This window comes from Pan troglodytes, chromosome 20 (assembly GCF_028858775.2).
Source record: "Pan troglodytes isolate AG18354 chromosome 20, NHGRI_mPanTro3-v2.0_pri, whole genome shotgun sequence".
NCBI lineage: Eukaryota > Metazoa > Chordata > Mammalia > Primates > Hominidae > Pan > Pan troglodytes.
The window spans coordinates 34,591,956-34,664,044 of record NC_072418.2 but is presented as its reverse complement, the minus strand read 5'-3'; the positions used below and the strand labels follow the sequence as shown (position 1 = coordinate 34,664,044).

The 72,089-nt window shown below is 45.7% G+C and overlaps 1 long non-coding RNA gene across 1 annotated transcript; it reads right to left on the bottom strand.

The window, feature by feature from the left end:
- Positions 1–14,819: 14,819 nt before the first annotated feature.
- On the bottom strand, positions 14,820–50,910 carry LOC134809010 (uncharacterized). The gene is made up of 3 exons (XR_010153491.1): positions 50,747–50,910; positions 22,362–22,424; positions 14,820–16,357 (listed from the first exon to the last, which is right to left on the bottom strand). It is a non-coding gene; the product is annotated as an uncharacterized LOC134809010 (long non-coding RNA).
- Positions 50,911–72,089: the final 21,179 nt, after the last annotated feature.

The following is a 72,089-nucleotide window of genomic DNA, read 5'->3' as shown; positions in this document are numbered from 1 at the left end:
AGGCCGTCTGGCACACAGTGGCTGGATGTGTGAAGGTTTCACTGTGTTAAGTGAGGGCATCAGCCCATAGCCCACGCCAAGGCGGGCTGGCCAAACAGGACACAGTGCACTGGGAGGCCCTGATTGCCACTCACATACTGTGAACAGCCTTTTACGTCAGAACAGGACAAATCCGTTGTGCTGAATTAATATTGCTGATTTAAATTCCATTGTTTTGTAATACTTTCTATTTAAATGTAATAGTTTTGTGGCTTTGTTTACATTTAACTTGCAAATCTGTTTTGGCTGCCCTTGTACAAAAGCTCTGAGTTTCAGTTGTGTAAAATGGTCAGATGGTAAGACACTACCAGGTTGCTTCTCCAGCTTATATTTTTCTCCCCCACCTCCCGCCAGGGACATGTGACCTCTAAGGCTGCTCATTCTCCATCCTTGTTTTGCCCACCTCCTTCACTCCTTGGGAAGCCTGCAAGAAACTCCCCATCTTGGTCAGTTTCTCCCCCAGGGTGGGACTGTCCCTGATTTACCTTTGGGTCCCCTCTCCAAGTCTGGCTTTTTTTTTTTTTTTGAAGGCAGGGTCTTGCTCTGTTGCCCTGGCTGGAGTGTAGTGGTGTGATCTTGGCTCACAGATCCGAGAAAGATAATCCAGGCTCACTGCTGCAACCTCTGCCTCTGGGACTCAAGCGATCTTCCCACTTTGGCCCCCCAAGTAGCTGGACTACAGGCATGGACGACTGTGCCCGGCTAATTTTTGTATTTTTAGTAGAGATGGGGTTTCGCCATGTTGCCTAGGCTGGTCTCTGACTCCTGAGCTCAAGCGATACACTCGCTTCTGCCTCCCAAAGTGATGGATTACAGGCATGAGCCACAATACCTGGCCCCATGTCTGACTTTTCTTAGACCTTGGTGTTTTAAAATGCACTTTACAGAGGAAATTCGAAAGCTCGTTTATGCTGAAGAGTTGATGGCTTGTGTTGGAGACAGTATACATTCTTTAAAGAGTATGGCATATTCCATGTCCCTACAAAGGACATGAACTCATCATTTTTATGGCTGCATAGTATTCCATGGTGTATATGTGCCACATTTTCTTAATCCAGTCTATCATTGTTGGACATTTGGGTTGGTTCCAAGTCTTTGCTATTGTGAGTAGTGCCTCAATAAACATACATGTGCATGTGTCTTTATAGCAACATGATTTATATTCCTTTGGGTATATACCCAGTAATGGGATGACTGGGTCAAATGGTATTTCTAGTTCTAGATCCCTGAGGAATCACCACACTGTCTTCCACAATAGTTAAACTAGTTTACAGTCCCACCAACAGTGTACAAGTGTTCCTATTTCTCCACATCCTCTCCAGCACCTGTTGTTTCCTGACTTTTTAATGATCGCCATTCTAACTGGTGTGAGATGATATCTCACTGTGGTTTTGATTTGCATTTCTCTGATGGCCAGTGATGATGAGCATTTAACAAATCTGCACGTCGTGCACATGTACCCTGAACTTAAAGTATAATAAAAAAATATAAAAAAAAGAGTATGACATATTCCACATAAAAAGTCTAAAGGCAGGATTTCATGCACCATAGAACTTGAGGAATATGGCGCCCATCTCTCCATGTATCACATTGATTTTTGGGGTGGTGATGATGGGGGAGGTCATTAGCTGTCTACATATTCCTGAGATCTCCAGCTTCTATGGAAAGGGAGTTGCCGGAAAGAGGTCACAGAGAGGGAACGTGGCTTATGGGACATTTGGACATTTGGCTAAAAAGGACCTTTCTGTAGCGAGGTGTCCAGGCTTCTGTGTCTAGGGCATGCCTCTGGCATAGCGGGAAGGTTCAGGGATGCAGCTGTGGTCCAGAGACACACCGTACATGCTCTCTGCAACTCTGATTTCCCAGTGACAAATTCAAAGGTTTGAAGATATGATCTCCAGAGGCCCTCCAGTGTGACATTTGTGAGACTAGAATTTAGGATGATGCCTGGGGAGGAGAACTGTCCAGTTTCAGTGGCTCAATCCCCTTCCGCCAGTCAGGGCACCCCATCAACAGTGTGTCTGCTAATGAGTTTTCTGCATTTACCAGAAGGAAGGCTGGCCCGACCCTGCCTCATTGCCAAGTCAACAGGGATACATCTGGCTGTGCAAAGGGGACGATTCACCTCTGCTCACATTCCAAATGCAAAGCCCAGGACTGGGGACATAATGGGAATTTGTGACACTCCGTGGAGAACTTTAGGCCCATAAACCATAGACAGTATGTAGTCGCTCATCTGTGACAGACATAATAGGGATAATTGTCACTTAATAAGTAATCCAAGGCTAATTAAATGTTACTAATATACATTGCAAAGATTCTTTTTTTGCTTCTCACACTCTTCAGAATGTCCTGCATGAAGTGGTGCAGGGGACACTCCTGCAGGTAGAACATGAGGGAAACAATGAAAAAATTCCATTGCAATGGGGCTGAGAAAAAAAAAATCAGTCCCTCGCTTCTTGGGATCCCTTCAGCACCTTGAAAAACGAAAATATCCTGGGCCCCCAAAATCACTAAGGAAAACTCAATCTGGAAACTGCTTGGGGCAAACCTGCCTCTCATTCTATTCAAAGTCACCTCTCTGCTCTGTGGGATAGATGCATATCTGATTTGCTTCCTTTGGAGAGTCTAATCAGAAACTCAAAAGAATGTAAGGGTTTGTGTCTCACCTGTGACCTGGAAGCTCGCTCCCCACTTCCAGTCTTCCTGCCTTTGCTTCAGGTTGTCCCACCTTTCCAGACCGAACCACATGTCTCCCTAAAATGTATAAAACCAAGCTGTGCCCTGACCACCTTGGGCAACATTTCATCAGGACTTCCTGAGGCTCTGTCATGGGCACGTCCTCAACCTTGGCCAAATAAGCTTTCTAAATTAACCGAGGCCTATCTCAGATTTTCTGGGTTCACAACCTATAAAGGCAGGTAGGTCCACGGAGCTTGGGGACGGAATGGGGAGGAATGGCCTGGGCGGACATGCAGTCACTGTGGCCAAGGTATAAGCCGTGCCTTGCCTGCCTCTCCTCCCACATAGCAGTCTCTTCACAGGCAGATGCCACGTACCTGAGGGATTCACTTGTACAGCACTAGGTACCCAGCAATGCTTTGGAAATTCCATTGGAAAAACCCAATCCTTTATGCTTGAGATAAGTTAACTCTGAGGGAAAGCTCTGCCTGCCCCATGATGGAAGGACATAGTAGCTACACCATGCAGATGACCCCTTTAGGAACAAGAGATGCATTATCTGGCTCCTGAGAAGGCTGGTCCCTGACAGCTTTCAGCCGAATTCCTTCTAAGAATTGACCTCTGCTAGAGAAAGCTGGCTCCCCAAGGTCATACCATGCCCTGGGGGCAGCCTACACCCAATTACTGGTTGAGACAGGATGCAAAGATGGGGCCCTTCCAAAGGTCTTAGTCCATTTTAGCTGCTGTTAAAAAAAATAGTTTAAACTGAGTGGATGATAAACAACAGAAATTTATTTCTCACAGTTCTGAAGGCTGGGAAGTCCAACACCAAGGTTGTTACAGATTCCGTGTCTAGTGAGAACAGTTTTCCTAGTTTGTAGACCACCATCTTCTCCGAATCGTCTCATGGCAGAAGGGATGAGGGAGCTCTCCCTCGCCTCTTTTATTTATGTATCTTATTGTATTTTATTTATTCTTTTGAGACAGGATCTTGCTCTGTCACCCAGGTTGGAGTACAGTGGCACCATCATAGCTCACTGCAGCCTCCATCTCCCCTGCTCAGGAGATTCTCCCAACTCAGCCTCCTGAGTAATTGGGACTACAGGCATTCACCACCATGTCCAGCTGATATTTTTATTTTTAGTGGAGACAAGGCCTTGCTATGTTGCCTGGGCTGGTCTCAGACTCTTCAGCTCAAGTAATCTTCCTTCCTCAGCCTCCCAAAGTACTGGGAGTACAGGCATGAGCCATTGTGCCTGGCCATGGGGCCTCTTATAAGGGCACTAATCCCACTCACGAGGACTCCACCCTCATGACCTACTCCCTCCCAAAGGCCCCAGCTCCTGATACCGTCACACTGGGGGTTAGGATTTCAACATATAGTTTGCAGAGGACATAGACATTCAGTTCAGAGCTGCCTGTGGGACTGGCCAAGGCCTCACGTGTGCCTGCATCCCAGTTCACCTTCTCCCTCTGCTCAGTACTTTCCTCCTTCCCTCTTTTTTAAATTTTACTTTAAGTTTTGGGATACATGTGCTGAAAGTGCAGGTTTGTTACACAGGTATACATGTGCCACGGTTTGCTGCACCTGTCAACCTGTCATCTAGGTTTTAAGCTCCGCATGCATTAGGTATTTGTCCTAATGCTCTCCCTCCCCTTTCCCCCCAGCAGGCCCCCCATGCCTGTGTCCATGTGTTCTCATTGTTCAGCTCCCACTTATGAGTGAGAACATGCGGTGTTTAGTTTTCTGTTCCTGTATCAGTTTGCTGAGGATGATGGTTTCCAGCTTCATCCATGTCCCTGCAAAGGACATGAACTCATTCTTTTTTAAGCCTGCATAGTATTCCATGGTGTATATGTGCCACATTTTCTTTATCCAGTCTATCATTGATGGACATTTGGATTCAGAGACCCCTCTTAAGGACATGTTTACATGTGAATCTAGGATGCAGAGTTTGCTTCCAGGCTCCCCTACCCTATGCCCCAGTACAGTGGCTCAGGCGTGTGGAGGGCCTGGCTACATGAAGATTCAATCAAGTGCTCCCACACTCACTTCTCTGCCAGCTGCCGCTGTACGTTGGGCTCTGGTGAAGTAGAGCCTGCCCCAGGGATTTTTATGAGATGACCTCTGAAGGAGTATCTTTGTGCAAGGCCTATTAAGAGATGGAGGGAGAGTCAGGCACTACAGGTGGTATGCACCTGTAGTCCCAGGACTTTGGGAAACTGAAGCAGGAGGATCACTTGAGCCCAGGAGTTCAAGGCTGCAGTGAGATATGATCCTGCTACTGCATTCCAGCCTGAGCAACAGAACGAGACTTTGTCTCTAAAAAATAAAAATAAAAAAAGAGATAGAGGGTGCAGGATAGGGCTTGAGAAACACCCCATCAGGACATGGTCTCAGGGAAAGCCTCACCTTGGCTCCACTGGGAGAGGGTTCTGGAGCACAGCCTGCAACTGGCGGGAAGGGCCTGGCCTTTCATCTCAGCCGGTAAGTGACTGTGGCTGCCCTAGGAGGGGGTGACAGGAACATAGCTTCCCAGGCATGGCAGCTTCCATGGCAGAGGCGGTTATCCAGAGAAGGGGTACCTATGAGCTGTGGTCACACTTGCTGCACTTGGAGGAGGAGGGCACTGGCTGCTAAGAGCCATCCACACTCTTTTTCCCAATGCCGGAGAGCAAGTGTTTCCCCTATGAACTGTGTCCACCCGGGCCCAGCTGACTCATCCACCCATTTCCTGTTTCCACTGCTGAATCCACGTCCACTCTTCACATCACAGAACATTTTTTAAAGAACGATAACTTTTATATTTGCGTGGGGCTTTTATGTTAAAAGCCCCTTCTCATCACAATCTTCTCATTTCCTGAGCACGTTGAGGCAGGTGGGACTGGCATTGCTATTCTATTTCACAGGCAGCCAGCACTGAGACCTGAGAGAGGCAGGGTTCCATTGAAGCCACCCAGTCAGAGGCAGAGCTGAGCTCAAACCCAACCCTCCAGTGTGTGACCCCTAGCCTGGGTTCTGGAAGCCAGGCAAAGGCTCCCATAATGTTGCCAACCAGAAGAGGTCATAATTTGTGCAGTGCACAGCTTGTGCAGCCGTATACTGCAGGTCTGCCCCTGTTCATACTGACTTGAGCTAGGGTCAGACCCCGGTGGTGACCTGGATGATCAATGCTAGCATAGGCCGGCCACATGGCATGGGTCTACTGCATCCTTCCCTGCATCCCACTAGCCTTGTTTCCTTCTCACAGTTTCCATTCCTCAAAACCCCAGCTCTCATTGGTTGTTGGCTTGCCAATGTGGCTCTGTCTACCTGAAACTGACCCACAACCTGGAAGTCCCCTGCCCTCTGACACTGATCTTAGCTCCCATTCCTGGAAGGACAGTGGTTCAGCTTACCTTTTGCTGCAGGGTCAGAGGTCACCAGCCAGTATAGGGATTGGTACATGTGGGCATCATCCCAGTGCAATGAAGGGCGTGGCCAGGACACAGGGTGGGAATATCTGGTACAAAACGGTGGCCGGTGCCCTTCACCAGGTCTATGCATAGGACAGGCTCCATGCCCCCTGTAGTGCAGGAAGACCAGAGAATCACCAGTCAAGAACTTTGGGCGAAGATTCTAATGCTGATGGGAGGTTGAATGAAGGCCCCCTCCCATTCTGAATTCTGTAATTCTAGGGCCCAAACTATATCCCTTAGAAATAAACAGAACAGCAACTCACCATTTAGATAATTGTCCCATTTGGTGAAGTCTTTCCAGTCCAGCCATCCAAGAAACAGTCTGCCAACAGGTTGTAGTAGGATTCTAGCAGGTCCTGGTGATCTACAATGACCATGAGGGCCAAACACATGGCTTTCTATAGGATTGGCAAGAACAGCCTGGTGCATGTCACCATCCACTGGAGTTAAGTGGGTTTTAGACTCAGGCTGATGGACCTATCTTGACAGAGAAGAAGAAAGAAGGTTTTATTTTAAAAAAAAAATAGGGCACTGGATTTTAGGTCAGAAGACCTGCACCATGGCTTTGGCCAACTAGGAGGATCTCTCCAAGCTGCTGTTCTTTCATCTGAAAAAAAAAAAAAAAATAAGGACGGTAATTCCATCTGGCCTGTCTCCCAGGTGGTTTTGGAAATCAGATGGGTAGATGTTTGTGGAAGCTGGGTATGCCCATGGGTGCTCAGCACAGGTGAGTGTGTGCATGACAGTGACAGAGCTCTGGGACTGCACATGCCCTGACCCTCTCCCGGGCTGGAGCTGAAGGAGGCTTGGGTGTCACCTCTGTCCAGCTCCTCACTCTTCATGTGCCCCCAAACCCTCCCTCCTGAGTGCAAGCAGGCATCCTTCCTGTTGGAGGGAAGCCACCCCACCACCTCTTAGCTCCACCCACATCCCTCAGGCTTCCTGTAGTCAGTCATCCTCATTCTGCTTTTTTTCTTTTAAGGTTTGCTCTTTTCAAATCCCTGCACAGAGTAGGGGAGAGCCCTGCATAGCTTCCACCTCTTTTATATACAGTAGCTTGTTTTATGACTTTGTTTTAAAAACTATTGGCTTAGGGTGCAATAACACAGATGTCTTTGCCTCACAAGAGAACCGTGAATTTCCACTTCTCTCTCCTTGGTGACAGCTACATTACCTTCCATGGATAGTCTTTTCTTTGGCCCTGAAATAAGGAGGAGAAAAAAAACCCGGTGTTTTCTCCTGCAATTGTCCCTTGCAATAGGGCAATCGGATCGATAGAGCTGGCGCCCACTCTCCTTCAAGGGGCCCCCTACCAAGTCTTCAGGAGGCAGCTCTGTCAGCAGCCTCCTGGTGGTGGAGGAAGACTTAATGTCCCCATCCCCAAAGGAGTGCTAAAGCCATCGCAGGAGAAATATCTGTTTTCTGGCTTGCGTTCTGCAGGCGTTTCCATAAGTGGTGGCAACCCAATGGTGGGGAAACTTTGTTGGCTGCTTCACTAAATCTTCACCTGCCTGACCCCAGCCTGACAACTTCTTAACACGCGCGGAGAACAGTCAATGCTCTGTGCAGAGCTGAGAGCTCCATCAGCCTCTCTGCAAATGTCGGAGTCCCGGTTGGATGAGAGGAAGGAGCTGGAAGGCAGATTTACACACACATCACGGCCAGGCGCTGCGAGGAGGAGGCAGCCTGTCTTGTGCTCGCATGCAGAACTCTTCCCGCTCCTAACATGTCAGGCTGTCATGCTGCCTCTTCCCCGTGTGGAAGTGGTAAGGTGTGAGTTTAATTAGCATGGAACAAAATTTCTTACTATCTAATAATAACACCTTGGATTTTTATGTTACCTGCTCTCCAACGAGATCAGAGCATTCAAAGTAAATGTGCTTCTTCATGGCATCTCTTTGTACTCCAGACATGAAGATTGATTGTGTCCCCATTTCACAGAAAGAGAAGTCAAGGTAGAGAGCTATTGCTGGCTCACCAAACCATGGAAGGAACTTAACGGCAGCCTCCTAACTTAATAGTTTTCTTTCAGTTCTGTGCAGAGTCTATGGGCTTACTTTTCTTGGAAAGAAGGGTGATGGAAACCACGTAGGGGTTGCAGCCACCAGGGCCTTCAGATCATGGGTAGGTGACCTTCATGAATGGAGTAGACCATGTGAGAGACAACATGCAGTGGCAGGATCTGGGCAAACTGGAGAAGGCCAGCTGCCTAAAAGGGGAAGCTTAGCCCAGGTAATTACTGACATGCGAGAATGCAAACCCAGCCTTGCCAGGGCCTTCTGATATTTAGATATACACATGTTGACCAAAAAGAAAAAGAGAAGAAGAAGAAACCATCCCTGGGTAGCTACGACGTCTTCTTATTGGGCACAGCCCCAAGGCCTCCAGTGTGTGACTTCTAGACTAAAGCCGTGTTTAAACTAGATGGGCACACTGGCCTTTGCTTGGTGGATGAGGGTGAGCTGAAAACGCACTGGCTCGGGAATAGTTGGAGGCTGTGCGGCAATGTGAGCAGGAGATGACAGGTCTCTGAATTTCAGGAGTGGCAGTGGCATGGAGAGATGGAGGAGGAGCCCAAAGAAGTAGAGGAAAAAGAACTAATGAATGTGATCCACTGAATGAGGGGTGGGCTCATGATGGTTCCTGCAGGAGATCCCTGGGTCAAGAGGTTAGAGGACAGACGAGCCCAGAGACCTCCCTGTGAGACACAGGACCCAGAAAGGTGGATGATGAGGTCTCAGCCTAACACACTCTAGGTAGCAACAGGACGGGCAGGTAGAAATGTCCCATGTCCTGGATGTGCTCAGGCTTCGGGATACCAGGTGCAGTCCACATGATAAAAATGTGAGCATAAATAGCTGCCATCTCTATGTTGTCTCAGAATGAAAATCCTCCCCAAATAACAGATAATCCTTTAAAGAAAATACATTTAGCTTTTTATGAAAAACTTACTCCTTGGAAGGCTGGGCATGGTGGCTCACACCTGTAATTCCAGCACTTCGGGAGACTGAGGTGGGCAGATTGCTTGAGGACAGGCATTCAAGACTGGCCTGGGCAACATGGCAAAACCCCATATCTACAAAACAAAAAAAAAAAAAAAAGAAAAAAAAAAGAAAAAAAATTAGCTGGGTGCGGTGGCATGTGCCTATAGTCTCAGCTACTCAGGAGGCTGAGGTGGGCGGGTTGCTTGAGCCCAGGAGATTGAGGTTTCAGTGAACTATGATTGCACCACTGTATCCCACCCTGGGTGACAGAGCAAAATCCTGTCTCAAAAAAGAAAGAAAGAAAAAAAAACCTGTTTCAAAAAATTTTTTTTAAAAAAAACTTACTTCTTGGCCTTTCTTTTTATTTCGTTTAACACAAATGACACAGGTGTGTGAATTGCTGTTTGAGAGCCTCTGTTCTGGCTCGCAAGAAGAAACTGGGGGGGAAAAGACCGAGGGTGGAGTTTGGCAGTAGTCATGAGAGGGAAGATGGGAAATTTGGGAGGACACAGGATCCCCCCAGCACCACGCAGCCTAGGGGAGAGAAACAAAAATCAGGAGGCTGGGTTTTAAGACCTGGAGGATGTTCTCAGCCAAGGCTAGAAGAAAAAGAGCAGGAGACAAAGGGGAAGGGGTGAGTGTCGGGGTCGCAGGGCAGCAGGAGGAACTCAGGCGAGATGCATTTGGAGGGCTGAGGCAGCCTGGTTGGCTCTATGGGCATCTCGGACTTCCAACTTGATTCAAAATCACTGGAGCCCTGCCCTTTTCACTTTAGGAGCCCAGACAGAGGCTCCCGCATCCCTACTGAGCATAAAAGCACACATCAGAAATTCCAGGAACAGCCACAGCCGCCTCTGGACACCAAGAACAAGCAGGTGAGCTCAGCCAGGCAGCTGCTTGGGGCTGCACCAGTCTCCCTGCTGCTCAGGGACCACCCCAGCAATGGCCCCACACAATCCATAATCCAAGAAGGCCGCTGAGCAGACGCCTTCTGGAACCATTATCTGTCCCTGCATCGGGTCCTTGTGCTGACGTTGATGAAGCTTCTCCAGACGCTTGGGCAAGAACCTTTTCCTGGGATGAGGATTAAGCACGGCTATTAGTGTTTGTGAGAGGGGAAGCCTCCTCTTCCTTCATCAGAAGTGCGCGCTTCCTGGGGATTATGAGTTAATGTATCTGGAACGGCGTCCGCCTATCCAGGTTTTGTGGTCTCCCTGGAAGTCATATCCCAGGGCTCCCACGGGCCACCTGGCTGCAGTTCCACTTGGATCAGGGTTTTCCATTAAATGCAACGAGGAGCTCAGGCCATTTATCACAGTGAATCTCGTGCCCGAATCTGGGAGGAAATGGTCAGTGCTCCAAATCAGAGCTGAGTTCCCTGCCAGGAACTAGGTAGGGCCAGCAGTGCTGGATTTCTGGGACGCATTGAGTTGTCTGTTTGTAAAAATGGAACCATTCATCTAGTCTCTCCTTTGTGTGTTGTCCATGAGGCAATGAATTCCACGGATAACACATCCATTCATTCACTCATGAAATGTTCACTGAACTCTCGTTGCATACCAGGCCTTATTCTAGGTGCTGTCAAGAGACAAGATTCCTGTCTCACATTCCAGGGGAAAAGAGAAGCATTTTACTTACAATCCTAAGTAACTTCAGAGAGTAATGAATGCTCAAAAGAAAATTTAAAAGAGGTTACTATGATAGACAGTGACTGGGCTACTTTAGACAGAGTGGTAAGGGAAATAAATGCCTGCTCAAGGCAGTGGTATCTAAGAGGATCTGAATCCAGTCAGAGCTGAGGGTCAGGAAGATTATCCCAGGCAGAGATAACAGCAAGTGCCAGGACTCTGGGACCGGAATAAGCATGGCATATTTGAGAAACAGAAAGTTCACTGTGGCTGAAACCGAGTGAGCAAGGCAGGACCAGTGGAAGATGAAGTTGGAAGAGAGGCAGAAAAATAAAGCCTTATAGGCTGTGATGGGGATTTGGGATTATACCATAGTTTCCAGGAAAACCATTGAAGAGTTTAAGCAGAGATGTGCTGTATTAGTCAGGATAGGAGAAGTTGTGCTGCAGTAACAAACAACTTTAAGAATTCATGAACTTAGAACAATTTCTCCATCTTGAGGCAGGGTTGGATGGTGTTGGAAATCTGTTCTTTGCGGTTTCATCAGAAATCTCAGATTGACAGACAATCTGCTTCCTGGAATGTTGTTGGTCTCCATAACATGAAGCAGGGCAGATTGCAAATCAGGCACTCTTCCAAAGGTGTCCACCCTGGGAGAAACACAGGTAACATCTGTCCCATTTCATTGACAAAGCTAGCTATTAATGCTTGCCTTTCTTCAGGAATACTTGTTGCTGGCACTAATGACTATTACATAGGGCACGTGTTGGTAGAAGGAGAGCCTAGGGACCCAGCAATAATCCCTGTCACCCCTGCATTCATGGGCTCGTATTCCACCATTCAACCACTTAGAAACATCATCCCCTCAACAAGGCCAATCCAGGCATGGAGTTTGATTGCTGATGTGGTACTAGAAATGCAGTTGTTGCTCTGACCTTTTCCAAAACAACTGGGAAGGAGCTCCAGGAATGCAGCTTTTTGGGAGTGCAAGTGCAATGTTGCAAAGTACAATGACCCCTGGGCTGCTGCTGGCCAACCCCATGCCTATGAGCACCCAATGCCGCCCCACTCTGCAGCAGCCTGGGAAAGACACTTGCCTGGCTTGGGTGGCCCTCACCATAAAAACACCAGATGTCCCCACCTTCATGGAAAAGCCTGGGATGGCCCAATGTCCCAGCGAGGCCCCCAAAATTCTCCTTTGCTGCCGTTGACTCTAATCTCTGGTGGCTTTAATTCCTGCAGGGCTGTATCTGCTGTGATCTTTACCATGTGGATGTCCCCGCTGCTGTGTCTTCCCTCTGTTTCCCTGATGTCTCCTTCTGCAGCCTTGGCCTGCCTGCAGCGAGTGGCCTCCTTATGAATCACAACCCCCGACCATGGCAGGTCCTCTGCAGAACTCTGGATGCCACCAGAGCATCAAGGATTGCTGTTCTCCAGTGTGACCACTCATTGACTGAACTCCAAAGAGAGTGGCCTTTTCCCAGGTAGGACGGGGGCCTGCCACAGTGACCATCAGACACAATTCTGTCCTTCTGCAATGTGACTTCCTGGCTCACCTCAAGTTCTGCTAAGAGGTGCAGGGGTGCCCTGCCTGGACCACCCACCCTAGGCAATGCCTTTGTCCTCCCATACATCTTTCTTGACATCCTTACTCTACTGCCAGGACAGAAAGTCATTCCCAAGCCTCCTCCACAGCCTCTCTCCTGGCCCACCCTGAGCAGTGTACACCTGCCCCTTGGGTTGGAATATGCTCGCAGGGTGTTTGCTTCCGGCCTGCCTGGCTGTGCTCTCCCTTTGCTCTCTAGCCATGCCTTTTGTTTGTTTTGTTTTGTTTTGTTTTGGACCAACTCTCACTCTGTTGCCCAGGCTGGAGTGCAGTGGTGGGATCTCAGCTCATTGCAACCTCTACCTCCTGGGTTCAAGCAATCCTCCTGCCTCAGCCTCCCGAGTAGCGGGGATTACAGGCACGCACCACCCCACCTGACTAATTTCTTGTATTTTTAGTAGAGATGGGGTTTCATCATGTTAGCCAGGCTGGTCTCGAACTCCTGACCTCAAGTGATCCACCCTCCTAGGCTTCCCAAAGTGCTGGGATTACAGGCGTGAGCCACCACTCCTGGTTGCTTTCTGGCCATAGTTATTGTTTCCTGGACCAAAGGCAGCACCTTGACTCCTCTCTTTCTTGCCTCCTTGTAGCCTGAGGACACTACTGAGCAGTCAATAAGAACTCATGAAAGCCTCATTGATTTGAACTGGGTTTTGTGAAAGTGCAAAAATTTCACAAGGTTGGGTCTACGGTGCAGTGTTGATGGGAGAGAAAGATGGTCACCTGTAAGGCATAGGCCAAAAAGGTGCTCTTGGCTCAACCCTAGACTGGGAGACAGCATCAGTGGCTCTACTCCTGGCTCCATATGCTGCATGGCCGGGAGCCATTCCTTCCCCCTCTCCAGGCCTCTCCTCCCCTTCTGATCAATGAAGAAGAAGGGCTTCCGGGTTGGATGTCTGAGTTTATAGAATGCGGGTCGTTCAAGTAGAATATATACTGGCCAAATAAAAAAAAAAAATGCTAACCTCACTGAACTCACTAATGATCAAGGAAATGTAAATCAAAACCACAATGTGATATCACCTTACTCCTGCAAGAATGGCCATAACCAAAACACCAAGAAATAATAGATGTTGGCATGGATGTGGTGAACAGGGAACACTTCTACACTGCTGGTGGGAATGTAAACTAGTACAGCCGCTGTGGAAAATAGTGTGGAGATTCTTAAAGAACTAAAAGTAGAACTGCCATTTCATCCAGCAATCCCAGAGGAAAAGAAGTCATTATATGAAAAAGATACTTGCACACACATGTTTGTTTATACCAGCACAATTCTCAATTGCAAAATGTAGAACCAACACAAATGCCCAACAATGAACTTGTGGATAAAGAAACTAAACTGTGGTATATATGTACAATGGAATACTACTCAGCCATAAAAGGAATGAACTAATGGCATTCGCAGGAACCTGGATGAGATTGGAGACTAGTATTCTAAGTAAAGTAACTCAGGAATGGAAAACCAACATCGTATGTTCTCACTCATAAGTGGAAGCTAAGATATAAGGATGCAAAGGCATAAAAATGACACAGTGGACTTTGGGGACTCAGGGAGAAAGGGTGGGATGGGGGTAAAGGATAAAAGACTACAAATTGAGTGCAGTGTATACTGCTTGGGTGATGGGTGCACAGATCACTATTAAAGAACTTACTCAGGTAACCAAATACCACCTGTTCCCCAATAACCTATGGAAATAGAATTAGAAGAAAAAAAAGTAGAATAGCCTTAAATTTGACACTTGACTCCCTCCTAAGCCAGGCAAGATTAATGTGCTGGGGGTTAGAGAAGGCATGATTAGAAGAATTCACATGGGTTGCAGTCTTCATTCCTTACTCCCTTTCCCCATCAAGCTGAACAGCTCTCTGGCTACCATGGCTGATGCCACTCCGAACACCTTCACTGTCAACCCCCATGTGGTGGCCGCTGGGAGGGGCTGCATAGACCTCGTTTCAGAACTCATTCTCCTCTCTGCTGGGAGAGCCCCTGACAGACAGCCCGCAGCAGCCAGCCCCTTTCAGGATTGCCTTGGCTGAAGACCACTGCCTTGCCCAAGCTCTACCTCTGTCCCAGGCAATGGTGCCCAGTGTTGATTGATGGGGACAGGGTATGTAGAGGCACACTCGGCACTCTCTCCCTTGAGCTGGGCAGCTCTGAAGGCTCATCCCATCTTCAGGACTCTCTGCAGGACTGGCTGCAGCGTTCGGCCGAGATTTCATGGCAGCCTGACTTTATCCTCTGCTCAGGCCTGTTTCCTTCCTTGCCATAGATGGGATCTCAGGAGTACTCATTAGCAAACTCCTGCACACTAATCTCCTTCCCAAGAGTCTACTTCCCAGGAAACCCAGCCTATGTGCCCCACAAATAACCTCCAAAGAGAGGAGAGACTGGGGAAGGGAAGAGAGGTGAGAAAAAGCACACACACACACTGAGGACAGGTGCTGCCGCCGCCTTCCACCTTCCAAGCTGTCCTGGCAAGCATTCCAGCCCTGACTTTTCTCCGGGGAAAGCCCTCGGGCATGAGTTCTGCTCTCCCGTCCTGTCTGCAAGCTTGGGTTCAGATGAGCAAGTCTGCTATTCCTGAGTTTAACAAGTGGTTGAGCAAACAGCCTTTACTTTGATCAGGCATGTGGCATCTTAAACAAAGGTGTATATTTGCTTTTTTTATCTAATACGGATCATGTGATCTGACTGTCCTAGGGTGGACAGCAGGGGTCAGTCCCACTGCATCCAGCAGCCTCGTGGCCCTGAGGCCCAGAAAGGCGACAGGACGGCCAGAGATCTCAGCTTGTTGGCCTGGGCTGCATCCTTTTCCTTCACAGCCTTTCCTCCTGTAACCCCTGAGCCTCTTATAGAGCATCTTTTCAGTTTCTTTTGGCTTCTCTAGTTCTAAAGATGCAGAGAGGCCTTTTCTACTTGTCAGAAGTATTTCCTGAGTACCTGCTGGGAGTCAGGCACTGTGCTGGACACAGAAGGTTCAAAGAAGACCAGAAACATTGTCCTGGTGTTGACGCACACGGTCCTATGCAACGACAGATGAACAAGCTGAGAGGGAGGCCACTGAGAAGTGACTGGAGACCCAGAGGCGGGGACTCCCACCAAGCAGGGGTACATCACACCAGTGCTGGAGGCAGCAAAGCCTTCTGGAGGAGGTAGCATTTGGGCTGGGCCTGGAAGGAGAGTGACTTTCCTGGGAGTTCACCTATTGTCCTGAGTTGCCAAAAGCCACAGGGGCTCTTCTAAGTGCTGCAAATCAAGGCTGGCTCATCTGGGCCTTTCTGGGCAAAGCAGCACCCCTTAGGCCTAGACCTCGGCCCTTCACCTGACACCTGTCCTGGTTTCATTTTAGCCCTATCCAGAAACCTGCAAGCAGGTGTGCTCTTGGGGCCAGAGAGGAGAATGGATCTGTGGCGGCTGCTGAGAGTTGAGGGAGCCGCAAGGGCCCAGCGTATTCATGAGGAAAGATCTCTGCCCTTTTATTGGGAGGCCCCGAAGGTCAGGTCTTGGGAATTGAACTCCAGATAAGACTCCCTGGTGAGCACAGAGTGTGGCTGCCCTGTTGCAGACAGCAAGAAGAGGGGCTGGGTGGGGCTTTTACCTGGGGCTCAACAACCCCACCTTGGCCAGAGCTTCCCAGCTGACCAGCTCAGAGGCTACAAGCAAATCTCAAATTTCCCTTCTTCCTTGGGCTTCCATATCTCAACTGTAAAACGCTAGCCTTGATCCAGAAAAGCTTCCTGTTTTTTTGTTTTGTTTTTTATTTTGATGTAGAGCCTGTTTCGATAAACAATGCGTAGCGCACATTTAGTGTTCCCCACCCTGTGTCCAGCAGTGGGGATGAAAGGGTGCTCCAGTTACAGTCTTTGTCCCTGTGGGGCTTATGCTGATTCATTTATTTCTCTATTCTCTCTTTCACTCATCAGTTCCCTCCACAGTTGTCCGACACGTGCCAGGCTCTGTTCTAGGAGTCGAGAATACAGTGGTGAGCAAAATGTGCAGATCCCCACCTTCACATGACGGTGGAGTGAGGAAAAAATTCAGTGAACAAACAAATAAAGTAAAATCTCCATGCCCTTCCTCCCCCAACCCCAAGAGTCGCTGCAGGAGCTAATGAGGACGCTATCTCCGCACTCCCTAAGGAGGCCAGATGCTTTAATTGGACTTAACTTTCTGTAAAGTTTAATGGGAAAACATAGTTTGTTTTTAATTATAAAGAGATAATGAATCCTGAATATGCCTCTCCAAAGAATGCTGCCCTTCCCCACAGATACTGATCTGTTCTGACCCCTGTTTTAGGCTCATTTCCATAAACGGATAACAATGAGTCTGTGCTATCAAGGAGAAACCGAGGCAGCCAGGCAGGGAACTCCCCCACGACTGACGTCTTGTTGGATCTGCTGCCAAAGCCCATCTCTGGGCAGCTTTGGAAGTGGGGGATGGAGGTTATTCTGGTTTAAGCTGGTCTCTTCCTTTCCACTCTGATGCCTTGTCTACCCCTGGGGAGAGCAGGGAAGGGTGGGGCCATGTGTAGGGAATCTTGAAGTGATGTGGTCAGTTCAACGAAGTGGGTGGCCTGGGTTGGCGCAGCTAATGAACATTTTTGTCTTGTTTGGTTTCTGCCTGCCTCTGTTTATTTTTGCCTAATAGAACAGGCTGACTTTTGATGCCGTCCAACAACTGACTTTCTCTCTTTTTCCATGCAGCCTCACTTTGCCCTGGACTGGAAATCATTTCTGTTTTTCCCTCTACAGGCTCTAGGGTTTCAGGAACTGCTCAACTGAAAATAATTCTAGCTGAGAGGGCTTCTCCAGAATACCAGGGGTGGGTTCCAACATGTGCGAGGGGCAGTAGCCCTAGGGCACAGCCCAGCTGGGCCTATTGCAGGGCCAAGCATCTGCTAGGAGATTGAAATCACCAGCTACTTAGATTCATGAGGAATCTAAGTGCTTGTAAGTTTTTATTTGGGGATATAAAGATACTTTCATTGACCCAGCTGTCTTAGAAAATTAGATAAAATCCAAAAGATATGTAGATAATAAATTTAATTCCAAACTTTAGAGTCTAAGACACAGACTGACTTGCAGGCAAGGATATGAAAAGGCACCTTCAGGTCTGTCCCTGTGGATACCGATGACTAAGGCATCTGACCAACTCGACTGACACCTCCAGAGAAACTATTTGGGCAAGGCGTGGTGCTTGGCAGGGCTCCAGCAATGAACACAACGGAGCTTCTACCCCAACACAGAGTACTGTCTTCTCAGAGTGGGGCCTGATGTGGCACAGACATGTCATCAAGGCCACGTGATGTGAGCTGCCACATCCGGCTGTGTTGCTAGTAACAGAAACCCAGGCCCCAATCTCTGGGTTGGGAGATTGGGAGGTGGGGACAGACATTAGGGAGGGCTACACAGAGGAAGCAACAGTGGAGCTTAAACCTGAGGAGTAAATGGGTAGACAGCGGTGTTCTAGGTAGAGAAAATACCATGGACAAAGGCCTAGAGAGAAGAGAAAAATCAGAACTTCAGGAAACTGAATGAATTCAGTGTTTCTGGATTGGAACCTGTGATGTGGGTGGGCAAATGAGGACCCACCCTAGGCTGACGTCTCATCATAAAGGTTCTTGTAAACCACGTCAAGGATGAGGGCAGTCTGCAGCAGTGTCTCAGCCTGCAGGCAACAAGGTCAAATTTCGCTTGAGCCATGGAGTTCAAGACCAGCCTGGGCAACATAGCAACACCCTGTTTTTACAAAAAATTTAAAAAATTATCCAGGTATGGTGGGGCACACCTGTAGTCCTAGCTACTCAGAAGGCTGAGGTGGGAGAATTGCTTGAGCCTAGGAGGTCAAGCCTGCAGTGAGCCATGATTGCACTACTGCACTCTAGCCTGGGCAACAGAGCAATACTCTATTTCAAAATAAATAAATACAATTGCATTGAGAAAAAGGATGCTGGCTGCAGTGTGGAATATGTTGGGTATAGTGAAGGCTGGCAAGATGGAAGCTGTTATATTAATCAAATAAGAGAAAGTAGTGGTGGTGGATCAGGGTCATGGCAGTGGGAACGGCAAGAATGGACAGATGGGGGAAATCAATATAATTCGGTGATTGATTAGACAGTGACTGTATTGGAGAGGAAGAAACCCAGGATGACCTCTTGTCATTCATCCCTAGAAAAGAACCGAAGTCCATTGATGATGGGGAGAGAGACGGCAGGTTCGCTTTGGAGATACTCATGAGATATCCAAGAGTAGATGCCCAGAAAGTTTAGGCTTAAAGTCATATTTGAAGCCCCAAAGGAGAGGCCAAGCTTGCCTACAGAGTACGTAGGGTAAAGAGAAAAAATACAATAAAACCCCAAGGAAATGACATATTGTATGGAGAGAGAGAGAGAGAGAGAAAGAGAGAGAGAGAGAGGAGATCATGAGAAGTCTCCGAAGGAGCCCAAAAAGGAATGGCCAGAAAGGCAGCAAAGAAAGAACCCAGGGAGGCTGTGGTGTCTCGTAAGTCAAATTTTCAAGAGGTAGTTATGCCCTCATGTTTGCGGAAAAATAAAACACGTTAGCTAAAAATTGAAAAGTGTTATCTGTCTGCAAGCATTTAAGCAATCTTGGTGAGAGATGGAGGGCTCCAAAGTCAAACAGTAGTATGTTAAAGAGGGAATAGATCTATGAGAAGTGGGTCCAGCAAGAGATGATAACTCTTTAGAAACTTACTGGTTGTGAGGACAAACAGGTCCTTAGGGCTGTAGGAGATATCTTTCTTCATAAAAGTGGATGATGTTTAAGTATGCTTAATTGTTGGAAGGAATAAGCAAAGAGAGATAAAGAGTGGGAGATGATAAAATCTAGACGAGATGTGGGCATAGTGGTTCACACTTGTAATCCCAGCACTTTGGGAGGCCCAGACGGGTGGATCATCTGAGGATGGGAGTTCAAGACCAGCCTGGGCAACATGGTGAAACTTCGTTTCTACTAAAAACACAAAAATCAACTGGGTGTGGTGGTGCATTCCTGTAATCCCAGCTACTTGGGAGGCTGAGGCAGGACAATGGCTTGAACCCAGGAGGTAGACTTAGCAGTAAGCTGAGATCGCGCCACTGCACTCCAGCCTGGGTAATTGTGTGTGTGTGTGTGTGTGTGTGTGTGTGTGTGTGTATGAAGGAATAAATCCACCCAGCCATGGTGCTCAGGGGGCAGGAATGGGAAGACTGGAGCAGAGGGAAATTGAGATGCCCTATCTCCAACACTAGGGTATGGGCTTTCTGCTGTGAGAGGGGAGAGAAGGAGGAGGATGAGGGAGGGAGGTGGGGGTAGGAGACCTACTTCCAACATGGGGACAGAATTCCCACCAAGAGGGGAGAGAAGGAGAAGGGTGAGGGAGGGAGGTGGCAGTAAGGGACTGGAAAACCATTAAGGAGTTTTGGAATAACCACTCAGAGGATTTACTGTCCTGGAGAGAAACCTTGCAGGAGTGCTCATCAGTGCAGAAGACTCATCAGCACCTAAAGAACTTGTGTTTGTGGTGCCTCCAGTTTGCAAGCTTTGCAAAGTTTGCGTGATGTTTCCCCAGTGGTCCTTGCCAACTCAGAGTGAAAATAGAGGCGGAGGATGAAGAGATTGCTTCAAGAATAAGAATTTGCCTGGGTGAGGCATAAACAAGCAAAGGAGGAGTGTCATAGAGGAGACTCAGTGGCATGAGAATGGTTGAAAAAAAAGACCATGGAGATGAGATGGAGAAACAAAGGGAGAAGGCACTGCTCAGAAGGAAAATAGAATGCTCAGAAGATTCTATTCAGAATCTCAGAAGATGCTCAGAAGGCATCTGTATTAGTTCATTTTCACACTGCTATAAAGAAATACCTAAGACTGAGTAATTTATAAAGGGAAGAGGTGATAGGGTTTGCCTGTGTTTCTACCCAAATCTCATCTTGAACTGTAGTTCCCATAATCCCCACGTGTCATGAGAGGGATCCAATGGGAGGTAATTGAATCATGGGGGCAGTTACCTCCATGCTGTTCTTGTGATAGTGGGTGAGTTCTCATGAGATCTGATGGTTTTATAACCATCTTCACTCTCTTCACTCTGCACTTCTCCTTGTTGCCACCATGTGAGGAAGGACATGTTTGCTTCCCCTTCTGCCATTATTGTAAGTTTCCTGAGGCCCCCCAAGCCCTGCAGAACTGTGAGTCAATTAAACCTCTTTCCTTTATAAATTTCCCAGTCTCGGGTATGTCCTTATAGCAGCGTGAGAACAGACTAATACAAGAGGCTTAATCGACTCACAGTTCCATATGGCTGGGGAGGCTTCAGGAAGCTTACAATCACGGCAGAAGCTGAAGGGGAAACAAGGCACCTTCTTCACAAAGCAGCAAGAGAGAGAGCAAGCAAGTGAAGGGGGAAGAGCCCCCTGTAAAACCATCCGATCTTGTGAGATCTCCCTCACTATCATGAGAACAGCATGGGAGAAACCTCCCACATGATCCAATTACCTCCCTCCAGGTCCCTCCCTTGACATCTTGGGATGACAGGTCAAAATTTGGGTGGGAATACAAACCATATCAGCATCCAAGACCCAGAAGTCTCAGAAAAATAGAAGCAAATGTACAAAAATGAGGAAATCTTTAAGAGAACTAGGATAAGACATTGGACCTGAGAATGAGATGGTTCTAGCATTTAAGATTTGAGAGAGTTGTAGTTTTGGGGAGAAGGTATGGTGCACCTAGGAGCGCAGATGGTCCAGCACCTGGCTGGCTGGCTAAAGTAGGGTGAGGTCACTGAGATGGGCAAGTGGATCAGTCATCTGTAACACAACAGTGATGGGCTACAGATCATCCTTGTTAAAGCTGAGTTCACCCTTCATAATGACAATATTTCGTGGTAGAGAAGGATGTTGACCCAGTTCTCATGATTCCTGGTGAATGGCAAAAGTGCCCAGGAGAGTGGTAAATGCTGGGGATCACAAGAAGTAGAGGGTAGCAGAGCCAGATGGTGCTAATCTAAAAGGTGCAGAGGCAGAAGTAGAAATAGTTCTCAAAAGTCTTGGAATACAAAGAAGACACAAACTCCTGATCCTGACATGTCACCCTCGAGGGCTGCAGGGAAAGTTTCTTCCTAAAGTGTATTACCAAGACCACAGCATTCACTATAGCATGGACGTTGAAGATATAAGGTGTATTTAAGAAGGTTTGTTTATCAAGAAACATGGCTTCCATACAGCCATTTAGAAGGGAGAGGAGTACAAAGGATGTGCTCAGAGAAAAGTAAGCTCTGTATAACATAGGAATAGAAGATGACTACAGGTCAAAGACAGCAGGAATGGGAGGATAGTGAAGTCAGCTTGTGCTGGAGAGATACTACTGAGTAGAGGAGGAGCGCCCTTCCCCTCAAGGGCCAGCCAGCAGGTGGCAGGATTCATTGGTCCACTGGATTCTGCCAAGTGTTGGAAACACTTATTGAATCCATCCTTATTGTCTTCAGAGGCATCTAACCTGATATGCCCCACTCTTGTGGGGGCCCTCAGGACCAGCCAGGTGTCCATACCTATGGTGGGCCTGGCGCTGGTCCCAGAATTTCAAAACTCCCACTACCGCTTCTTCTGTGAAGCTCCTACTTCATTACTGTCAATCTTAGTCTCTCCTGGAAAATTCATTCCACCTCACATAATGAATAAATGATTCTTTTCTTAAATTAGGATTCAACGGAGTAATTGTAAAATTGGTATTTTGCTCAAAAACCCTTTCTTGGAGCTTACAAAAATGACATTAGAGAGAAACTTTCTCAGCAGTGATTTTTATAAGATGCAGCATATTAAACTGTATTTAAATACATTGAACATACGTAAATTATCACAAGCAAAAAAAAGACAATTATTATGTTTCCAAAAGATTTCAGTGGCTTTCACATGAGCAAGACCTCATGGCTCTATCTATTAAAATGGCTGATGTTTCGAAGACTATTTTGTGTACCTTAGGACAGGACATCTCAGCTCTCAGGAAAGAGACCAGCCTGCAGGGCATACATTCCACATCCTGGGTGTTGAGAATTGAAAAACAAATGAATAAAACATAGTTTTAAAATTATGACAGCTTTTCTAAAACCTATATAATTTTCAAGGGCATAGACCCTAATTTATTGGATTTTTTGCTCCTAAACTAGTATCTAGTGCATAATAGTCCTGCTAATGTACTCGATAAACTGAACCAAACTCAACTCTCAAGTAGCAAATTAGAATTTAGTGCAAGAAAGTCATTAGAGTAACTCTTGGGAAAAGGGTGACTTAAGACTAATATGGATACATAGAATAACCCACCTGCTTATGGCTAATATGGCTTATGTCCATGGGGACATCCTGGAGTACCTTGAGAGGGGCTTATCTTGAGATAGATAGCATTTCCCACACTCTCCGTCTGACCTCCCGTTCATGCACTGGGCTCATGCCATGCTGCTGCATGCAAAGTGCACTGATAATGGATGGAGATGGATGGATGGATGGATGGATGGATGGATGGATGGATGGGTAAATGGATGGATGAATGAGTGGATGGATGGGTGGATGGGTAGGTGGATGGATGGATAGGTGGGTGGGTGGATGAATGGGTATATGAGTTGATGGATAAATTGGTGCATGAATGAAGGGATGAATTGGTGGATGGATGAATGCATGGATGGATGCATGGATGGGTAGTAAATGAAAGGAAAGAAGAAATTCACCCCTGAAATACTCTCACCCCTAGGTTCAACATCAGTCTGTAATAGCCAAGAGAACATGCTGATAGGTCCCTGAGAGGCGGTGCCCCAATATGAAGCCACCACCAACTCCCTACTGGCGCCAGGTTAGGAAGACATGGGCTTGTCAGTACAATAGGTCCAGGCTGAGAAGGAAGAAGGAAGAAGTGCCTTCCCCTTCTGCATCCACAGTATGGATGCAGAGAACACAGATTTGTTTGGCAAATCTTAGAGGCTACGACTGAAACCCACATGGTGAAGCCTTCCAGTGCTACCATCCTTCCTATGCTCCCTCCTTTCAGGAGGTGATAAGTATTGAGTTTAAGGCCCACCAATATGTCTTCTGCAAGGTTGAATGAGAAATAAAGTCTGAGAACCCATGACTCTGTTTGGTAGTCCTGGCTGTCCCTACAAAGGCGTTCAAACAAAGGCCCACACTCCTCAAATGACCCAGATATAGTGGACAATAAATCAAGTTGGAAAGGTTGAGGAGGATGAGATTCCAGAATCCATGTCTCTTCCTCCCACCCTGTGTGTACACCTCCCATTCTTCCTCCTGTTTTCCTCTCTCCCCTAAATCTCTCTCTCTCTCTTTTTTTTTTTTTGAGACAGGGTCTCACTCTGTTGCCCAGAATGGAGTGCAGTGGTGCAATCTTGACTCACTGCAACCTTTGACCCCAGGTTCAAATGATTCTCCCACCTCAGCCTCCCTGGGTAGCTGGCACTACAACAGGTGCATGCCACCATGCCCGGCTAATTTTTGTATTTCTTTATAGAGATGGGGTTTCACTATGTTGGCCAGGCTGGTCTCGAATTCCTGACCTCAAGTGATCCACCCACCTCGGCCTCCAAATTGCTGGGATTACTGGCGTGAGCCACCATACCTGGCCTCCCCTAAATCTCTCACTCAAAAGGGAAAGTGCCTTGGTCTGACCCTGTTGGAATCTCTGATATCTCTCCCTTCCCCTGCCTTCCTTAACACCTCTTCCACCTCCTCCGTCAGCCAGAACTTGTGCAAATGACACTTGGAGTTCCACCTTCCCTGGCACGTTGGATGAGGAAATGACTGGAAACCTGACAGTCTATCACTACCAGGGAGTGACAATTTAAAAAAAAAAGATTCAAGTTATGAGTGTAAGTTTAAAAATGTAACTAAAAGCCTTCATCAAAGTTTAAAGAGCTTCTTGCGCTTTTAGCATTTGCTTATTCTGATTTATTGACAATGACACACCTAGGAGCAGTCATCTCTGCTGAGGCAGTGAAGTAATGGACTGTAGGGGGAGAGAGAAAAAGAGAGAGAGGGGGGAAAAAGGGAAAAAAAAGGGAAGGTGCAGCTCACAGAAGAGAGGCCGCTGATTACAGCCCACTAATTTGTTATGCACTCCGGCAAATCAGCGGTGATTCATATGACAAATAAGGAGAAAAAATTAACAGCTGTCATGTTGTGATGTGTTAATTTCCTGACAGTCTCTGCACTGAAGCCAATTACTGATTTAAGGGCAGGGAGAGAGAGCCCTGTTCAAGCTTCTAATTAGGCTTCTTCAAGACTAAAAGGATAAAAGCAAAAATAAGAGCAAGAGAATGAGGCAGGTAGCTGGGCTCCAGGAAGCTCACATGCTTTTAAAGCTCCAGTTAAATAGCTTTAAGCTTAAGTGTGTTTAAGATAAGAATTTGGAAACATTTATTCACTTTTATCCCTGACCTGGTGGTTTAGGCTTTTGTGGACTAATTGGGGGCTGAGCAGGGCCCAGGGCTCTTGCTGCCCTGTTTCTGCATGAGTCCAGCCTCTCAGATGTAATCTACTAATAATACCTTTGTTTAGCCGTGTCAACAACCATTCATCACCGTGGTAGACAAAGGGCGGTGGGTGCTCCACCAGCTTCCTACTCAAGGATACTGCAGAATGCTGGACCTCCATTGCACTAACTGGTCCCATGGCACTGGCCCCAAAAGAGGGCTGGGGGTGAGAGGAAGTTATTGGGGTCTGGGTGCTCAGACATCTAGGAAGCTTCCACATAGACCCAAGGGAAAGGAGAACTCATACTCTGTTGGTTTGACTTTGGTTTCTTACAACTTACTGGCATGCCTGATCACCTTATTTGTCATCTCCACTGATCCAGCTATCCAGAGTATGAACGGATCTTTTCTAGGGACCCGAAAGATCTTTCATGGGAAGTGTTAAGGGGTGCTGGCTGCTGAGAGACTCATTCTTGGCCATTCTAGACACACTGGGGATTCAACAAAGTTATCCATAGCAGGAGCTCCTCTCTGTAGCCATCATCATCAATCAGAAAAATGGGACTTCAAGGGATCATGTGCCTCTGAGTATGACCAGCTAGACAGATAGTGGCTCTTCTTTTAATTTGTTTTCCAAGAAAGGCAGTTCCCTTCCCATCTGTGCCCTCGATTCTTTCTTAGGGCTTTTAAAAAGGCTCTTTGTAAATTTATTGGTTAGTACTCAAAACCAGTAGCCTCATGGATTGGTGCTGTGGTCACAGGAGCACAGGAGCCCTTCCTCAGTGGATTCGCAGGAAGGGCTTCTTCCTCAGATGTAAAGAAGCCTTATTTCCCAATGCTCATGGGTTTTTCCTTGTAGGTGGGCGAAATCCATTAGGATTCTTTGATTGCCTGTGACAACAGAGAGAGAGAGAAAGAGAGAGAGTGAGAGAGAGAGGAAAAGTAGGAGAAAAAGAAAGAGAAGAAGAGGAAGAAGAAGGAGGAGGAGGAAGAAGAAGAAGAGATGAAGGAGAAAGAGAAGAAGGAGGAGGGAGGAGGAAGAAGAAGAAGAAGAGATGAAGGAGAAAGAGAAGGAGGAGGAGGGAGGAAGAGGACAAGGAGGGAGATAAAACCAAGCCTAAGAAGCCTAAGTGGCCAGAGTGAAGAGGGAACTTCTTGGCTCACAAACCAAATAATCCAAGAAGATCTTGCTTGGGGGTCAGAACTTCAGGTAGGAATCCTGAGGCTTGGAATCACTGCCTTAGCCTCTTATCTCAACTTCCTTGGTGTGGGTCACATTTTCAGATGGGCTTTTCACCAGCTAATGACCAACCAGAAACACACTCCACAGGTCCATGTCTGATTGGAAAGAGAGAACCAGGCCTTTCTCTGTTAGTCACCCCATTAGAAGTCCTGAGTTGACACTCTGGTTGACAGGATGAGATTCATTAGGGAATCAACTACTGACTAAGTTAGACCTTGATATCATTAGAATGTTTTGTCCCCTCTTCATCTCATGCTGAAATGTGATCCCCAGTGTTGGAGGTGGGGCCTGATGGGAGATATTTGGGTCATGGGCGTGGATCCCTCATCAATGGCTTGGTGCCCTCCCCATGGTAATGAGTGAGTCCTCACTCTATTAGTTCACGTGGGAGCTGGTTATTTAAAAGAACCTGGCATGTCTCTTGCTCCCTCTTGCCATGTGACATGCCTGCCCCCTCCACCTTCTGCCATGAGTAAAAGCTTCTAGAGGCCTCTCCATAAAAAATTCATGGTGCCATGCTTGTACAGCCTGCAGAACCATGAGCCGAATAAACCTCTTTTCTTTGTAAACTACCCAGCCTCAGATATTTTTTTATTGCAATGCAAAACAGACTAATACAGACCTGAATCCTAGGTCCACCACGGAGCTAAGAGAAGAGTACACTCAGACAGGAGCATGAGGAAAAGAAGAATTTCCAAAGAAAATCCAGGAATGATCCATAAAGAAGAAGGAAACCATAAATGTGCCTCAGAGTGAATCAGTGGACACAAAAGAGAGCCTTGCAGAGAGCTTCTAGGTCAATTCTGGTGTTTTTGGACTCCCTTTGGCTTCCTAATGTTTAAATATATTTAAGGTGATGTTAGCTAATTTTTCAGAAATTTGCAGGTCAGGGAGGAGGGAAGAGCAAGGGGTAGAGGCAGAAGCCCATTGATGGTCACATTTGCAGCCAGCTCCTATTTTTGTAACAGTGACCCTAGAATTCAGATGTATAGCAGGGCTCATTTATTGCAGGGCTTTCTTTCAATAGAGATTTAGATTTATCACATGTCTGGGAGTCAAACAGGCCCCTAACCTGGAGGCATTTGCATGGCCCCTGGTGATGCAGCCCTGCTCGGGGACCTGTGCAGCCCCAGCTGAGGTCACGCCAACCCTCTGCCCCAGAGAATTGCTGCCTCTTGCTGCCCAAGTGTCTGGGTCCAGGGTAAGCACATCATTACTACAATTAAAGAATCACTCATGCGTTGACCGGTAAGGGGAAAATAGATCCCTAGAGTCCCAGCCTCCACTGGATGGCTTCCTCCTTTTAGGCAGGTGGTCTGATTAAAAGGTTTCAATGGTTTATTTCATTAGGAGTCACTGTTGGTGTTGCCTGAGACAACAAGAATCCTTCGACATTGATTTTGTTGGTGACTGCAACCCTAAACTGGAAGGGATGGCTAAAAGGTAATTCACTCTGTAAGCCTTGCTCAATCCTGGCCCATTATCAATTGAGTTGAAATATGTCAGCACGGTGAGATATTGAGCACATTATCTTTTTTAGGAAGGTTCACTGAGTGAATAACATACATGCATTTACCTATATAAGTGCTGTCCAACAGACTTATGATCCATTGATTTATATAGCACCCTTCATCTGCATCAAGATGCTCTCCAAGAGAATGCCACAGCCCAGGAGAATTCTGTGCTGGCCTTGGGGAGAAGAAGCCACCTCCAGAGTGGGCAGTTTCCACTTTGTCAACCCCTCTGAGCTTAGAGAAACCCTTCCCCTGTCAGGGAGACCTTGCTGGCCAACTGGGGTTCCTTGTATGGGGTGGAGACGATGGACTGAGTTGAGTTGCATCAGAGTGGTGGAAGAAGCAGCCGACCAGCTGTGGTCTGTGAAGGCAACAAGATAATTCTGACCTAAAGAAGAAGACAGGGTTGGTCGGGTGCAGTGGCTCACACCTGTAATTCCAGCAGTATGGGAGGCCGAGGGAGGTGGATCACTTGAGGCCAGGAGTTGGAGACCAGCCTGACCAACATGGTGAAACCCCATCTCTACCAAAAATAAAAAAATTAGCTGGGCATGGTGGCGCATGCCTATAATCCCAGCTACTTGGGAAGCTGAGGCACGAGGATTGTTTGAACCCAGGAAGCGGAGGTTGCAGTGAGCTGAAATCATGCCACTGTACTCTGGCCTATGTGACAGAGTGAGACAAAAAAAGAAGAAGAAGAAGAAGAAGAAGAAGAAGAAGAAGAAGAAGAAGAAGAAGGAGAAGGAGAAGGAGAAGGAGAAGGAGAAGGAGAAGGAGAAGGAGAAGGAGAAGGAGAAGGAGAAGGAGAAGGAGAAGGAGAAGGAGAAGGAGAAGGAGAAGGAGAAGGAGAAGAAGAAGAAGAAGAAGAAGAAGAAGAAGACAGGGCAGACAGATACAGAATTGAAACAAAAGGCAGATGAGAATCCCAGGAGGAAGGCAAAGGTGCTTGACAAAAACACAGTGGGAATTCTGGTTTTGATGAAAGCAAGAGTGCCTTTGCAGGCTGAAAATCTAGGTCGGGGATGGGTAATAAAGATAAAGAGAACAACATGAGAAATTCCAGGATGTGTGATCTGGAGCCCTAAAAATCCAGAAAATGGGCTGAGCTCTCCATTCCACTACTTGCCGTGTACCATACCTGTTCGGTTTCCAGAACTCTTCCAGTGTCTTTGAGAAGGACTTGGAGAGATTGTGGGTCTGTTTCCACGGCCCTGCCTCTTCTCTCCTTCTGTCTCTAGCTCTCACTCTCTCCACAGGTTCCCTTGTCTGCCTTAATCTTTCTTCCCTTCTCCTCCCTTTCTCACTGTTTCAGCTCCCTTTTACCATAACCAATTCTATTTCGATCTCTGATGGGTTTTAATTCCTACTCAAGGGTTGTAGGATATTTGTGGGAGTGAAAGAGGTCCCCAGAGGAAACAAAACCCAAACAGACTGCATGAGCAGTATGATCTGATGGGCCAGGCAGAAGTCCAGTTTAGAGTCTGCTCACTCTGAAGGCTGACCAGGTCCCTCCCGCCCTTCTGCCTCCTCTTTTCCATGCACGACCATCCTTGCACTGATGTCCATTGGCCAATGAAGAAGATGCTTCCATCATGGTGGTCTTGGTGGCAATCGTGGGACCTTGACATAATCCATGCATGAAAACCTTATTCTTCTTGGCTTCTTATTTTCCATCCAAAAAAAGGTATTTTTTCTTTTATCTTCCTCCTCCATAGGTACCTGTAGATATTTTTCAGTGCTGTGATTTAACTCCAGAATAAGGTGGCTGTTGCATTTAAAAGGCATCATTTTCTGATGTGCATGTGGACTTATCAGCTCCTCTCTCCCTGCGTGGCCGAGTGTTATCAGTGCATGCTGGGAAGCACTTGTGTAAGAGAAGCAAGCCTCAGCTGAGAGGTGCTGTGTTACTACAAAGCTTTCAGGTGATGGAGTGGCTGATGCAGAGAGACACATCAAGATAGGGGGAATCCTGAGAATGTTCTCTGTAAGATTAAGCAGCAAGAACAGTTCAAACCAGAGGCCCACTGTCTAAATGTGTAGGGAGAGGAGAAATAGTAAGGTATGTGGTCCTTAGAAATAAAGGAGTCAGAGTTCTCTCATTGACATGGAAGTACCCGGAAAGGGTTCTGCATTTTACAGATGTGAAAACTGAGCTTTCATGACTTTCTGCCAGGTACCAAGCCTGTCTGGGCTCTTGGCTGGAGAACCTGCCAGGCTTGCAGGTGATCTGAAGGAACTGTACACCCAACAAAGGATCAATATCTAGAATCAAAAAGGAGTTCAAACAAATCAGCAAGAGAAAAACAAATAATTCCATTATGAAGTGAGTGAACGACATGAGTAGACATTTCTCAAAAGATGACATACAAATGGCAACAAAGATGAAAACATGTTCAACATTGCTAGTCATCAGGGAAATGCAAGTTAGAACCATAATGAGATAACACTTTACCCTAGTCAGAATGGCCATGTTTTAAAAGGAAAAAAAAAAAAAGATGTGTGGGTGGATGTGGTGAAAAGGAATCGCTCAGACACTGCTGATGGGAATGTAAACTAGTACAGCTTCTATGGGAAAACAGTATGGAGATTTCTCAAAGAACTAAAAGTAGAGTTACCATTTGATCCAGCCATCCCATACTGGGCGTCTACCGAAAGGAAAAGCAATCATTTTATAAATAAGACACCTGGAGGTGTATGTTGATTGCAGCGCAATTCACGATGGCAAAGATGTGGACCCAACCTAACTGCTCCTCAGTGGATGAGTGGGTAAGGAAAACGCGGTGCATCTGCACCATGAATTACTACTCAGGTATCAACTCCTCTTTCAAAGAAGTGCCATGACGGGAGGGAGGGTAGCACTGAAAGAGCAGGAGGATCTGACAGGGGTGCACAGGCTCATTACTCTCCAAGTCCCCATGGGCTCAGAGAAAAATAGGTCAAATCCCAGCACTGTAAGAAACTCCACTCTCCCAAGTTCCACTGGAACCCATTCCAAATTCTGAGTCTGGAAAATCTAAGCTACCAGAAAGAGCTTATGCAGGAAAGGAGGGCAGGAGACAGAGCATTTGGTGAGGTTGCAATTGATTTAGGCTGTGTACACAACAAAAGCATCTGATTCCAAGCTCTCATGAGGGAGTTTCTGACCTGGATCACAGGACTTGTGTGGGTCCAGACATGAGCCCCAGCTAGTCCCAGCAGCTCACAAAATGATAGGTAAAATGCCAGTGATGTGAGAAATAGGCACTCCCTGAGGGAAGGGGGTCAGGGCACAGATTTCGTCCCATTCTTAAAAGAGATGGTGACCCCAAAGAGCTGAAGATGTTTCTTCTCACTGCTTCTGAACTGGGCTCTAAAGTCAGACAGACCTGGCTCCAACCTCTGCTCTTGCATGTGAAACTTATACAACCAGAGGCACTTCTTTGTCCTCCATGAGCTGCAGTTTCATAAACACTATAAAAGAGAGATAACAATACTTCTACCTCAAGGAACTAATGTTAGGATCAAAGAAGGCATTGCACATGAAAAGATTCCCCAAGTGCCTAGTGCACGGTAACCTCCAGTTGGCACATGTGTGTGGCAACAGTGCTGGTGGAAGCGATGGAATCTGCAGGGCTCTAGCCCTAAGCCTGACCATAACTCAAAAGTTCCTTTCAGGATTGTTGCCTCATCTGTAAAATGGGTACAGTAGTCCCAACCTGCTGCCTTATAGGGATGCTATGATGACGATAAGAAACAGTGGGAAGAAAAGAGTGTAAGGCTAGAGCAATGATACATGTAGCCTTTCCCCACCACAAAGTTTATTGGGGTGGTTCCCCTGACCCCATTACCAAGCACGGGGGCTGGGCCAGCCTATGCCAGAGGAGGACTGTGAGCTGGCAGAGGATCTGTAACCCTGATCACCCGGTGGCTTCCCAGAGCCCGTAGCTCCAGATCTTCACCTTTTATACAAGCTCAAGGGTAGCTGGGGGCGGGGATATTGCCTTTTAATTTAGTAGGGAAAATAATTCACGTGCTTATAATGAAATGCGACAAGCAGAACATAACAAGTAAATACAATACAAACTACGTTGCAAGCCTCTAAGGTAACAGAAAATAACTAGTTTTAGTTGTTTTTTTATCTATTATGAGGAATGTCAAGCATTTGACAAGAGAGTATTTAATAAAAAATACTATAATTTGTGTTTAAGCGATAGCAATAGATATTACATTTATTTTATTTCTATCCAAGGAGACAGGTTTGGGATTTCTTAAAGGAATTAGGAAATACAAAGTGAGAGGTTTAATGGGCCTGAGACGCACAGGCCGTGGGCTGGGGCTCCCTGGGGCTTACATGTGGGGACATAGCCAGCTGGAGGGCTGTGTGACCAGCACGTGCAGCCTCAGTGGAGAGCTAAGGGAGAGATGCGACTACACATGCCAGGGAAAATACTGAGGGACCAACTGGGGGCTGTGCTGGGTATCTTCACATGTGGTCCCTAGGGTCCCCCAGAAGGTCTCAGTCCCACTGGGGAGAGGGACCCATGACACATTTAGAGAGTAAATAAAACTCTAGGCAGACCTCATTAGCAAACCCCAGAAAAGATGCAGAGTTTTGTTCCAGCTTCATTGGTGATAGTAAAAAATCCACAATGCATATGCCCATCAAAAAGGGATCAGGGGGCCGGGCACGGTGGCTCATGCCTGTAATCCCAGAACTTTGGGAGGCCAAGGTGAGTGGATCACGAGGTCAGGAGTTCGAGACCAGCCTGGCCAATATGGTGAACCCTGCCTCTACTAAAAATACAAAAATTAGCTGGGCGTGGTTGTGCATGCCTGTAGTCCCAGCTCTTCGGGAGGCTGAGGTGGAAGAATCGCTTGAATCTGGGAGGCGGAGGTTACAGTGAGCCGAGATCATGCCATTGCACTCCAGCCTGGGCAACAGAGTGAGACTCTGTCTAAAAAATATTAATTAAGTAATTATAAAGGGGATCTGGGAAACAAAATCCTACATCCTTCAGAGGATGGGATTTGGCCAGGCTGGATTTACAGGTGAGGGTGGGAGTCGACCTCTGTATTAGTTCATTTTCATGCTGCCAATAAAGATGTACCCGAGGCTGGGTAATTTATAAAGGAAAGAGGTTTAATGGACTAACAGTTCCACGTGGCTGGGGAGGCCTCACAATCATGGTGGAAGAAGGAGGAGCAAAGGCACATCTTACATGGTGGCAGGCAAGACAGTGTGTGCAGGGGAACTCCCCTTTATAAAACCATCAGATCTCGTGAGACTTACTATCATGAGAATAGGACAGGAAAAACCCGCCCCCATGATTCAATTACCTCCCACCAGGTCTCACCCATGACATGTGGGGATTACAGGAACTGCAATTCAAGATAAGATTTGGAGTGGGGGGACACAGCCAAACCATAACAACCTGAAAAATGCAATGGTGATGGAAAAAAGCAGAAGTGTTTTATGTAGATCTAAACACATGCATATAACCAAAAAAAAAAATGTAATTTAAAAACGTGTGTGCATGTGTGTGTGTGTGTGTGTGTGTAAACATAGATTAGAAGGATTTGGAGGAAAAGTCACAATAATGCTTCCTTCTGGAAGAAGAGAATGGAAGGGGATCAGGAAGAGATGTGTGGAGATCTTGAGAGTATAATGAAGCCAGCTTCCTGGATGGAACTCAGAATTTCTTGATTTTTTTTTAAACTTCTGCAACAAATATGGCAAATTTTGATTTTTGGTTAATTCTGAATGCTGCGGATTTCGATATTTCCCTTTTCTCTGTGTTTTTGGTATTTTTTCCCCAAAAGAGCAACCAAGGTGAACATTCAGATAGCAACATGATCAGGGTGGCTTCTTGGGGCCAGGAGAGGGTCTGGGAATGGGGTTGGTGACATAGAAGGTCAGGCAACCTGTCTCACCTTAATTTCATTACTACAGACAAGAAGGTTGGATTTAGATGTCTTCAGGGTGCATCTGGCTCTGGCGTGCTCACCTGCATCAACCAGCTGAAAAATCCTTTTGGAGCTTAGGAAGGAGAAGGCTGGCAGAGGAGCTAGTGAAATGACCAGAGCTTGACTTGAAGCCAAGAAGGGCTTGGACAGAGAGAGAAAGTGTATGGGCAGGACAGAGATGTGTGGGTTCCCCAGAAGGTGGGGGCACCAGTAAGACTGGGTTATGGGAGGGTGAGAGGAGGGCCATTAGGTCATTGTGCAGAGTGAGGATTTGGGGGGTCAGTGTCTCAGTGTGTGTACTGCCCAAAACGTGTCTCTTGAGCCTGTGAGAGCTCAGACCCCTTTGAGTGGAGCCATCACTCATCATGAACCCAGTATCACCACAGTGAAATGTCAGCCCAATGGCCAGATTCCAAGTTTTCAAGAGAAGCCAAAATCCCTTCTTCCTATGAAAGCTTTTAATTTTTAGATGTTAGCTCAACTTGTTTTTGTAACCCTATTGGAGCACAGCACACAGATCTGGGAGCTGCATAGAGCCTCTAGAGACGGTCATGGGTGCTTGGACTCTAAGAACTTTCCATCTGTAGATTTGATAGGAAGAAAGACCCTAGATGGTCCCATCCTTCCTGCAACTGAATCTTATGGTGGCTGAGCCACTTCCCAGGCATGTGAACTCAGCCAAGTCTTTTAAACTCTCAGAGCCTCAGTTTCCTTAGGGAGTCAAATGGGAATCACTGGACCCAACTCATGGACTGCTGGGAAGATTAAACAATATCCCATACACATGGGAACGCATTTAGAACATTGTGAAGTGCTGTTCACCCACAGAGCATTAATGCTACCATTCATGTTGGTTGTTGTGAGTTTTTATAAGCAAAGGGTCTGTGTCAAATCCATTCAGCATCCTTCTGTCTTAACAACAAATGGACAAATATACCTAACAATTTCTCTTGCATGGCTCCATGCAGATGATGCTAGCGTTTGGACTCTTTTGAGAGGCTGTTTCTGGTGTGGTCAAACATGACCCTTAAATATGCAGGAGTTTCCTGGGGTTTCCTGCTGGATCTGATGCCCAATCACCACCAGGTAGCGGCACTGAGAAAGGAGCTCCCCTATCTGCGCCAGGTCTCATCTCCAGGAGCCCCTGGGTACTGCTGCACCTGCAGCTATTCTCACTCGGCTGGGACCGCACCACAGAAGAGAGATCAAGACTGACCTCCCAGGAAGACCACAAAGGCAAGAGGCCTCCAAAGGCTGCCATTGGAGAGGCACCCCGGAGGACGTTTGAGGAGAACATGCTCCCTGTCCTTGGGTGAACAGAGGGCATCATGTATGCATGGGAGACGTAGTCCTGGTATTCCATATGATCCCAAGGGGGTGGAGTAAGACCCTTGAGTTGTGCAAATCAGAGTTGCATGTGTAAAATGGGTAGTTTCGCAAATGGAGAGCTGCCTCTCACTGGAGGAGTTCCAGGCAAGGCGAGTGGCCTTGGAAGAGGTATCAGTTACCATCTGAAGTGTAATCTGGCTACACACCCTGGGGAAAGGCTCCTTCTAGCGTAGGCTTCCAAGATACTCCAGCAACCAAGCATCACAAGCATCCCTGTGGAGCACAGACTGGGGCCTCTTCTGCAACCCAAGCTGGCTGATCCTCAGAGCAGGACAGACCCCGCCATATCCATGGCCGATCCCATAGCCCCCCACCCCAGGGTCTGTCCAGGTAGCCTGTGGCACAGCCAGAGCAATTAATAACTTTGGCATCTGGATGAGAGGCCCTGGCAGGTTTCTCCCATTCTCCATTTCCCTTCCCAGTGTCTGTGAATAAATTAATCCCCTAATACATAATTAACTCGGAGTTGAAAGGTGAAGTCAAACTTAACCAATTTACTGTTCTGGAGCTGGTTTAGTTCGGATCATGTGATTTTAATTCTTTCCGTATGACCAGGTGATGGGGAAGGAGGCAGGGGGAGAGGAAAATGCACAGATTAATTTCATTCCTTAACCTCCCTAATGTGCCTGCTTGCTTGCATCGTGTTGCAGACAGCAGATCATCACATGATTTATGGGACTGACCGCTGCCTGCATCTCTCAGGCTAATGACACACACACTAGAGTCATTGATTTGTATGAGTAGCCCCCACTCTTCATTTATCACAATTTAATGTAAGAGTTTGCAATGCAGAAAAAAAAATTCACATGGGAAACATGGACCCATAGGCCCCGCCGCTAACCAGTTATGAATCATTTGCTGCCTTTTAATATATAGACTATTCTATTCTGGAAAATGCCCCGTAAGGTCATATTCTTCTCCTGAACATCCCGACAATTAAAGTCCCCAAGAAGCTGTTTTAAGATGCATGGCCTACCAGCACCTTTGTTAGCTCACGCTCTCTTGTAATGCATGCTATCGATTTGTGTCTGAACTCTCCGGAACCCTTCATAAGCCATAACCCGCAAAAGTTTCCGAGGGCAGCGCTATGCAAGCTGAGTGTGTGATGCTCAGGAGCTCCACGCACGAGCCAGCCAGGCCGCATGTGGACATGGGGCCTGGCCCCTTCCCCACACAAGCACTGGGGCCAGCCCACAGGGGCTTGTAGCTCTGAGGGCCAGATCAACTCCCCCAAATTAAGGGCATTTAATTTCTGATTATAAAAAGTGCCCAAAAGTTAAGAACTTGGAAGATTTTAAAAAGGAACTAAAGACATGATGAGCAACAATACTGGGAGAGACTGTATTTTTCAAACTGGAGAGAAGGCACCCTGAGCTAACACCTTTGGAACACTCAGAGCCTCAGAACAGCCTGGCACATCTTCCTGGAGGGACACTTTTAGTCCATACATTGGGAAGAAAAACATATAAATTTTAATTAAAATATACATAGCCCTGTTATATAATAAAATGGAACACACATTTTTTACAAGATGAAACCTAAGCCTTCAAAATAATGTGCTTATGCAGGAACCTTGACTATTCCCAGAGTTGCTTGATTGTGGAGGGGTGATCTGTGGTCTAGGGTATTTAGGGGGGAAGGTTGGGAAGCATGGTTCTTATCAACCAGGGTCACAGACAAAGAGGCCTAAAGAGCAAAGCAGGCCAGGTGAGGACCAGAGCAGACAGGATCTAGGAGCCCATCTGCTGGGGAGAGCATGGCTCAGCTCTGGTTGGAGAACTATAGGCCCAGTGTGGCCCCACTTCCTAATTTTCCAGGTATGTATAAAATCCTGATTTTTAAAAAAATGAAAAAAAAAACCCTATATTTTTAAACCAAGATAATGGAAAGAACACAGTTTAGCCCAAACCGAATGCTGGAATCAGTGAGCAAGTCACACACTGTAGTGTGATCCGCTCATCACATGCATTCTCTCTCCCTCAGGAAGCACCTCTCATGCCACAGCCAGGAGGGGACTTGTTGCAAACTGTAGAGCTCTTTGGAAAGCAGTATTATTACCCACCAAGCAGCAATAGAAAGAGCATTTTTCGGACAGGGCACGGTGGCTCTCACTTGTAATCCCAGCACTTTGGGAGGCCAAGGCAGCCAGATCACTTGAGGTCAGGAATTCAAGACCAGACTGGCCAACATGGTGAAACCCTGTCTCTACTAAAAATACAAAAATTAGCCTGGAGTGGTGATGCGTGCCTAGAATCCCAGCTATTCTGGAAGCTGAGGCAGGAGAATCACTTGAACCCGAGAGGCAGAGGTTGCAGTGAGCTGAGATCGTGCCACCGCACTCCAGCCTGGGCCATAGAGTGAGACCCTGTCTCAAAACAAAAACAAAACAAAACAAAAAAACAAAAACAAACAAACAAACAAAAAAGCATTTTTGTGGATCCCAGCATAGATTGCAGGTCAGGTTCAATCCCAAGGTTAAGAACCCCAACTTAGAAGCTCTGGGTTTGGAGTAAAGAGAAAATAGTTGTCTATTCACCATATTTAAAAAAATCAGTGGGTATAAAATTTTGGTTATGCTAGATGAGCATTATAGAGATTTGCTGTAGAACATAGTGCCTATGGTTAACAATGTTGTTCACTCAAAATTTGTTAAGAGGGTGGATCTCATTCATGTTAAGGATTCTTATCACAGGTCAGGCACAGTAGCTCATGTTGTAATCCCAGCACTGTGGGAGACCAGGGCGGGTGAATCATTTGACCCCAGGAGTTTGAGACCAGCTTGGGCAACTTGGTGAGACACCGTCTCTACAAAAACTACAAAAAAAATTAGCTGGGCATGGGGGCTCATGCCTGTAGTCCCAGCTAATCAGGAAGCTGGAGTGGGAGGATAGCTTGAGTCTAGGAGACAGAGGCTGCAGTGAGTTGAGATCACGCCACTGTGCTCCAACCTGGGCAACAGAGCGAGATTCTGTCTCAAAACAAACAAACAAGCAAAGAGTTCTTACCATAAAGAAAAAAGCATCATGGCAACTCCAGGAGATGTTAAGTGTACCTACTACCTTGATTTTGGGGATGGTATCACAGGTGTTTGCATATTTCAAACTCATCAAATTGTACACATTAAACATGGACACAGAGAGGGAAACATCACACACAGGGGCCTGTCAGGAGGTTGAGGGAAAGAGGAGGGAGAGCATTAGGACAATTTCCTAATGCATGCGGGGCTTAAAACCTAGATGACGGGTTGATAGGTGCAGCAAACCACCATGGCACATGTATACCCATGTAACAAACCTGCACATTCAGCACGTGTATCCCAGAACTTAAAGTAAAACATTTTTTAAATGTGCTGTTTTTTGTGTATCCTTTATATTTCAATAAAACTGTAAAAATTGCTATCTAATTATAATATAGTATATGACACTATTTTTTAAAATAAAAGACAATTTATAATAACTGCCCCCCAACAAACAAACAAAAAACACCCCCAAACACTCTATCACACTAGGGCTATTTATCAATTCTTGAATGAATTATTTTCTAAAAATAATTTTAGAACCAAGATGTCATCTTGGTTCCTTTAGTACTTTCATGCCATCATGTTTATTTTATAGAAAAGTCTACCTATAATCCTGCATTGTTTTTCCAGAAGCACCCCACCTTCAGATTTTAGGGAAAGGGGAAAATAGAAAGAAATTCTGAAATAATGACCTGGTCTCTGCCTGATAAATTCTGGCAGTCTAATAGGCGGGATATACATATAGAAATCAATACCGGGGATGCAGGGCCTGTGATGCATCCACCTTTGTACCAAGCCCTGTGCTGCCTCTGGGGTAATGCAGCAGGCATTCTGAAACATCTTGAATGAATGGGAGGCTTCACCCCTGACTGGAGCAGTGAGCTGCTGGTGCTGAATTATGAATCAGAAAGTGAGGCCAGCGCAGTTCTGACCAAAGTGATGTCAGGGATGGAGAAGATGCCCTTTCCAGATGTCCAGCGGGGGTTCACTGGTGGGTAGAGGTGGGTCAGAGAAGGAGCCCAGGGGAAAAACAGCAGTGTTGCTGGCTCCAGGCTGTCACTCTCACTGGGGAGCCCTCTTTGACTCTAGTGCCTCATCTGTTACTGGAGATGGTAATGCCTACCCAGTCCTCCCACCCGTGTCTGTCTTGAGGCTTTTGGTAGGATTGGTTTGTTTTTTCATTGATTGGTTTATATATTCATTCATTCATTCATTCATTCATTCATTCATTCATTCAATACATGTAGATACTTCCTATGGGCCAGGCCCTGTGCCAGCAACCTGGGGGTAGAGGGGGAACAGGATAAGCAGGATTTTAGTCCTCATGCTCTAGAGTGGAGGCAGAGCGTGCATTACTAAGAAAACACATCAGATCATTTCAGACGGAGGGAGTGGAACCTTACAATGGGTAGTCGGGGAAGTTCTCTAAAGAGGTGACATGTGAACTGAGACCTGAATGACAAGTGTGTGAGGACCTGCAGTAATTATTAGAGCTCATGAATGTGCAAAGGGCAGCAATGGGTCTGACACAGTTGGGGAACAGCAACTGTTCCAATGTGTCCAGAGCTGAGCTTCACTCATCTGAAGCCACCCCCAGGGCAGAGTGGGACGAGGTAGTCGAGGGCGGGGGGCAGAGAGGCAGCCAGGTACACAGCCAACGCTGACTCCTGTTCACAGCATCTGGGCTTGAGGGGGCAGTTAACAGAGACTAGGTGCTGCCCTCTAGGAATCCACAGGCTGAGGGGGGAGGTGCATCCCAGAGTCATCAGATGGCAAGATGAGGTCTCTGCAGGAGATCTGAGGGACAGGAGTCTCAGAAGGAAGACGATGAATTTGCAGAGAAGCAGAGGGTGGGAACTGCATGTCCAAGACATGGGCTGGAAAGTCTAGGGAACCAGGTCAGCTGTTGGTGTGGCCAGACCTCCAGCTGGATGCACAGGAGGGGCTGCAGGTAGGAGAGGAGGCCAGCAGGGAGTGGTAATAGATGAGGCAGAGAAAGAGAAGAGTAAGTGGAAGGACTCAAGCCCAATCTGCGGGTCTCCCCATCAGGGCTGAGCTAGTAGCTGCAATGGCCCGTGGTTTCCGGAGTGGCCAGACAGACAGCCCCAAGGATCCTTTATCAGACAGAGGACAGCTACCTAGATACCTCCCGGACCTCGACTTTCCACCCAGAAGGGGCCACTCTAACATCCCCAACAATGCGGACAGCTGGGCCAGCACCACAACAAACGCCAGGTGAGCACCGCCCCATGGCTGACACTGGCCTATAGATCTGTGTGTTCTGCAAAAGCAGGTAGTATCTCATTGTCAGCAGCTGTCACACTTGCACTGCCTCACCACCACCTGCAGGCCAAAAGCCAGTCTCCAGGCACCTGGGTGGGCTCCTTGAGTGTGCCACTGTTTTTTTGTTTTGTTTTGTTTTGTTTTTCTGAGATAGAGTCTTGCGCTGTCCTTCGGGCCTTTAGGCTGGCATGCAGTGGTGTGATCTCTGCTCACTGCAACCTCTGCCTCCTGAGTTCAAGCAATTCTCATGCCTCAGTCTCCTGAGTAGCTGGAACCTCAGGCATGCACCACCACGACCGGCTAATTTTCATATTTTTAGTAGAGATGGGATCTCAATGTTGGTCAGGTTGATCTCGAACTCCTGACCTCACGTGATACACCCGCCTCAGCCTCCCAAAGTGCTGGGATTACAGGCATGAACCACCATGCCCAGCCTAACCACTGCCTTTTCCTAAAACTGTTGCTGTATGCTGTCGGCTCATTTAGTCCACCTATTAATTTGTAAGGTAAGCACAGTTACCAGTATTTCATGCAAGCAAGCAGGCTCAGAAACACTAACTGACCTGTTCCAGGTTTCACAGTTAACAGGTAATGGAGATGGTGTTATAGGACTCATGTCTTTGGGGTTCACAAGGCAGTTTTAGGGGCTAGAAAGATACCATGCTTTATCCTACATTTTCCTGAAAGCAGAGCTGGAGCCCAGGGTTATGTGGAGGTGGCCTATTTGGGAGGTGACTCTATGGAACAGGGGTAAGGCACTAAAGGAGATAAAATCATTCTACTCGGTATCTATCCAAAGGAAAGAATATGAGTATGGCAAAGGGATACCTACACCCCCATATTCACTGCAGCACTATTCACAATTGCGAAAACATGAAATCAACCTAAGCGTCCGCTCATGAATGAATGGGTAAAGGAATACTATTCAGCCAGTAAAAATAATGAAATTCTGTCCTTTGCTGCAACATGGATGGAACTGGAGGTCATTATGTTGAGTGAAATAAGCCAGGTACAGAAAGACAAATATCACATGTTCTCACTCACATGTGGGAGCTAAAAAGTTGATTGCATGGCAGTAGAGGGTAGAATGATAGTTACCAGAGGCTGTGGGCAGGGCAATGAAGAGAGGTCGGTAAATGGGTACAAACATACGGTTAGAAGAAATAAGTTCTAGCATTTGATAGCACAGTAGGGTGACTGTTGTTAACAAGAATATATTGTGTATTTCAAAATAGCTAGGAGAAAAGATTAGCAATGTTCCTAACACAAAGAAATGATAAAGATTCAAGGTGATGGTTATGCTAATTACCCTGATTTGATCATTACACATTGTATGCCTGTATTAGAGTATCACAAGTACCTCATAAATATGTACAATTATTATATATCAATAAAAATAAACAAATTCTATTTTAATTTAAAAAAAACAGAAAGGAGAGAAGGCTGATTCAACAGCAGCCAAGCAAGGTGCCCTGAGGGCAGGAAGCAGGAATGTGGGATGGGGCCTGGGTGGGGATTTTTAGATCAACTTGCACACAACAGGAGAAAATGGCTGGCCAGAGACTTAAAGCTGAGGCACAAAGTAGCAAATGACGTGGATTCCATGATGAGAAAATTACCCCTCTACATTTTTCATTCCATCCTGAGGCTTTCTGTTAAGTGATACCTACCTCAGAGCTGGGGCATGGGGCTAAATTTAGCTACAATTTACAAATAATGTTTAATCGTTGTATTTATTGAACTGTTGTTTCCTATCTATGTCTAATAATAGCGGCTTCCCATTGGTGATAATTGTAGAATGTTTCTTTTAAAGACACAGGTCCAGCATGGTACCTCAGGCCTGTAATCCCAGTGCTTTGGGAGGCTGAGGCTGGAAGATCGCTTGAGCCCAGGAATTCGAGGCTGCAGTGAGCTATGATGGTGCCACTGCACTCCAGCCTGGGCGACAGAGTAAGATCCTGTCTCAGCACAAAAAACTAACAAAAAAAACACACTTGGTTCTGTAAAAGGGGTAAGTGGATGTAATGAAAATATAATTAGTGAGCGGTAAAGGGCCCAGAGACATGGTGGATGTGGTAAGAAGAGACCCAGGAACGGCGAGAAATCAAGTGAAGGCTGAGGCTCCGTCCTGAGCTCATTGCTCCCTGCAGACACCCTGATCCTGAGTGCAAGCCTGGTCCTGTTTTCCAATCAGGCCGTCTCCTTCAAACAAGCACTGCTTGTATTAATGACGGTGATAGCAACAATGACTGCAGTAATAACAATAAGCATCATAGCAGAAATTGTCATGTCTGATGGAAGTTTCTTGTTTGCCAAATGCTCTCACATCTGTTACGGCATCTGCATGGGGCCTCTGTGTCTGCACCTTCCATAGAGACCACTTGGGCCAGGGGAGCCCTGGACTACCAGGCTGGACTCAGTGAACAGCTACTAATTAACTGATTGATTGATTTATTTTAAACACTTATAAGAGGCCATGGGGGGAAGCCAGCCTTCCACAAGTTCTGTTTGCTCATTAGAAACTAGTCACTGTGAGGGTACTTTCGCCTTTAACTGATTAATGTACATCTACTGCTCTGGACTGACAGCCTCATGAGGGCAGGGTCTCTTCCTGGTCCCAATATACAGCAGGTGCTCAGTAAATGCTGAAGCATGAATATCACTGCTTTTAAAGAGGATTTCTTCCTTCCACGAGGTCTGGTGAGGATGCTGAGTGAAGGAGAGGGACTCTGAATTGTAGGAGTTCCTTCCCTCATAGCCAGGCCCTGGTGCCTGGCAGATTGTCGGGAATGTTAAATGCACCCATGATCACAACAAAGCTCTGGACAGCTTAAATCCCTGCCAAAAACTGAAACCTTGGTTGTGTGTCATGATTGTGTTATTATTACTGTCAAGTCACATTGTGAAATAAGCTTATTTAACCTGCACAAATTCAGCAAAATGCAGTTGTAGAGGGAGAAGAGCAGAGAGAAATTTTCACATCCCACCCTCCCTTCTCTGATGACATCTCTTTGCTAAATTGTGCACCCTTCTTCTGGCCCTTGGAGGTTTGTCCATGCAGGTCACCTCCAAGGAGGTTTTGGTCCTGCCCACGAGCTCCATCAAGCTTGGCATTCTGAACTTCTGGGTGTGGAGGGGCCACTGTGTGGGTCCTGCCTCATCCTGGGCTTCCCTCTGACCTGGAGCCTGTGTGCACGGACATACTACCCAGCCAGTGTAACTCAGAGGCTGGCCCAGGCAATTGGGCCCTTTCTTCTCTCCCTTTCCTTCTACAGCCATTTGGTGGATCCCACAAAACTGATTGGGGCTGTGCTGCCTCTTTGCACTTGGCCTGGAAACAAAGCCCTCACCCTTCTGTTTCCCTTCCTTCATTCCTCCCAGATTTAACTCAGACTGGTTTCCAATCTGACAGCCCACACTCCTGGCCCTTCATCATCTCTCTCTCTCCTGAATCTGTCCTCTGAGACTTGCCCCTGCCCTAGGGCCTAGGCTTCTGGAAATCTACAGTGAGAAAAGACTCCTTTCTTTGCCTGCTTTCTGCTGCTGTATTCTGCCCAGGGCCTAAGAGATAGAAACAAAATGAACTGAGGGATAAATGAAAGAGAGGAAGAGCAGGGAAGATTGGCTAATATTTTAGAATATTATCCCACTACTCTTCTTAGCTAAAATGCATTATCTCATTAAGTTTCATTTTTATTCCCATTTTATAGATTAGGAAACTGAGGGTTGGTGGGGCTAAGTGGCTTCCACAGGGTTATGATTAATGAATTATGGGCCATGATTTACACCCAGGTGTGTCTGAACCCAGAGCTTACTTCACAAGTGCGTTAGCCTATCCATCCCTCCAGAAGAAAGCTAGCAGCTCAGGAGAAGAGGCAGCCAGCTGGCCCAGGAAGTAAGAAAATAAGGTAGCTCTGAAGCCCCCAGTCTCCAGCAGGCATCCTACATGGTGTCTGCAGACAAAACCACTCACCACTTAAGTTCAACACTTGAAGTTTGCAGAAGCAAGTTTCCTTAGTAACTGAGTCTTTGTGATTTGGGGAGCTCACATAAAGTACAACTGATTTTTAGTTTAATTTCCTTCTTGGAATAGAAACAGTTATGTCTGTTGGTGTTGACACAGATGGGCACCCTTAATTTGCTGCTGTGGTTCATTTTGGCATCTGCTGTTGTTTCCTGGTGTCACAGAGGGCCAGACTATGAGTAGCAAGCAATGAGTGTGCTCAGAGGTGGGAAACTGTTCACTTTTAGCTCTCCACTCCCGACAAACTTTTTCTGGTGTTTGGCCTAGAAGGGATACTGTGTCCCTTTGCTTCATGTGTGCCAGCTATGGTGTGGCATGCATGTCATGGCTTATTTTACTTTTTCTTCATATCAAGCTTGTTATTTTACAGACAACTTTACCATGACACTGAGGAACAAACATGTAAAGTGATTTGCCTAAGATTACATAGTGAGTGAGTAAGAAAGCCAGGATTTGATCCTGTTCTTTATGGTTAGAGGCCATTTTCTTAGTTTGGAACTTCACATTAAAAGTTAATAATAAAAGTAATTAAACATATAAGAACAATTGCAAACTGTAAGGAAAGATATGCAAGTATACTGTTCTAAGATTCTTATAAAGTATGTTAAGTGGCATGATATTTGAAAGTAAATTGGTAAGTTAAAAAATACATGTTGTAAACTTTAGAAAACTAAAATACAAAGTGGTAGTGGAAATAAAATGTAGTTAAAAAATAACTAATCCAAAAGAAGACAGAAAAAAAGAACAAATGGGAAAATTAAAAAACAAATAGCAAGATGATAAACTTAATCATATTAAAAATTACACTAAATGTAAATGGTCTAAATATTTTGATTAAAAAAGTCAGCTTGGATATAAAAACACGACTTGTCTAAAAGAAATGCACTTTAAATACAGGGCACAGAGAGGACAAAAGAAAAAGAATGCCGACATGTTCTTCAACAGATAAGTGAATAAACAAACTGCAGTATAGCTATCCAATGGAATAACCCTACTCAGCAATAAAAAGAAATGGGCTATTGATTTACACAAAATGAATAAATCTTAAGTGCATTTTGCTAAATGAAAGAAGTCAGACACAAAGTTTACTTATTTTCTGATTCTATTTATATAATATTATAGAAAAGACAAAATTATGGGTACAGAAAACGTATCAGGGATTGCCAGGGGTTAGGGAGTGGGGAGGCATTGACTATAACAAGAAAGAGAAGAAAATGTTTAGAATGGATGAAGCTATTCTGTATGGTTCTTGGGTGGTAGATAGATGGTACTGCTTTTTTATCTCAAAATCAACATAACTGTACACTACAAAGAAAACTTTACAGTATGTGATATTCTTTAAGAAGTCAACCAGGATATTGAAAGATCCCAGGATGGAATGTAGACCTTGACAAATGAATCTAACTGTATTACAAATATGACAAAATATCACCACTGGGATGAAGAAAAAAAGGGGCTGACCTAAATAAAAACAACAACAAAAAAACTATATATAAACACAGTACCTTAGGTGGTAAATGTGTTTCTCACAGGGATATATTTAGCAATTATAAAACTACTTTACATATAAAAATTAGTAATTTATAAATAAAGGAAGCCAAGTTTCTCACTGTTAGAGAAAGAAATTACAAATAAGCAAGGGGTTGGGAAAAGGGACAAATGTTTGAATAATTTTATACAATAAACATTATGTGTATATACATGTACAGTATATATATTTATATATGTATATCTAAATATAAAATTATAGGTGTGTGTGTGTATGTGTATGTGTATGTGTATACACACACATACCTATAACTCTATAACTTTACATATAAATACTCTCCCCCCTCTAGGAAGTATAACTTAATTCTTTAATTCTGGGAACTTGGTGACTCACTTTCAATGAATACAGTATGGAAAAAAAAATAGTAACTTTACAGTGAAGAGACCTGGCAGACTTAATCAAATGATCAAAGTTAACATCAGTAATAGTGTCATTTTTATCATTTCCGCCCCTAAAAGATGTAATGAGGACACCTCACATTCTATAATCCTAGGATAAACATGAGAATATGTCAGACAAACCCGAATTGAGAAACAGTCTACAAAATACCTGGCTAGTACATTTTAGATGCATAAAGGCAATGACAAACAATAAAAATACTGAGAAATCTTCGTGGACCAGAGGAGACTAAGGTGACACGATAACGAAATACAAATGTGGACTCTTGGATAGACTCCTGGAACATGAAAGGAAACTAGTAGGAAACCTGGGGAAATCCAGGTAAAAAATGTGCTTTAGTTCCTAATAATGCACCAATGTTAATTTCTTAATGTTGACAAATCTGCCATAGTTGTTTAAGATGTTAACATTAGGGACAGATGAGTGACAGTTATGCAGAGAATCTCAGTACTATCTTTGCATTCCTCTGTAAATCCAAAATTATTCAAAAAATTTTAAGTAAAAGAATGAAAAATTCTACACCATATAAACACTAATCAAAGGTAAGGTGGGGGTAGCTATGTTAGTATCAGAGAAAAATATTTCAAAGAAAAGAAAGTTACCAGTGATAATGAAGTACATTTCATAAGGATAAAGGGATCAATTTATCAAGAAGTTATAACACACGTAAATGCTAAATGCATGTACACTTCATAAAGCTTTAAATTACATTAAAACAAAAACTGAAAGAACTGAAAAGAGAAATGGAAAAATCAGTGATCATTGTTCAAGATTGCAACATTCATCTCTCAGTAACTGAAAGAATATACAGACAAAAAGCAACAAAGATACAGAAGATTTGAATACCACAATCACTGTGGTGTGCTAGAACTAGCTTGCACTGGCTAGTGAAAGCAATTTCATTTGTGACAGCACAATGTGGTGACAGCACATTGTTAGCTTAAAATCAGCATTGATAAGAATGCATATTCACAGAAGGTATCAAATACTACATATCAGGACTTTTTCTTTCCAGATATTCAGTTAAACATTCCCCAGAACACCACTGTCAATCAACCAAAACTGAGTGACATTTAGGGACATTTAGAGAAAATCCTAAAAGAGTAGAATGCACATTTTTTCAAGTCTATATGGGTCATTCACTAAGGTAGCTCATATTCTAGGTCATAAAATAAGTTTAAATAAATTTTTAAAAAATTGAAAAATAAGAAGTATATTCTCTGACCATACTGGAAATAACCTAGAAATCAATAACAGAAAGGTATCTGGAAAAACCACAAACATTTGAAATTTAAAAACATACTTCTAAAAATCCATGAGTGAAAAAATAAATCACAGGAAAAATAAAACAACATTATGGCCTGGAAATAGTATGAACTGAATTTTAAAAAATCAAAATGTGTGGGTTGTAGATAAAGTGATAATTAAGGAAATTTGTTATATTTAAAAGCTTACATTAGAAAAGAAGAAAAAACTAAACTCAATGATTGAATTTTTACTTGAAGAAACTAGAAAACGAAGAGCAACTGAAACCCAAAGTGAGCAGAAAGAAAGAACATTATAAAGACTGGACATTAATAAAATAGAAAACAGATAATTGAGTAAATCTATGAAAACAAAATTTGGTTCTTCAAAGTATCAATAAATGAAGAAAATTTAAAAAGACTAAATAATAAAAAAGAAGGGGAAAAAGGAACACAGCAATTACCAATATTAGGAGTTAAAGAACAGACATCACTACATATCCCACAGACTTTGAAAGGATAATAAGGAGATCTGAGAAATAACTTTGTGTCAGTAAATTCAATAACTTGTAAGAAATTGTCAAATTTCTTGAGAGATACAAATTATCGAAGCATACTTAAGAAGGAGCAAATAACCGGAATAGGCTTTTATCTATTAAAGAAATGGAATTCATCATTTGAAAACTTTTGACAAAGAAAATCTCAGGCCTAGTTTACTTGAATGATGAATTCTACTGTTTATTTATAGAATAAAGAATACCAGTTCTATGCAAACGCTCCAGAAACTATAGGAGAAGAAATATATCCTCAATCATTTTACACAGCCAGCCTTAATCTGATATGAAAATAACAAGAAGACATTACTATAAAACAGAACTACACGTTAACACGCCTTATAAATATTCATCCAAAAACCCCTAACAAATTTTAACAAATTAAATCCAGAAAAATACAAATATAATAATATATCATGACTAAATGGGCTTATCCAACGAATGGCAGACTAGTTTAACATTCAAAAGTTAATCATTGCAATTTACCTTATTAATAAACTAAAAAACACAAACTTTTACAATAAATTCTGCTGTAACACTTGTTTTGAAATGTGAATTTGTTTCAATGCAATTCACATGTTAAGAACAATTTGAATTTTGTGTTTGCTTATGCACAATTTTGCTATCAAGGAAAACTAGATGAATGCAAAAAACTGCACTGAGCTGAAATCAGCTATGTAGTAATATGTGGAAAACAGTGGTACCATTTTTATTAGGTTCTCATCTTTTCTTTTCTTGTGTGTGTCACTGATAAAGTTTTTTAGTGTGGTGCCTGTCACCCCAATTTTTCCATAAGCACTGAGGTTTTTCTTGCAAGATTTTAAATAGCATAGCAGGAACTAATTGCAATCATAGATACTGAAAAAGCATTGGACAAAATTGAGCAGCAATTCATGAATAAAAACTGTTAGCAAACTAAGAATATAGAGAACTTCTTCAACTAGATTAAGAGTATCTGTGACAAACCTACAGCTAAGTTCCTATTTAATGATGAAAGATTAAATCTTCCCCTACAACTGGGAAAAAGGCAAGGAAGTCTGCTTTCACCACTTTGATTAAAATTTAAAGTGGAGGTCCCATATAGGACAGTAAGTCAAGAAAAACAAATAAAAGACATACAGATAATATGATAATCTATGGAGGAAATCCAAGAAATCTATAAAATAAGATAGAATTAATAAGTCGATTTAGCAATGTAACAGAATATATGGTCTAGACATAAAAATATACAACATGGGAGAGTGGGGATCATTAATGTGTAAAAAATTAGTCAGAAACAATGAAAAAGACCTAGTATTTGATAGCACAACAGTGTGACTACAGTAAATAATAATTTGATTCTACATTTAAAAATAACTAAAAGAGTATAAGTGGGTTGTTTGTAACACAAAGGATAAATACTTGAGGGAATGGATACCCCATTTTCTGTGACGTGATTATTACGAACTGCATGCCTATATCAAAATATCTCATGTACTCCATAAGTAAACACACCTACTATGTACCCACAAATTAAAAATTAAAAAAGGAATAAAAATAAAAATGTACAACAAATTTTTATAAAGCAAAGTTTTAAAATACCTTTTATAATAGTATGAAAAATATTAATAGGAATAAAATAAACAATGTGAGAGGCATATTCTGAAAACTACAAATTATTACTGAGATAAAATAGAAAAGACTTATATACATTGAGAGGTGTAACATGCTGAAATAACAATATATGCACATGGAAAATATAAACCTCATTTCTTAGCTCACATTATACATAAAAATTAACACTTCTAGAGGAAAATAGAAAAGAAAACCCTGTGATCTTGGCCTAAGTAAAAATTGCTTACATAAGACACAAAAAACACAAACCATAAAAGAAAAAATGAATAAATGACTTATCAAAATTAGAACTTTTAGTCTTTGAAAGACATATCTAAGAAAATGAAAAGACAAGCCACAAACTATGAGAATATATTTGCTAGAAATATCTGAAAAAGGAGATACACCCAGAATATATAAGGAACTGGCACAACTCAAATATAAGAAGATAATCAATCTAAATGGGCAAAAGATTTGAACTGGCCTTTCACCAAAGAAAATATTATGAATCTCAATTAAGGACATGAACAAATGCTCAACATCATTAGTTTCTAAGGAAATGCAAATACTACCACAACAAGACACTACTATACATACACAAGAATGGTAAAATTAGAAAGACTGATAATACCAAGTGTTGGTGAGGATGTGGAGCAATTGGAATGTTAAACATTACTGGCAGGAATATAGCCACTTTAAAAAATAGAAAGTTTCTTATAATGTAAATATCTATTTATCATATGGGCCAAAATCTCACTCCTAGATATTTGTCCAAGATAAATGAGAACATAGTAACACAAAAACTTGTACCTAAATGTCCATAGCAGCGTTATTCAGAATGGTCTTAAGCTGGAAACTACCTGCATGTCTAAAACTGGAGCATCGATAAATCATTTTATGGTATATACATACAGTGGAATACTACTCTGCAATATAAAGAAAAACACACAGCAAATCAAACACACTACAAAAATCAAACTAATCAAACACACAACAAAATGCCTAACTCTCAAAAACAGCATGCCAAGTAAAAGAAGCCAGATATAAGAAAGAAGCTGGTACATATTATATAATTCCACTTAGGCAAATTTCTAGAAAAAGAAAAACTATAGTGACTGAACTATCAATACTCACTAGGAGCTGTAGGAGATTGAAAGCAAGGGGCCAGGGACATGAAGAAACATTTTGGGGTGATGCATTCTAAATCCTGATTATGGTGGTGGTTCTGAGGTAGGAGGTGGGACTCGACTCCAAAGGTTGGGCTTGAACACTGGACCAAATTGAGAACTAGCTGAAACAGGGGTGGAGTGGAAGCAGCTTTCCTTGAGACATGCCTACCATTGTGCCATGTCAGTTTGCCATTGCCATGGCCACACTCCATGGCAACACCCTGCCCGTTTCCATGGCAATGACCCAGTGACCTGGAAGTTGCCACCCTTTTCCTAGAAATTTCTGCATAATCTGCCACTTAATTTGCATATAATTAAAAGTGGGTATAAATATGTCTGCAGAGGTGCCTCTGAGCTGCATGTCCAGGCACACAGTCTGTAGGGTGGCCCTGCTTTGCAAGGAGCAGTCCCTCTGCTGCTGTGCATGGCCTTTTCAATAGAAGCTGCTGTCTAATACCACCGGCTCCCCCTTGAATTCTTTCCTGGGCAAAACCAAGAAACTTCCCAGGCTAAGCCCTAGTTTTGGGTCTTTCCTGTCCTGCATCATTTCCACAACGGTAAACATTTTCCAAAACTTAACAAAAGGTCAGTACACTTAAAGCAGATTGCCTATATTGCATGTAAATTATACTTCAATAAAAATAATTTTTAAACAGGGATGATGGACGTTAGGGAAGCCTTGGGACAAGAAAGTGGACTTGGGCCAAGGACCTCCTGGAACATCTGTCTAAACAGATGTTTTCTGTGAAGGGTAATGAGGATCCTCTTTAAGGAAAGCTGTCTGGGCAGAGAGGTCGGGTCATAGATGGCTTCAGGCAGTGAAATGAGTGCTGGGTTTTTCCAGATGAGCTGGGTTTAACCACAGCTCCTCTCTTTAAAAAGACATGAGGGTTGCCAAACTCCTTGTCTTCCCTGAGCCTTGTGTTTTGTGTCCCAGCCTGTATCATGTGTATTGAGCTCACCCTGCTCTGCTCACAGACGGCTGTGCTCACCATATAAGTTGAGATGGGTTGAAAAAGCTCTACAAACTTCAGAATTCTGTGCACACGTGAAAGGAGACGCAAGGAAGCTAGGGTCCAAAGTGGCAGGATGAGTTTTAGGTTTTAAAATCGTGTGAGTGCACACAATTTTAAAATTGCTGTTTGCATTGGGCAAGAAGGGAAAAGAGAGGCTCCTTTCTTCCCACTGGGTATTTTGAACACTTATCTTGGGCTTCAGTGAGTTTGTTTAGATTTAAAGATATGTTGTCTGCGACCCTCCAGATCAAAGAGAACAAAGCTCCTACGTATGGAGGCCCTTAAGGGCCAAACTAGATAATGTCATTATCCTATAAACAGGTGATAACGGCAGAGCCAGGCTCATCTCAAACTAATCCAGTTCTAATCCCTTCAAGGGTCTGGAAAGATGTCAGAGAATAAAAGGCCACTGCCACTTAGCAAGCTGTATCTTGTGAGTGGATTTGTCACCCTTCAGGCCCGAGCATCTGTCTGGTTGTCTAGACATGACAGGCGTGGTGGGCTGTGGGGAGAGTGTGGGAGGCACTCCCTTTTCACATGACTGAGGCTGGAGCAATCTTGTGCTCCTTCCCCCTCCTAGGTACCGGGATTCCAAGAAGGATAACTGCTGATGGTCCCTTAACCACAACGACTACAGCAATCAAAATTACTCACAAATACCGAGCCCACATCATGGTCTTGTGTACTTATTTTTGTTTTAGAAACGATTAAATAGAGGCTGAGAGACAGGAAGCAATGTCCAAGATCACAGAGCAAGAGAGAAGCACAGCCAGATTCCAGCTCAGGGAGTCTGATCCTAGAGCTTCTGCAACCACTGTCTCTCAGGAAGCAGAGACCTCCCCTGCCTACTTACTTCCCTGTTCCAGGCTCCTGCAGGCCATGGGGCACTGGGCCGGCTCATTTCTCTGAGCTTCGATTCCCTGACCCTAAATGACGATAAATAGGGTAGGAGGAGATTAAGTGGGATAATGGATGTCAAGCACCTCGGAAGGTATGTGGCCCTTACTAAATCACTCAAACATGTCAGATTCCATTTTCTTTCCTAAATACCTTTAGCAGGCAATTCTCTAGCCCTGGGGACAGACAGCGAGTGTGGGCCTCTGAAAATGTTTAAGGAAAGATCGCGAAGTGGAGCTGCCCTCCTCGCTCGGGATACGCGGCCAAGGCCGCTGCCAATGGAGCTTGTGGACACGAAACTGGGTCTCCATCCCAGGGTGGAGAGGCCTTCGCTCTGCCCCGGCTGGGATCTCCTTGTGGACAAGCCCTAGCCATTGATGCGGATGGAAGTTCCTTCTGTATTCCTGTTAGGAATGACTATCTACAGCATCGAGGCTGGCAAGCCCTGGAGGCCTGGGAAGAAGAGGAGCCTGGTCTCAGCTCCGGCTTGCGGGTCTCGGAATGACACCCTTCAGACTGCAGTCAGTCCTCAAAGCCGGCGATTATGGGGGGATCTTCCTGGTGGTCTCTGTGCAGCAGCAGCTCAGGAGCGCTCCTGGGATAAAAGGGAAGCTTGCTTTATCCTCTCTTGACAGGTTCATCGGCAGTGCTCAGAATAGAGATGGAGTGACCAGGGCTCTGGGTGGATGCCGTGGTCTGGTGGGGAGCGGGGAGCAGCAGGTGCTCCCACCCCAGCCCGCGGCCTCTGGCCACAGCCCGGCCCCCCTGCTTGGTTCCACCACACTAACCACCAATTCCACGGTCTGCAGTTATGTTCAGTAAGTACAAGATGAACATCATCTCAATTAACAGAATACCTTTAGGGCGTCTCTCCGCCAACTATTCCGGCACGATTGTCCACACAGTCATCAGGGCCTAATCAACCAATGATGGCTGAAAATGAGGGAGGCCAATCCCAATAAATTCGAAGGAAAGTCATTTTTCTCTTTTAATGCCCCTCTCCCTCCTTCTTCCTTCTTCCCACGGCACAATGCAGTAAATTAATGTCACGGTGGTTATTACAGTACCGCTGCTATGGCAAGTATTCAAGCGACGATCCTGGAATATTTTACCTCAGCATTTATTTGTCCATAAAATAAAACAGGATTTATGGCATGACTCTCCAGTTTGAGGGTTGCATGGACAGCAGCTGGGGCACATCCTTAACTCCTCCACAGGTAAAGATATAGGAGCCGGAGGAAGGGAGTCACTCAGTGCCTGAGGCTGAGAAGGGCGTGTCCCGCGTGGGGGACCCACTGGCTGCTCCAGCTGGAAAAGGCTTCAGTTACAAAGGCATTGTGGCTTTGAGATGGGGGGTTTGGGTGCATGAGCAGGAGCCAGATTGTTTTAGACAAATATCCTGGTCCCCTACTTTTGACACCCTGATACGCTTCCTGCAGGCACCCCGGAAGCCAGGGCTGCGACTCAAGCGTGCCTGTCAGGTACTGGCCCCCTGGTGGCCCCCAGGATGCTGTGATTGTTTCTGTTGTCCCCTGCAATCTGTTTGGGGGGACCGAGCACTGACGAAGGCTGCAGCATCCGGGGTTGGAGGGAGGCAAGGTTCTGCTGAACAAAATACTGAAGTACAGTTTATTAAAACACGTCTGCCTGCACAAAACTCTTCCTGGGAAGGGAGAGAGACTCCACCTTGGAGAATACACTGTGAAATTATAATTCATTGATTCGGAAGCCAATCATTTCGTATTTTGACTGCTGGCTTAGGAATATTCATATTTTCCACCGCATTTAAATTTCCCTGTGCCATTAAAATCTCCGAGCTCTATAATTAGGCCTCTCCTGATAGATATGGATGAGGTCTCTGTTCCGGGGAGAGCAAGCAGGAGCCTCTGGGAAGCAGGGCTTTGCGGAGTGGGCTTCCCCTCTAGGCACTGAGCTCATTCTCTCCCCTCCCCAGCGGGAGCCCTTCCAGGCTGCCCACCCTCCACAGGGACCCTGACTGGGGGTCTCTGCAAACAGCCTGCACCCACTGCCTGCTGCCCTATCCCCTCCTATGCTGGGGGGTTTAGGGGGGTACACAGTCGCTGCAATGTTTACTCACTTAAACATAATTTGCATTCCAAAAGCTGTATTCTTGACTCGGATGATATTTATGAAATGAAGTCCTGCTGGTTGCGCAACCAAAACAGATGTGGCTTGCTCCACCGCGACGTGTATACCAAAACGTGCTCCTGCTCAAAACGAACGAAATAAATAAATAAAGAGGCGTCTTCTCCAGAAGTAAATATTGTTTTATGAAATGAAATATAGCACCGAAGCCGTTCCTGCCTTGTCCCTGTCAACACGGCCCTGGAGCTGGAGTCTTGGAGCCCCGCCTGTTCAAGTCCCACACACTGATGCCTGTGACCAGAGGCACTCTGCGCATGGCCAAAGCCACCAAGGCCGCCGTCCTGGCCGCCATCTCACCAGTCAGGTTTCTGCTGAGATGGACCAAAATACTGGGTAATGAAGACGGAAAACCAATACAGAATGGGGGAAAATAAAGAATTGCTTAGAATGAATTCTGCACGTAATTACTTGCGTTTTTGCTAACTACTGTATAAACAACACTTTTAACAAGGCAAATTGGAATCTTGAAGACAATTCTGCTTAGGGATATAGCTTCAATTTATTATACGAGGATAACTGAAAACTTTGTTTCTGCTGCGTTGCAGTCAATTTCCACGGCACACACATTTCGAATGTGTGATTAATCATATGAGTGCACCGGTTGCCAATAAATACCAAAACTCTAAAACTCTTAACAACTTGCTCATTTTTTGTGGTCATTCCAAATGGCTAAACAGCCTGAGCCTGTCAATGTGCACCAGGATCAATGCTCTGGGGTCTCTGCAGAAGATTGATTTTGCTGTCAGAGGATTTCATTTCGCTCATCAACAAAAATACTTGCCTCCCTAAATAATCGGATCCCAGGCCTGGCTTCAGTGTAATGTCCTACCTATGGCCGCCACCATTTCCTGCTCTGTCAGCCAGCCAGCCATAAAGGGCTTAGTGCGTGCTAGAATCTCACCACTTCTTGGCCAAAAATAGGACACTTTTGGTCGTTTGGCCACTACAAAAAAAAAAAAAAAGAAAAAAAAAAGAAAGAAAAAAGAAAAGAAAAAGAGGGAAAAAAACCCAATAAGTCAAAATAGCTTAGATAATTTGAACAATGAAGCATCAGTTTAAAACAAAGAACTTAGAGGAGAGAGGCAACAAATGCTATCCTAACTTAATCCTCTATCATATTAATTTTATCATTGCTGACTCTCTATTTTCTTTTTCTAGGTTTTGATCAATCTTCATTTCTTATGCATAGTTTCTGGTGAACAGCTCAAATGTAGTTTTCAGCATGCCTAGAACTGCTACTGGTTAATAATAGTGTGTGTATATGTATATATATATATATATGTATATGTATACGCACACTATTATTATAATAATAGTGTATATATATATATGCTATTTGTTGGGTATTTAACCCTGAAGATAACGCTCCCTAATGGTGGAGGACAAGGATGAAAAAACACATTGGCATGTCAAATGCACCCTGAAGAACAGTGAAGTAGCTGGGAAAAAAAATTAGGTGTTTCTACCTAGTGTCTACAAGGAGCCTTGAAGTGGCTGCTTTACCTACTAATTAGTTGGGTCTTTTGCTAAGGGGCCCAAGCCATTCCTCATTCAATATACAAAGCCCACTTTGAAAGAAACCTTTCTTCTAAGGGAGGAACTCTCTCCCTCCATGGCCCCCACCCAATGTTGATCAAGCCCCCACCTTCTCATTAGGACAGCTTTCGAAAAGACCTAGAATGCCTACACCTCAGACCAGACTTCATAAACATCAGAGAGGCGCTGAATGCCAAACACCTTTCTAAGGGGGAAAAAAAAAGAATAAGGTGAGATCACTTCATTCTCCTGCAACCTAAAAATAAATGGAAGGGGCTTCTCCCAGCTTCAGGGAGTGCATATGGATTTCTTGCTGACATTCGATTCTCTGAACTGAATGTCACACTCGCTGAGAACAGTTAAAAAAAATAATAATGCTAGACTGTTATCATTATTAGAAGGGCAAGAAGAATGAAATATCATAATTATCATTAGGAAACCCTGTAAAACATATTTGTACATTATCTTGGGGCAAATACAAGTGTCATGTGTTACCAATTGTTAGGCAAAGAACGTGGTAATATATTGTTCCCCTCCGGCTCTCTGCACAGCTCAGCACAGGGCAGAAATGATGTGCACGGTGTGTGCAAGCATCCAGACCATGCCGGCACGGTGCGTGGGGGGCAGAGGGCCGCCCTAGGACTTGTAACACAAGGAAACTGTTGAACCACGGGATAGATGCAGCAGCGGCAAAGAAAGGTATTCTGTGGCCTGGCTGGCCACCTAGAAAGCTGGACCAGACCTTCCCAATGGGAAGGAGTCCCAGGTGCCCTCTTCACCAAGGTTTGGACAGGGCCCAGCAGCTAGAATGCGAGGGCTAGCTCAGTGCGTAGGGATTTGATTGCTCACTCAGGAAGCCTGAGTTTCCCAGGAAGAAATTGATTTGCCTTTTCTCTTCTGAGACATTACATGTCAAAAAAGAGCCTTAGGAGTGAAGCTGGTTTGGAGAAAAATATTCCAAAGAGCCTTACCCCTTGAACCCTAGGCAAGTCTGCAAATGAAGGGTGTTTTTTCCTGTTTTATTTATTGTTTGATGTTTTAGCATCAAAAGCCTTTTTGAGAATGTCACGAGGATGGAAATGCATAGGTGCACATATTTCGTGTCACTGTTGTGGGCTCACAATCCCCCTTCTAGTTCATCCAGCAGCCCTTTGAGGCCCCGGGTTTCCCACTTAGAAACCTTTGGTCCAATAGCCACAACATGGAATCAACCTAAATACCCATCCATGGTAGACTGGATAAATAAAATGTGGTACATATACACCATGGAAAGCTATGCAGTCATAAAAAGAATGAGATCATGTCCTTTGCAGGGACATGGATAGAACTGGAGGCCATTATCCGTAGCAAAGTAACACAGGAACAGAAAACCAAACACTGCATGTTCTCACTTATAAGCGGAAGCTAAATGATGAGAACATGTGGACACATAGAGGGGAACAACACACACTGGAGCTTATTGAAGGGTGGGGTGTGGGAGGAGAGAGAGAATCAGGAAAAACAACTAATGGGTACTAGGCTTAATATCTGGGTGACAAAATAATCCGTACAACAAACCCCCACAACACAAGTTCACCTATGTAGCAAACCTGCACATGTACCCCTGAACTTAAAAGTCAAAAATAAAATAAAATAAATTAAATAGACAAAAATGGACACCTGGTCTGTGCGTTCTAGAGGGGGCTTTCCAGGCTCTGGCTTCCAGAGATACCTAATTCCTGGGAGCATCTCTGGAGCTCTCTGCTCCATGTTGAACATCGACCCAACAGCCCTCTGGGGATGCCCAGGAAGGAAGGGAGCTCTCCTAGTCCAGGGACCCAGTCAAGGCCCCTCATGAGTACAAGGTGGGTGTCTCCTATTCCCAGTACCCTCTCTGCACCTGGTGGCTGGACAGAGGGTCTGGAGTGGTTAGGAAGCCCCAGGATAGCACTCTTGGAACAGCTGCCGAGAAAGAACAACCTCTGCCTAGGGACAAGAGGACACTGTTTGGAAAACGCATGCCCAGAGTCTATGGGACTCCCGGATGCTGCAGCTGAGACCACCTTCCCAAGGCTTGGCTTCTCTCAGACTTGGGTTTGCCTAGAAAAGCAACATTGTCTCTGGGCCACGAAGGAGCTGGACACCTTTATCTTTGCACATCAGAGCTCACCTGAGCCTTCCTGTGTGCTCTGCTCATGGAGACAGCCTAGGGGACAAGTCACTGTGTGCCTCTGAAGCCAGCCCTGTCTCCCCAGGCAGCCTCACTCATCCCCTACCCGGCTGTGAGAGAAGGTGGTCTACTCGGAGAAGCCTGGGCTTGCCACCTCCCTGTGTGCAGTGACATTTTGTGATAAGCCTATTTGTCCTCAAAGGAATGATGCACTAATGATAGCATTTCGGGCAACTTGGCTGGAGGCGAGGAAGGTAATTTGGGACAGGAGTCCCAATTCACACCAAGTCTGAGACATCTAAACATAATAGAGTCACCTGCTAATGGTTCTATCTCTTACGGGAAACTAGAATCCTAGAATAGTGACAGGAGCCTCTTGCCTAAGCTCCTCGTGGGAAAACCGAGGCCCTGGGTGGGAGAGGGAGAGAGAGGGTGAAAAGCTTACAGGAGGCTCAGGCAGTCTAGACCTGGACTATGATCCCTCCTGGGTGGCATCTTTCCATTTGGCTTTGCACTGTCTGAGCCCCAAACTTTTGTGAAAATCAGTCCTTTGGGCCTGAGTGCCTGGTGGTCCAGGGCATGGATTTGAGCTGCTTAATCTCCAGTGCAAAGCTCATCTCTGCCTGTGGCTTTTCTGGCTTCTTTTTGCAGGCTCTGAGCACCAGATTGTCCAAAGTCACTTCTCAAAGTGTGGTTCCACCCTCACACACCTGCGCAGGTCTCCCGAATCACAATCCACATTTCCACAAGATTGCCGGGTGCTCTGCACACGTGCTAGAGCATGGGGAGTGGTGGTCTCAAGTTTCTCTTTTGTCTTCACTCCCAGGACCCTTGGAGCCAAGTCTCGCATGAGGAGGAATTGGCTCATCTCAGATCTTTTGATTTTCTCTCTTCTGGTTTTATCTCTAATTTTTCAAATGGACAGTGTTTAATTTCCTGAGCAGTTAAAAGCCAGGCAGGTAGGATATGAAGAGGTAGATGGTCAGTTCAGCTGCAGGCAGCCTGAACTGTCTGCCTGGACACTGTCTGCCCTGAGCCCCTTCCCAAAGCCATGGAGCTCCGTAGCCCTGAACACACTCCCACTGCCCCCACGCACTACTACAGTCCCGGACAAGTCTGAGACATCTAAACATAATACAGCCACCTGCTAATGGTTCTGTCTCCTATGGGAAACTAGAATCCTAGAATAAGGACAGGATCCTCTTGCTTAAGCTCCTTGTGGGAAAACTGAGGCCCTGGGTTGGAGAGGGAGAGAGGGGATGAAAGGCTTGCAGGAGGTTCAGGCAGAGTCTAGATCTGGACTCTGATCCCTCCTACCACTCCCCATATGGACCCACACTGACCACCAAGGACCCCCAGTGGTCCCTATGGACTCCCCATAGACTCACCCCAGACCCCATATTTCCGCAGCCTCCAAAGCTCTTCCACAGGCCGCAAGCATATCCCTCAGCCCCCGATGGACCCGTAGGCCACCCCCTGCACATGAGTGACCCTGAACAAGCTGTTGTCTTTTGGGGGGAAGCCCACTCCCACCTGGCACTGTGAGCACCCTCCTTTCTCTTTGCATTTTGGACCCCTTCTCCCCCGACTTTCCCACTCGTTCTGTGTACAATGCTAAGTTGTGAAAAATGCATGACAACATTAACCCAAGGTGTTATTTATAAATATGTTATAATTTATTAAATTACATGGCACTCGACAACAACTCAGAGAAAGAGGAAGCACATGGGAGTGTGAACACAGCACATGCACTATTTTAATAATCCTTTTATCTTAAAATATTGCCTCCTATCCAGCTGTCATGGAGCAGCAGGAGAGTCTGTTAAGCATGGAGACGAGGGGAGTCTCTCCAACAGCCTCCACGGTGAGTTATTAAATGAGCGAGAGGCGCCCACTCATCATTTGATCAACACACGTAAATTATGTATAATGGGTACCTTCATGTAAAAAGCTCCTGGAACATTGAGGAAGACATATCCCACCCGGGGGTCCAGAGGAGCAGGTGGGGGTCCCCTCCACCTGCTCCTCTCTGTCCTCTAAAGCAACTTCTGCCCAACTTGAAACTTAAGCTTTCCTCTAGCACCCTCAGCATTCTTGACCACACCCGGGGAGCCATTGGTACTCTCTTTTACTTAATATTTTTATTTAATTTATATTCATTCTTTTTTACTTAAATGGATTTAATTTTTAAAAGAAGTTTTATATTATTACTATGAATAGAAAAGTAATAGCACTTACCATAAATATGAAATAACCATTAAAAAGAACATAATGGAAACAAACCATGTAATTAAATTTCAGCTCAATATGAAGGCTTGATGAAGCCTAAGTCCTTCTCTTTCTATTAAAAGGGGTGGCCAGCCAGTGTCACAGAGACATTCAAGATATGCTGGAGCCAAAGACAGCCTTCTTCCCTGACTTTGGGAGGACAGAAAGTGCCCAGGCAGGCCCTAGCTGGATACCATGCTGGCTGGATACCATTAAAATCCCCTCGAGTTTCCAAGGCAGGACTGCCCCACATTTTTGGAGGTACTGGCCCCAAATCAAAATCAATGATCCCATCGCTGTTTTCTTAGGCTTCACAATGCAGGTGGAACAGGTGAGAGTCCTCCTTCCTGTGTGCTGTTGTAGAGGGTATTGTGGAGTGGTGAGGACAGGACCCAGGAGTCGGGAGCTGAGTCCAGCTCTGCGATGTGACTTTGGACAAGTCACCCTTTCTCTCTCCCATCATCAGAATCCAGGGTGGGTTTGTTTGTTTGTTTGTCTGTTTTTTGACACAAAGTCTCGCTGTGTCACGCAGGCTGGAATGCAATGGCACAATCTTGCCTGCAATCTCCACCTCCCGGGTTCAAGAGATTCTCCTGCCTCAGCCTCCCCAGTAACTGGGATTACAGGCACCTGCTGCCAAGCCTGGGTAATTTTTGTATTTTTAGTAGAGATGGGGTTTCGCCATGTTGGCCATGCTTGTCTCGAACTCCTGACCTCAGGTAATTCACCTGCCTCGGCCTCCCGAAGTGCTAGGATTATAGGCATGAGCCACCCTGCCTGGCCCCAGGGTGGCCTTGATGGCTACAGAGCTTCTCCAAGACCATGCACCTTCTAGTTCTCCAGCCTCCTGTACACATAGCAAAACTAAGGCATTTTTAAAAGCATGTTACTGGGTATATACTCAAAGGAATATAAATCACTCTACTGTAAAGACACATGCACACGTATGTTTACTGCAGCACCATTTACAATAACAAAGACCTGGAACCAACCCAAATGCCCATCAATGATAGACTGGATAAAGAAAATGTAGTACATATAGACCATGGAATACTATGCTGCCATAAAAAGGAAGGTGATTGTGTCCTTCATAGGGACATGGATGAAGCTGGAAACCATCATCCCCAGCAAATTAACACGGGAACAGAAAACCAAGCACCGCATGTTCTCACTTATAAATAGTAGTTGAACAATGAGAATACGTCGACACAGGAAGGGGAACAACACACACCAGGGCCTGTCTGGGGGCTGGGGGATAAGGAGAGGGAGAGCATTAGGACAAATAGCTAATGCATGCAGGGCTTAAAACCTAGATGAGGGGTTGATAGGTGCAGCAAACCACCATGGCCCATGTATATCTGAGTAATAAAGCTGCACATTCTGCACATGTATCCTGGAAGTTAAAGTAAATTAAAAAAAAAAAAAAGTTTCGTGTCACATGACACAAAACACATGTTAGAAAGAATGACTTAGGACCATGTATTTGAGGCTCCTTTCTCAAACTGGAGAAAGGTAATGCTAGATCATCAAAATGCAAAGTTGAATAGAGAAGAAAAAAAAATAAACCTAGGGTAATCTCTAAACCCCAAAGAAAGCCAAAGCATCTTATTTTCAAAATAGACGTCCGAGCCATGCAAAATAGAAATATCCGGACGTGAAGCCAAGCTCTCCCATCATACTTAGAACCCATTTTAAACTGGGAGAGAGAATGTCAGATAATCAAAATTCACATGTGAAAACAGCCACGGTTCTTCCTGTTAGCTGCGATTAATACTAGCAGTTAGAGAAAGGCTAAAAAAATGAAGTCATACATTATTTTTTTTTCCTCGTAGGTATGGATTTTATTTGACCTATTGCTTTTAAAATAGAATACCTTCCCAAGCACACTTTACATGATAAAACTCAGAGACAAAAGGGAGAAAATGCAAATCAATTCTACATTACATGTATGTTGCTGCATTTGGCAAAATCAAATGAGATCTTTTCATCTTCTTACTGTAGAACAAAAACAGAGCAATATTATGAAATCTCACAGAGCTTTATTTCTCGGCGTCTTTTGTGTCCAGCCTTTTAAATTCAGGTTTTTCTGCCTTTTTTACTGACAAGCCCACAATTTTCAGAAAAGAAAGCTAGCATTAATTAAGACAGTGCCAGATGTAATTTTCTTGGGAAGTAAATTTCTGCACAACTAAAGGTTACAGAGACCTTTTCACTGTCAAAATTTACTACAGCCTGTGAATGTTAATGTTTCTAATGAAGACATGTTCTCTGTCCCTGAACTTAAAAGTACCCAGAGAAGAAGGCAAAGAGAAAAAAAAAAAAAAAAACTCTATTTGACGAATGTATCTGGAGCCTGTGCATTAATGTAGGGAACTCTCGGCTTCTGGTGCACGTTGTAATTATAGTGTTTGGATAGCCTTGTTTTCTAAACAAGGAATATTGCCATAAATTGGCAATTTTGCATGAGGAGTGGGATTGTAGTAGGGCCCTTATGTTACAAATGAGCTCCTAGTATAGTAAGCATTCACCCCATTAGGCTTAAAGATATTCACCTTCTGACTCTGGGACAGGTGGGGAGGGAAGCTGGCAGGAGACCCAGATCTTCCACCGGGCACCAGCATTAGCATGGAGGGACCCTGGGTTTCCTGTTCTCTGACCTCTCAGCCATCTGTGCTCAGAAGGCTTTTGAAGGCTGCCTTAGTGTCTGAAGAAACAGAATTTTTTTTCTTTTTTTTTTCCTGGCCAGTCTTTTAATTTTGTTTTGGAGGCCTGAATGCCAATTACATCAGCATTTTCTATCTAGCTCCCAGGGAGAAGACTGTGTGGATGGAGAGGAAGCAGGGCCTTCCACCTCTTTCTTCCTGGGGGGCATGGCTGTGCTCTTGCTAGAGGTTCCTGGAGTAAGACGTTGACAGGACCCAGTTTCACGACTTCTTGATTTTTTCCTCTTTAGTAAGTTGAGGAAGGAGGTACTATTACCCTATTTGGGATTAAAAGACAGTCATTTTATTCACCTAATAATGCTTTTCCAGGAATCTCTTTTAAGGAAACAATCCATAATGACCACAAAGATGTGCACAAAAAGATGTCCTCCTTACATAAAAATGACAATGACAAGTAGAAGAATAAAGACTGAATGTTCAACAATGTGGAAATGATGAAATAAATTATGATACACTCATAAAATGGAATATTACACAAGCATCAGTCTTTTTGATTAAGTAGATACTTCAGTCAAACGGGAAGTGTTTATATCCTATAACATGTAAAAAGCAAGATATAAAATTTTGTGATCTTAACTTTGTTAAAAGAAAAAAAAATGCCTGATTTGTGCAATAAACTATATGATCACCGCTCCAAAGGTGAAATTGGGGATGCTATATCCTGTGCAAGAAGAAATCATGAGGATTCAACCATCCACATAACTCATATGAAAGAAAGTAAGTTTAAAAATAACAAACAAAAGCTTACAATGACAATGAAGTAGCACAGATTCTGCCCCCGGTCCACTGGGGTGGACAGAATCTATGTCTTGGAGTGGGCCTGAGGTGGAGGCGTCACTGAAAGCTTCCTCAGTCTTAACTTGGGGCTGGGTACGCTGGCTCACACCTGTAATCCCAGCACTTTGGGAGTTCGAGGTGGGGGTATCACTTGAGCCCAATGGTTTGAGACCAGCCTGAGCAACAAAGTGAGACCTTGTGTTACAAAAAAAAGAAAAAAAATTAGCCAAGCGTAGTGGTGTGTGTCTGTAGTCCCAACTACTCAGGAGGCTGAGATGAGTGGATCGCTTGACCTGGAAGGTGAAGGTTGCATTGAGCTATGATGGCACCACTGCACTCCAGCTTGAGTGACAGAGCAAGACCCTGTGTCAAACAACAACAACAACGACAAAAATATTGACTTGGCAGATCCTGGGAGATTATTCAGTGGTCATTTTGCCTCTTGGTGATTTTCCCTTTGTGCATGGCTTTGGGCTCTAGCTGCCTAGGAGGATAGCACACGTCCCTGTCCCCCACTCCTGCTCACTCTCCTGTGCCCGCTCTGCCCTGGCATACTCTTGCATGCTCATCTTACAGAGCGTCTCCTCTCAGTCTTACCTCTTTGCCCTCCTCCAACCAACTGGGATGATTCTCTCAACGGACTCCCTTGGAATTGCCCCAAACTCTTCCATTCACATCTCCGCAGGGCATTTGGAGACTGGGCAGCTGGCAGATGTCTGTGGAGTGTCTGTGTCATCACCTGAAAGGGTGCCCTCATTCAGAGGGTGACTGAGGAACAGAGGAAAGCCCACAGCAGAGGAACGAGCCTACAGCTGTGGAAGGGAGTCGAGGTGAGCAGGGCAGGAGAACAAGGAAAACATATACAACATGTTACCTCCAAACACTTCTGTCCCAGCTGCCCGCAGTCCTCCCAGCCGGACTCTAGAAAAGGAAGAAAAGCAGGAGGAGAAGTAAAATCCTGGATAAATCCAGCCTGGCCCAGGATTCACACTTTTCCGGTGGACCACGGTTCTCTGACTATGGTGAGTGCTGTCCTCAGACCAGCGGCATCAGTGTCACCTAGGACCTTATTAAACATGCAGGTTCTCAGGCCTCACCCCAGACCTCCTCGGTCAGGAGCCCTCAGGGCTGGGGCCGCAGCCCTCCAGGTGATGCCGAGGTATGCCAAGGTGTGGAAGTCATGGCCCTAGATGGACAGTGGGATCCAACGTACATCCAGTGGCCTTTGCTCCTGAACACACCTAGAGTTAGAAGGAGGCACATGAGTTTTTGTTTAAATGATGGTAGATGAGCCTGGCACAGTGGCTCATGCCTGTAATCTCAGCACTTTGGGAGGCGAAGGTGGGCGGATCACTTGAGGTCAGGAGTTCGAGAGCAGTCTGGCCAACATGGTGAAACCCTGTCTGTACTAAAAATGCAAATATTAGCAGGGCATGGTGGCGGGCACCTCTAGTTCCAGTAGTTCCAGCTACTTGGGAGGCTCAGGCATGAGAATCCTTTGAACCTGGGAAGCAGAGGATGCAGTGAGCCGAGATTGTGGCACTGCACTCCAGCCTGGGCAACAGAGTGAGATTCTGTCTCAAAAAAAAAAAAAAAAAAAAAGAAAAAAAGAAAAAAAAAAAGGAAAGAAAGAAAGAAAAAATGATGGTAAATGACAGACTGATGGGTTGCTGTCTTCTGAATTGACTGAAAATCCAACAGTCCGTGTCGCTGCAGACACAGGGTGATGCGGTCTCTCAGGCTGTATGGAGATGGTGTATGCATCACTCTTCTTCTGTGCTCTGTGAGGTTTTCCTGAATGTGGTCAGGCCAGTGCCCTGTCCCACTGCCATTTACCTGGTGAGTTGAAGTGGCTGTCCCCTACCTGGCCCACATGAAAACCATGCCTTCTCAGCATGCTCAGGTTACTAAGGAAACTACCAAGGTGCCCTGGTCTACACAGGCCACACACAGTTAGCCACATGTATCTGGGGGTCACCTGAACAGCCGAGGACAACAGCAAGGAAGACCTGTCAAAATGACAGCTGGCCACACACCACCTCCACTGTCCAGGAGGGATTTGTAACTCTAGAGTCCACATAGGTGAAGAGAAGAGCAAGAGAGAATTTGAGACCTGGATTACATGATTTGAATCCCAGGGTTGACCTAGAGGTGTCCACATTTCCCTGCTGCTAAAAATAAGACACATCGGATGGCTTTCACCAGTGTACTGTCCCCAGGCCCCTGTAGGGATTGCAGCACAGGACGGATTCCTGCAGGCTACCCCAGGTGGGGCATTTGGACTTTAGGGCTGGCTGTCCACATTAGAGGGGCAGTGATGAACAGAACAGCAAACCTACCTGCACACCTATTATTTTTCTCCTTTTGTGTGTTTACAAAAGTATGAGTTTCATACCCAGCACCCCCCCACCAATGCTCTCCATCTCTATTATGCAAAATAAGTCTTTTATTTCCCCCTTCCTCCTTGCCCCCTTTCCTCCTCCCCTCCCTCCCTCCCTTCCCTCCTGCCTTTTCTCTCTCTGCCTCCCAGCCCTAGTGGAGTGACTGAGACACATGAGTAGGTAAATCACAGCCTAGCTGAGCCGTATGTGGAGACCCAAGTTTGCCAAAGTGCTGATGAGCTCTCCGCGGGTCACAGTCTCATCTTCTCCCACTTATTATCTCCTGCAAATGCTCATTCTCTGAACAGGCTTGTAGCATAGGTCTAAGGGAATCTCTGCAACTCACACATTTTCTTTGCAAACAGTCATTGAGTGCCTCTGTGCCAGATCTCAACTGGCACTCAGAGGGGCACAAATACCGATAAGATAGGGCCTGGCCCTCCAGTGTGGACCAGCACCAAACATGGAAGCCACCTCATAGGAATCACCTGAAGAGGGGCCAATGAGATCCCCAAGGGGCAGGGTGCTCCTGCTCCCAGGGCCTCGGGGAAAATTCACTGTCTAGAAGACATCTCACAGAACAGGAGGCTACGAGAGTCCTCAGGGCGATGAGGGGAAAGTGATTTATCTCATCACAGCATCTTCTGATCAGCCCTGTCTCACCTGGCAGGCACAGAGAGCTTGGAGTGGAGGCACGGTGGGATGCCGGGGGTGGAAATGTGGCCTCAGCTCAAAGCTCCGAGGAGAGGGTGGCACACGAGTCATGAAATATAGGTGGAGAAGGTCACTGAAATGGAAAATTTCTCTGCATCCATGGAAAGGGCAGACTCAGAGAAGCTGGGGAAATGACACCAGTGAATTCGCCTCAGGATACGAAAATGCATGTGCTTGTGCTCACAAACTGCCCAGACCTCCAGGGCGTGATCTGCAGCGGGTGCCCCGGACCTGCAGAGGGTGGTCTGCTGTGAACGCCCTGGACCTGCAGAGGGTGATCTGCGGTGGGTGATCTGCGTTGAATGCCCCGGACCCGCAGAGGGTGATCTAGGGTGAATGCCCCAGATCTGTAGAAGGTGATCTTTGGTGGGTGCCCCGGACATGCAGAGAGTGATCTGCAGTGAGCGCCCCAGACCTGCAGAGGGTGATCCGCGGGTGGGTGCCCCCAATCTGTAGAAGGTGATCTGCGGTGGGTGTCCTGGACCTGCAGAGGGTGATCTACTGTGGATGCCCCGGATCTGCAGAAGGTGATCTGCGGTGGGCGCCCTGGACCTCCAGAAGGTGATCTGCAGTGGGTGCCATCCTAAAATCTAGCCAGGCACTAACGGTGTCTTTTCCCTTGGTCTCACCCTTATTCCCACAAGGATAAAGGGCCACTTCCAACCATCTGGAAGACCCAAAGAGGCCCCACAGGAAGGAAGCCTCCCACTGGCCCCATGAACTAAGGGATGCCCTTCCTTCCACTCAGAATTGTAGTTTCTCATCCTGAGAGTTGAAGGAGAGGGCATAAGAAGACACCATCCTTCCCAGAGGCCAGGGATTCCAGGTTAACAATGAGGCCAACAGTTATCTTATACCATACACATACTTCTGAAATTATAATGCAGCTTTGCCAATTCTCATTGAGCTTGGGAACCACTGTGACCCTTAGCTTATTTTCTACCCAGCTTCCCTCAGTCTATCATAGGCTCTTGTCTGATAGACAACTGGTAGAACTCTCTAGTTCTTTTTCCCCAGTCACCACAGCCATCCCTCCCAAATGTAGGAAAGGGCTTGGGGGGCATAGAGAGATAGGAGGAATGTTATGAAACCGCTTCGGCCAAGTATTTCACTTTTCAACTTGCAGCGAACACCTCGTGGGTTTGTTCTCCACCTCATCTACTTGGCAGTGACCTTGGCTCCTGCAGTAATACCTACAATGCCTCCCCCATCTTTGGCCAAATAAAAAGTGATTCTTGGTCACCTCCCATGTGGCTTATCCTGAGTCCCGGTACACAGAGCAGACGGGACCAGCCCTAAGGAAGCGGAGGAGGGACTCACTCCAGCAAACATGACCAAACCACTCCAGAAAGACAGAGCCTGAGCCTTGCAGTAGGTGAGGCTAGAAAGGGTGTAGACACTAGAACCATTCCCATTTTAGATACTGAGGCTGAGGTCTAGAGATCCTAAATGCCACACCCAACAGCACGTAGCTATACCCAAAAAGATCAAATCCTGGAGCTCAGGCCTAGCCTGCTCCAGCAAGCAAGCTCTTCACCCTGTTCCACTAACTCACTAGCCAGCTTAAGCTCCTCCTCCTGCAGGAGGCCCTCCTGATTGACTCCAGCCTGCTCCACACTCATCTGTCACACACATGTTACCTCTCTGGGTTTGGTCACTCTCTGGCAGCCTTGGGTCTGTGATGTGACAGGTGCTCTCTTTCCCCTTGTTCCCCCATCTGGGCACACAATGGCAGGAGATGCTCAGAACCCACTTGCCAACAGAATGCACTGCCTGTTGAAAGAGCTCCAAATTATCAGTCTTCAGCCTGGGCAATCTACAAGGGGTGTGGTGGGTCCAGGGGGAGATTAACTTATGATCTCTGGGTTCATAAGAGCCTTTGGAGGGAGGGCTGTGAACTGCAATGATGGCTGAATAAGAGAGAGAACCAGTCCCGGAATGAGAAGGGGACAGGAGAGGGGCTGTGATGGGAAGGCTGAAATATACTGCCTTTGATTTTCATGCTAGCAAAACCCTGGCTTGCCCCACAGCACCAACACATGGCTGAGGGAGAGCAGAAAGAGAAATTCATACGCAGCTGCAGGACACTGAAGATTCTTGGCATCTATGAATAACGAAAACTTCCACGGCTGCCACAGTGAGTGGCAAGGGATGTGGCCAGCCGCCAGGAGTGCTGCGGCCAGGGCGGCCGGCAAGCCCATGCCCACCAGTCACGACCCTGCAGCTACAGCTCATCACACCCCCAAACCAAAAATGGTCAGTTTTTTTTTTTTCATTTTTCAAGAGAAATTGCAAATCTCGCTCTTTACATAGGCTATCCCAATTAAAAATTTTATAGCATTGAAAACAATTTCAACAGTCAACAGACCAAGTGAAACCTTTCAATGGGCCAGGTGAGGCCTGAGGCCTTTCCGTTGATGGCCTCTGATTGGAGCTCAGTCCTTCCCCCTTTGCTTGGTCTTAGAGGAAAGGACAGGGCTGGGGACACAGCTGGCAGCTGCCAGGGGCTTCCTTTTCTGGGAGTCCTGGTCAGGTGGCACTTCTCTTTGGGAGTGCTGCCCCATGTCTCTGACAGTGTCCCTCCAGGCCCCAGGCCTCCTGTCCTTGGTCCTCCCTCCTCTGCTGTTGGCAAGCACAAGCTCACCCCATGCACGGGGTCCTGAGTCCCTGTGCCCATCTCCCCAGGCACTTTCCACTGCTTCTGTTCATCCAGCTCTGTCCCCAGCAGGACGCTGCTGCCCGCCTGCCTGACAACTGTCAGCCCGAGGTGTGGACACCTTCTCCTTGGTGGCTTCCCCTTTTTCATTAGGTTTGACAATGCGTTTTTCTGAGATTAATAGTGCAGGGGGAGCCAGGATATGAGGCTTTTAGTGGTGACAAACTGCCAGGCCCAGGTGGCTCTGGAAGTGGTGCAGCAGGAAGAGGCCAACAGCTGCACCCCACAGGGCTGGAGGATAAGGAGTGAGGGCTGCCATGTCCATCAGAGCCTGGATCCGGCTGGACTGGGGCAGCCCCTGCTCCTTATCCCTGCCCTTTCCCATGCAGCAAAGTCAGTCTTCCCCAACCCCGTGAGCCCAGCAGCAGAGACCCCACCCCCAGCACACACAGCCCCAACACACCTGTGAGTGTCTGTTGTGGGCTGCTGCTAGGCGCTGGTGCTCATCAGAGGGTAGGAAGAGGCCAAGAAGGCCAGGCTCTCCAGGTTGGCTCCCCATGCTCAGGCACTTCTGTTCTCAGCCCTGTTTGTCCTGTCCTCCTGGTTCCTTCCTCTTCCACCAGCCCAACCTGGGAATCTCCAGAGAAAGGAGGGCTTGAAAACCCAAGGAAGCAAGAGTGCACACCCATCTGGATGCTTCCATGACACCCGTCCCTACTATCTGCCTTCTGTCACCACCGCCCAGTCCCCAGAACAGCAAACCACACCTTTCTCATTGTGTGGGAAGAAAGGGCCTTGGGGTATAATCCAGGAAATTCAAGGAAAAGATGCACATCTATTAATTCTCAAAAACATTTTTTCAAGATACAACACTCTCTTCACATACGAACGCATATGCTTACATGCATAGATATATACAAATATATACATACACACACACACACACACATACACATGCATGCTCGGAAACACAAGCATAGCCTCACATATGCACATATATGCACCTGCTTACACAGGCTCAGATGCACATGTGAACTCAGAGGTGTACTTATACATGCACAAGTCAGACATGCACACTTACACACACACGCGCACACACACACACACCCCTGCTCTTTCCCTGGGAACCGCCTCTGACCCTAGCTCAGGTTCAGCTTGAATCTCTAGGCTGGAAGGGCCTGTAGAGATGTGTGTAAGGGCCTACTTAGACCAATGAGCAACCTGCAGCCCAGAGAGGTGGAGGAGTTTTCCCAGGGCCACACAGCTTTTCAGGACCTGAGCTAAGCCTGAAACCCTGACATAGCTACTCCAACCCAGGGTTTTTGTCCAGATGAACTAATTCCTTAGACTTTTTGGATAAAAATAGTTCACAGTTTATATTACTTCTTTTAACTTTCGTGATTCATTTGGGAGGTCATTGTCACTATGACAATTGAGTTGTTTTCTGGATTGGGAAATTTAGGCCTAGACGGGAGAAATGTTTCACCCAAACATGGAGCTGATAATACAGGTAGGCCTTGTCTCCAGACCCCTGGCTCCAAGGCTGAATCACTTGGGTCCACTCAGCAGTCTTCACTTCTCCTAAGGGACTGAATTATCACCTGATCCGATGGAAGTCCTTTCTCTGCCCTCAGCCCTCAGCTCTGTTGGACCATGGGAAGAATGGAGCTGATGGTAAATATTTTCTGACGACATGTAAAAATTGTGTGACCTTGGGCAGGTCACTTCAGCTAGCTAGGCTTTCATTTACCAAGCTACAAAATACAGGGAGAGTGGCAATAGCTATCTTTCAGGGTTGTTTTAATAATTAAATTCATAAATATGCACATATTGTTAGACGGCAGGGCATTGTACAAAAATGTGGGAAAATGTTGTTGAGAACTGCTTTAAAGAGCTTAGGACGATGACGGCACAGATGGGGGCTCTTTCTCCATGGAATCTCTCATTCTGTCGTTTGTCTGCTGTGGCTAGGACGCAACTGTCAAAGGCAGGTAACTGAATGCAAAAAGATATTTACAACGACTG